Source organism: Heptranchias perlo, chromosome 26, assembly GCF_035084215.1.
Source record: "Heptranchias perlo isolate sHepPer1 chromosome 26, sHepPer1.hap1, whole genome shotgun sequence".
Taxonomy (NCBI): Eukaryota; Metazoa; Chordata; class Chondrichthyes; order Hexanchiformes; family Hexanchidae; genus Heptranchias; species Heptranchias perlo.
Genome location: NC_090350.1, coordinates 11,949,103 through 12,021,191, shown reverse-complemented (window position 1 = coordinate 12,021,191; position 72,089 = coordinate 11,949,103). Strand labels below are relative to the sequence as shown.

Genomic DNA, 72,089 nt, shown 5'->3' with positions numbered 1-72,089 from the left:
CACTCCCCTGCTGTATCCCCATAGCCCTGCGAATTTTTTCCTTTCAAGGATTATCCAGTTCCCTTTTGAAGACCATGATTGAATCTACCTCCACCACCCCCTCAGACAGTGCATTCCAGATCCTAACCACTCGCAGTGTAAAAAAGTTTTTCCTCATGTCACCTTTGGTTCTTTTGCCAATCACCTTAAATCTATGTCCTCTGGTTCTTGACCCTTCCACCAATTGGAACAGTTTCTCTCTATCTACTCTGTCTAGACCCTTCAGGATTTTGAGTACCTCTATCAAATCTCCTCGCAACTGTCTCTGTTCCAAGGAGAACAACCCCAGCTTCTCCAGTCTATCCACGTAACTAAAGTCCCTCAGCCCTGGAGTCATTCTAGTAAATCTCTTCTGCACCTTCTCTAAGGCCTTCATATCTTTCCTAAAGTGTAATGCCCAGAACTGGACACAATACTCCAGTTGTGGCTGAACTAGTGTTTTATAAAGGTTCATCATGACTTCCATACTTTTGTACTCTATACCTCTTTTATAAAGCCCAGGATCCCGTATGCTTTTTTTAACCGCTTTCTCAACCTGCCCTGCCGCCTTCAATGATTTGTGCACATAAACCCCCAGATCTCTCTGTTCCTGTACTCCTTTAGAGTTATGCCCTCTAAGTTTATATTGCCTCTCCTCATTCTTCCCACCAAAATGTATCACTTTGCATTTTTCTGCGTTAACTTTCATCTGCCACATGTCTGCCCATGCCACCAGCCTGTCTATATCCTCTTGAAGTCTATCACTATCCTCCTCACTGTTTAATACCCTTCCAAGTTTTGTGTCATCTGCAAATTTTGAAATTGTGCCCTGCGCACCCAAATCCAAGTCATTAATATATATCAAGAAAATGGAAGGATTCGCAGGCTGATTAACATTCGGACAGACTGCAACATGAATGCTCATTCCCTGGCCGTAACCATTTTTATATTCGCCAGTGCGGTGGTTAGGCCTATATGGCCGGAGAGTTTATGGGCTCCCACTGCTTCTGTAATCTGACAAAGAAAAAAATATTTTTTTTTAAAAAAAGGTCCTTCTTCCAGGGCTTCACATTGGTTTGAGTTATCATACATTTTGTTCACATATATTCTGTATACATCTGCCAAGTGCTGCACATTTTGAGGATCAAGGTGGATTTGTTGACTGTGATGTGGGGTTCGACGAATGTTGGAACTTCTCTACCTGGTTCTGCGGAGCTTCAAGTTTAGCTACTCCTTGTGCTGCCGCAAGGAGGGGGCATCATTCCCACCCTCCTCTCATCCGCACGACATACAATTTGTGAATCATTTGTGAGTATACAAACGGCAATGAGGATAATTCATAATTGTCCCTGTTGGTTACTAGTAGCATAGGAAAACTGACACCTAATGAGGGAAACCCAATTTCTCCTAATACACTCTCCAGCAACTGCAATGATGCAATTTTTTTTTTAAAAAAAAGGAATATTGTGCCCACTAACAAGTGGTTCTAGGTTAAATAATGAATACTAAAGAAGAGCTGAAGATTGTTTTGGAGTGGTCAGGGGAAGACAATGGAGAATCTATTCTACAATAAATATTACAATAAAACTCATCCTACTCATAAGTCAGTATTTATTAGTCAGGCTTTCTTATGCATCATATTGCTCAGTTTCAAAAATGTTAAATTTTCCACATTTTAGCAGATATTCCAAACCAAAAGTACAATATTAATTTTATACAAAAACAAGCAATTCAGCAAACAGCATTTTTTCACATTTATATTCTTCAAAAATACAAATCCATTGTTATTCTTCACTCTTTGGGTTTTGGAGACATTCTCTTCCTTTGGAAGCAACTGTAACATTTTTTTCTTCTTTCACATCCAGGAATGAAGACACTCCCATGTATTTACGCTTTTAAATAGATCCATTAATACAGTACACACTGCAGTGTTTGATCTCCAACATCCCTGCCCCAAACCCTTGGCTTCACTACGTAAGGCCTGTTGAACATTACAAAAAAAGTCAGAACTCGAGAATCTTTTCTCTTCCCACACTACATCGGTGATGTGCTTAGCTCTTACGGGGTTGCATATACAGTCATGACTCAACAATCCAAACATGTGTTATGAGCCAATTGTGCTATATGAATGAGTGACTGGACAAACAAGTCACATCTATATAGTGTGCAGCATGAATGTTGTAAGGTATGTAGCAACGGGCTCACTTTAGAATCATCACATAGACCATTTATACCTTTCAAAAATCAACCAGTTACAAAGGATTAAGATTAAGCACTCTTCCTCTGTCTGTCCTTTTATTCATTCTTTGGGAAATGGGCGAAGCTAGCAAGGCCAGCATTTATTGCCCATCCCTAGTAAACATTTACTGTTAATTTAAAAGATGTTTAGACACACCATCGGGAAAATGGGATTAAAGTAACTCAGTCCAAATGCATGTGGGCACCAAATTATCAGGAGGTATGGTCACTGCCCTGAAGAAGCCTTAAAAAGCAATATATTTCAAATCGGCATTAATTCAGCTCCTATGGTATTGCTGGGCTCAGCCACTGCTCCAAGGCAGCTTCTTCTAGTTATCCAAACTGATTTTTACAAATATAGAATGAAAAATAAATTTAAAAAGCCATAGTACAGCAGCCAGGGAAGCCATTCCTCGTGTCGCCGAGGTAGTTGCACTGCTGTTTCAAGCAGAGACCAAGGAGGGAAAGGTCAGAAAGTGAGTCATCCCTGACTTGGAAAACAGGAACAAAATGGAAGGATATACCACTAAAAATAAAAATCACACGAATAAAGAGATTTTTATTGTATTCCTTTGTAATAGTTCCATTTTCAAAATGGTCACTGATTGAGCTACTCACTCTTAAAATGCAATGCAAGCATTTTGTAAGTCCACTTTAAGTTGCCTTGAATCCAGCTGATGATGCCCTAAAGTATCCCTATGCTACATACTTCACAATCATGTTACTCCACACTAAGCAGGAGCAGTAAAAAAAAAGTGGATGTGGAGTGTTTCCATGGGTTTAAAAAAAAATCCAAATCAGCAAGGGAAACTCATGGACATATCCACACATGTACACACACCCTCCTATCGCACCATGGACATATCCACACATGTACACACAGCCTCCTATCGCACCATGGACATATCCACACATGTACACACACCCTCCTATCGCACCATGGACATATCCACACATGTACACACAGCCTCCTATCGCACCATGGACATATCCCCACATGTACACACACCCCCTTATCGCACCTGGGGTTTGAAAGAGTTGCTCCCCACATTAAAAATTTGTACAGTAATAAGCCCATCTGCCTCAGTCTACTTGAGGACCATTACGTAGAAGTTTCAGCTCAATTCACTGAGTTAGTTTGCCATAGAGATAGTTTCAATTGGCATCACCAGTTGGCATGTGCAATAGATTTAAAATGAACTTAAAAGTAGCTCAATGTGCATAATTTATAGTAATATATATTTCTAAATCAAACTTGGAAAAAAAATCGTTTCTGCATCAGGTATCCAATTAAATGGTTATACAATAGAACAAAGTGGTTTGACTCCCAAGTTTGCAGAGCCTAATAAGAAGCAACACAGTGCCACTAACAAAGCATATGAAACAGCTACAGTTAATATGAGCCAGGAGTGTGAAAAGAACCAGCACTTTCTGGGGGTGTAATCACGTTACATAGTGCTCTCCCGAGTACTTACTGCTAGCATTAATGGGTATCCTTTTAAAACACTAACTGCGATATAACATGGACATAGTCTCTATTCTTCATACAACCTTAATTTTCATAAAGTAACATGTACAATTTAAAGCAAAATATATTTACACAAGGTTTTTGCAACAAAACAAAAAAGTCCTCTCAGTAAAGAGTGCAACAGCACAACACAACTGCAGATTAATTAACCTAAAGTGCTTCAACTTAAGGGGAAAAACAAAAGAAAAAGACTTGTAGTAAGGTACCCTAATAGCTTTTCTAGTTTGTGTGCAGATTCAACCAAAAAAGAAATTGCAGATATTTCAGATTCATTCTCTCTCCCCCAATTAAATAGTGCCATAGAATAAAAACATGTTTCACTGTATCAAAAACAAGAGCCCTAGATAACTTATAATGTATTTAAGAGTTTTCAAAACAAAATGGGTCAAAAATCTTCCTTTGGGATGGAAGGAAGTGTAGAAGGTTGGCTGTGGTTGATAATGTGATCAACAAATAGATACATGGGAAGATTTTCCAGAACTAATGCATCTATTCCATACTAAAAGTCATTTATTCCATGTAACAACCACACAGCCACATAGTTTTAACAGGATTTTGGCACCGAGTTCTCGGGGGGAAGTGGAAGAGGAAGGTGTTCATTCAGTTCTGAACCAGATTTTAGGCAACCCTCACAATTCTCTTGCACCACCCTGCTCAAAAGGAGTGTTTAATGCTGCCAGTTGCTCTTATGCAGCATTAATATGAACCCAATAACCACTCTGCCACTGCTCAAGGTGCCCAGTTGAATACCGCCTTTGTTTGATAAATCAAGATGCGTGCAAAAAGTAACAGCGAACTCATAAAATACTATGTTTGGTCAGTGAACTTACACATTAGCTGCAAATGGCCAGATTCAAACTCTGGTTTTGAGAAGCAAAAAAAAATCAGTGATACAGACCATAATGCTATACAGTGCCCCTAACTCCATTAGGGGGTCAGGAAATTCTCAGCACATAGCAAGTACAGACTCAACAATAACTACAATTTCAGTGCAGGTTGCATCAAGAATGAAGTTTTCCACTAAGGTGCATAAAATATAAAACCAAGCCACAATCCCAAAAAGACTAAGATATGGAGGTGAAGTGTAGTAACACTGGCGGGCAATCCACTGGGCCGTCTGCAAGTGAAAGAATGAATTTTAAATTTGTAAAATTTATCACTTTTCACAAATAGTGCACTAGTCTCTTCAGAGTTTCAATATCAAAAGAATAGGGTAGCTGCAATGGTGCAGAGCTACATTATGTCTGCAATTTACCTTACTGTGGCCATACACAGGCTGCGACTTCTCTAAATTTATCCTGTCATTTTCTCCTCGTCTTTTCATAGACTCCATTTACACTACATTGGTAAGTTTACAACTAGACTGCGGTTATATTGTGAAGTGCAGAGTGCGATTTGCAGCAGGCCATGATGCAGTCGTACTGCCTGGCTGTGAATTGCATTCAGTCTGCCAGGATGTGCTGACATACTTGCTCAGAGTACTGCTCCCAGCCGATACATTTTTACCCATTTCAAGATGTCCAGGTCTTGGTGCCCATTTTCTCAAAACATTTTTAAAAACTCTGGGGTTTGTACAGTGCCCAACAGGTCCAAAAGGCCACTGAACATTTTTTGAAGCCACATTGTCTCTAACCCAAGTGACGCGAGATGGCCTCCCCAAAGGGTCTCAGATTCTGCCCTCCGTACTAAATTAGGACCCATTTCGAGTTATGCTGCAACATGTGCTTTCCACTGTACGTCATCAATAAAATGGCAGTGTAACTGTACTCATTCATCTTAAGGGTGCAATTACCTACTCGTTTCTTACTTTCAAGTTAAAAGAAAATTCTGCTCTCTAGATAGATTACGATGCATCTGGAGATTCATACAGTATGGCTATTTGTTTGAGGGAATCAAAACTCTGCACTTGTATTTTTTTAATATTTAGAAAGAGCACGTGGGTCAATCAGTACAAAGATGAGGACAGTGGACTCAGTTCATTATCCAGACGTGAAATGAGCATTTAGCCATCTTCCTTTAATTAAAATAGTAGGCAATCATCTTCCTCCAGCCAGGGGAGTGACTGAATGGAACACAGATGCCCAATACCAAAGTCACTTTGGGTTACAGGCAGTAAGAAGGCACACTTCCACAGAATCAGAGGGAAAAAAAATCTCCTCTCCCACCCCAACTCCCAAAAGTAACAGCATTTGAAACGCTTAAAAACCCACTTGATTTGAGCTTCGAGTTAGGTGATATTTAGGGAAATTAAATTTGATTAACAGTTTTGAAGTCTATGTAAACTAACTAGAGAGACACCCGTTTAAATCTGGATACTGCTGCTAATAAGATCCCATTGCTGCAAATTAGTTTTAATCAACCGTAAGGAATAGATTGTTTTCCCCATGGCATATGTGGCACAACAATGAATGATAATTAAGTACCAGTTAATCTTTATCCTCTTGCTGTTCTAAGCAAGCAGCGGAAAAATGTAACTGCTGGACATAAAAAATAACTCGTTAAACAGAGATGGTAATGCACTTATTTCTGGACTGGTAAATAACAGGTCAAACTCATTGTTTCTTTTACACTTATGAAACCCTATTAAAAATTCTTAAGCAACCTAGTTATGGTTTTTAAGTCTTTACTAGTATATAAACCATTGCAGCCAGATTGTGACAGCATCTGAATTCAAAGCGTACTCCAACAGTGTAACTACAAATTATTCAGTGAACTCCACAGCGTAGTTCCCTCTTAATCCTGTTTCATATTTTTAAGCTAATGTTGAATAAATTGGCCAAGATGCAAGATTCTAAAAATTAAAAGTATATCAACCTATAACCTTAAGCATGCCTATTCAAATATTCTGACCTACTAATTTAAGAGATAGGGAAAGTGGCAAAATTAGAAAAAAAGGCTTTAGTCAATGTGTAAATTTTTATAAATATAATTTAGTTTATCAATTTTACTATTCTATATACAGAACCTTCACTCCTTTGCCTCCCTTTCTTTTTAAAAATTTGCTGCATATCCCCATGATCTGAATTCAAGGCTCATCATCTGTGCAGTCTACAGTACATTACGTTTGTACAAGCTCTGAATATTCCTATGTACTCTGAATTGCAGATTATTCAAACCTTGCATATTCCAGTCATTTTAAAAGGAATCTACTCCAGGCCAACCTCATCTTACAACTCGAGGCATTTCATTCTAAAGCAATGACGGCACCGACCGCCGCCCCATGCTAACTGACGGCACCGACCGCCGCCCCATGCTAACTGACGGCACCGACCGCCGCCCCATGCTAACTGACGGCACCGACCGCCGCCCCATGCTAACTGACGGCACCGACCGCCGCCCCATGCTAACTGACGGCACCGACCGCCGCCCCATGCTAACTGATGGCACCGACCGCCGCCCCATGCTAACTGACGGCACCGACCACCGCCCCATGCTAACTGATGGCACCGACCGCCGCCCCATGCTAACTGACGGCACCGACCGCCGCCCCATGCTAACTGACTGTATTGACCACTGCCCTATGATAACTGACTGCACCGACCGCCGCCCCATGTTAACTGACTGTATTGACCACTGCCCTATGATAACTGACTGCACCGACCACCGCCCCATGTTAACTGACTGTATTGACCACTGCCCTATGATAACTGACTGCACAGACCACTGCCCCATGTTAACTGATTGCATTGACCACTGCCCCATGTTAATTTGTAAACTGAAACACAAAGAGCTGCCCCATACACACACAAAAACACAAATCAGAAACTTTACTCAGAACCTACATGGATCTGTTTATCAATTGTACATCTACACACCTGATTCACAGGGTAAAGAACTGGCCAAAAAACATTTAAAACATGGGATGTACCTTGTGATTAATTTGAATTCTGCAGGAATGAAACATATAGAATAATGGATAACTTGGTAAATCACAAACTCAGGTTAGATGACTACATACACAACAAAAACTAAAGAAGTTCGAACATCTTCCACTGTCCAGCCTCTTGAAACTTATTTTACACATCATCATAGCTACTGGATTAAAAGGCCTCGGTTCAGCACTGGAACACCACTATCCTATCTGGGGCACTAGTTTGATCTCCAAATCAGAGCGATGCCAATCTTAGCTGCATTGCTTTGCGAAGAGATTCGATGGAAGTTAGGCATTTTGTCACTGGAGTGATGGGCAAGAAGTTGGCAGAAGTTACTCTCGAACAATGCCCAAATACGCCATTCACAGCAGCATTGTCAGAGGACTGCGTAGGGCATTGCTTCACTGCGCAGACTAACACAAATGGTCACTTAGGCAAGATACTGGTGGACCACCGACCTGTGGAATCATAAGTGCTTTAGTGATAAGGAAAAGATTAAAAAGAAAAGATGAAGGAATGCGATCAGCTGTAGCTGGAATTAATCCATGATCAAGTCCTATACTTTTAGGAAAGTCAATATATGTATTAGGGAAATTCAAGTCTATTATGAAAACTCCTGCTAGCCCGCAGCACAGCAGCATTGCACCCATACATCATAGGCAAATTTTATCTGTACAATCTGGAAGCTGCTAAACACACAATAAAAATGGAACGGTCAGCACAAACTCAGAGTCTTCTCTATTAACTTAGTAAGTACAGAGTTCAAATGGAGACACAACATATTGCAGTTGAACCCTATAGTACAACTAGCAGAATCTCATGTGACGGGGGGGGGGGGGGGGTGTATGAGGAGGCTGTGCTTTTAATTTATCTGAAATGAGGATTATAATGACGCTTGTTTTTGGTAGCAATTTAGAAATTGTAACCCTCTGCCCTGTGGCAACAAGGTGGCAATATTTGAAATCACCTATTTCTTTCTATCCTAGAAAATGCATAGATTTAGCAAGTGGATGGATCTAGACCAGAATTCACAAGATGTCCATAAGGATGTAGCAAACACGAAAGAAGCTCAGAGTGATTAGAACCACAAAATGTAATTGCGGCACTGTAACTCCTTCCTCAGCATGTGTTAATGTGTTTACATATAATTGGAATATTTGTATATTTACCATTTTACACTGAATAAATTGGCCATATGCGGCATCACATCATGTGATTAGCACGTTATCTGGACCTTGTCGTCAACAAAGCAGAATCTCATGTGACACGGGGGGGGGGGGTGTATGAGGAGGCTGTGCTTTTCACAGGCTTGTTGAATAACAGTTATAGAAGTATTCACAAAGAAATATCATCTGAACTTGTTGTTAACCCAAACTGAGTTAATGCCAGGAAAGGTTTGTAAAGGCAGAGCTGGTAAGAAAGGAGAGAAGCAGGGCAGCATTATTCATTTTAGTACGTCATTCAGGGAGGGGAAAAAAAGCACATTTTAACCTAAGGTTCAAAAAAGTATTTTAAATGCTTCTGAGAAAACGTTTCCAGCTATGTTTGAAGACTCAGGATAATTGGTTGGTTCAGTTACTGAACTATTGACTTAACCCTATTATCGTTTCTACTCTAGGTAATGACTCATTTAAATTGATAACTGTTCTTTTAGATTTAAAATAATCAGTGTTAGATTTTTGGTTTTAACTATGTGGTTCTATGCCTTAAATTACTTTAGGACATTAGAAAACAGTTTACATGCAAGAGGAATATTAACGCTGAGCAACTAATAGAAGTGTATAATTGTATGATTTTGATCGTGAGACTGGGTAGTCATTAACACACTGATCAGAGGCAAGACATTTTCCTATGTAGGTGGGAAGTGAAATGAAGCAAGTATTACCTTTGTGCAATGGCAGAGATATAGGAAGGAAGGGTGTGTGTGTGTGTGTGGGGGGGGGGGGGGGGTGGTGGTGGTGGTGGTGAGGGGGGGGGGGAAATTGGGTGGAGAGAAAGGTTTCCTCATTTAACATGACTTTCATTCATTCTGTAGAAATTATTTTAACGTTAACAAAATGGAACTTTAAAAGCAAGCTCAAATAATTTTTTTTTAAAAACATAGTCCTGGCAAGAAGCTTAAGATTCCTTACTCTGTTTGGAGATCAGCGAGGACAGATAGTGTTTCATCATGCACCAACCTGTCTGTCTCACCTAACCTATCATCAGCTTAGCTGCAAGCGTCACAAACCTAGCCAGACACACCTCGGCTTCACCATATTTACATCTTCCACAGCTGCACCAAAATAATCTGATTCAATACACACTCCAAATGTGATTTCAAAGGTTGTGTTATGAAGACACTTATGTTAAGTAACATGAATCTTATGAAGCAAATAGTGCATGAGTGACAGTATTGATTAAAAAAAACTTGAGACAGAATTTTCTTATGGTAACGCTAACTACTTGTATACAATATTTTTTGCAAAAGTTTTTAAATTGGAATGGAGAAGGAGTTTCATTCATGGATCCTACAAGTTAAGCAGAAATATAAAGGCCATCAACTAAACGCAAGCACTTCCAGAAATTCACCAAACTGACAAATCCACAGATCCTGCCTCAACCATTCTGGGTTTGGATATAAATTTTAAAAAACACTTTCACATTTTTAATATCTAAGCTGCTGAGAAGTTTTATAATATAGTAGACAGGAGCCACACAAAAAGCATGCTTTATAAAGTTGATCAAAGGAAGAGCCGCAAACAATGCATTTAGTACCAGCTGGTTATTGGGAGGGACTGCAGAAGTCTAATTGAGTTTGGCACTTGGAGGAATTAAGATAACCACACCTGTCAAATTGAACTATAATTGAGAAGGAAGATAAATTTATGTGATATAGCTAAATCTCTTATTTGTGGTCTTCATTGCGACCATTCTATCCAATACTTCCCTCTCACTGGTTATTTTTTCCTTGCAAACATTGAAATTGGTAGCTCAAAGTACGTCATAATCAGCCATTTCCCAACCCTGGAGATTTGAGATCCAGGGTCAAACAACGCCAATGTTGAAACTATGTCATCTACATTATCCATTAGCAGTGTCTAACTTTTTATGCTCAGGTAACAACGGATACCCGATACTGATCAAAAGACAGTACTGCAATTGGTGGGGGGGGGGGGGCTCGCAGGTTACCATCATCTGAATCCCATGATTAATTAAGCCTTTAATCATCCCATGGTATTTAACTTTTGGGTCCAGTTTAGTGCCAGCAGTCAGTGATGCTGATGCGAGTTTATGTTCATACTCCAGGATAAACAGTACATCATAACTATGTTTTGAGAAGCAACTTGTAGGCGATTACAGGTCACAGAATTTACATATAACATAATAAATGTGTAAGGAGCCCTGAGTTGGTTGGATCCAGTTCATTCACAGGTTGCTGTGCTTCTCATGTGTACTGTACAAGCCCTAGATCTACAAGGAATTCCATGTGCCTTAGTAATTCACCCTGACTATTCACTTTGAATACGTCCAAGCTATGTGTGTTTACTTAAAACTGATGGTTAGCTTCTAAAAATAAGTCCTCTTGCATTATGGTACATAGAGTTTACAGTGAAACAGGCCACTGGATAATACAGGAACCAAAAGAATTTGAAACAGCGGTGAAAATAATGAAGACGGCACGCGACAAAGGTTGTAAAATGTATGAAAATATCCATCTTCTGGTGCCGCAACACAGAGCAACATTTTTCGGGATACAGAGAGATCCTGTATATAGCTATACCTCGCCTCAAGTTTGATGCTGATTATAGGTCACATTCTAGTTCCCAATCAGTAGGCAAGCTCCTCATTACCAGAGAATCAAGCTAGTTAGTCAATAAATAAAAGTTTCTATCAGAACATAGTTAGCTCTTCTTTGCTGCTGGGTTGCATTATGAACGGAGTTCTAACTAAACTCAGACTGCAATTCGAAAAAAAAAGATATTTTATCCCAAATGCCTAGATTAATAAATTACAGCAAACTTATGCTGCAAATTTACCTCTACCGCTAGATGAATAGGAAAGTAAATATATTAATAGTATGGCTTTAAGAAATAAAATTTTACATTTTCCAATGTTAATTACACTCTAAACAACAAATATTCCATCAAAATATATTTTGATATTTGAATTATAAAATGACACTAGAATAAACTCTTAATACAAACATTAATTTAATTGCAATTTTAATTGCACCTTCCAGGTCAGTAACACTGAAAAGAAAATTGCTTCTATTGCACATAAACTCACCAAGAAAGGAATAACTTTAGGCAATTGGTTTATAATCCCTTCTCCAAATTACAGTCTACTCCTCTTAATTCTGAATTGCCACTTTACTCTTATTAACATTGCTTAATTCAAATTACTGGATAATTCATTTTTTTGAAGCACAAAAATGGCTTTGGGTTATCTGAAGTAGACTGTAATTTCTTTCGACAACTGAAAAGATTCAGATTCCAAACAGTAGTTCAGTGATGCCACCTGTACCTTGAAACCAAATAAACACTGACAGTGTGATTGGATCAAGCATTCAATCACTGGTCCTCCTGTTTACAGAAACTATAAATCATAATCCAGACAAAGCTTGTTAATGAAGTGAAAGCATTAGTGTTGGTATGAGAATGCCTCGAATACCAATACTTTGATATTACAGAACTGGTCCTCCAATGCCAGTCCAGCCCAACGTTACATACAGATGCAACATGTGATGGTTTTGGGATATGGTGTAATTGTTTAAACTTTTCTATTCTGAACCCATTTGAATTACATTTTCAACTATCCCCTCCCCTGTTTTGTTATTTATTAATAACCAAAAAAATATTTCAGTTGGCCTAACATGATCATTAGTTGTCAACTGCCATAATAGAACAATTCCTATTCAAATCTTAAAAGGGAAGACCTGAAATTTTATAAGGATTGGAAGCTTATGTTTAGATTATTTTTTTTTAAGACATGTGACTTTTCAGATGATAAGAACAATTTTGCAATGAGTTCTCCTCTCCCTTCTGTGAGATAAAAGTTATAATCCAAACTCTTAAGAAACCATCCAAAATAATAGTCTGAGTTGGTAATTAAGCAATGTAAGTTGCAATATAACATTTACAAATAGTTAGTACACTTATCCTAAAATATATAAAGAGATCCTATTGATATCAACATATTTAAATATGACATCCCCAATGTAGAATGTTACTCTGATCAGGCATAACAGATGGCTTAATTTTAAAAGAAGAAAATGCTGGGTTCCGGGACTGATAAAGGGTCAGGTCCAAAGGGCTCTTGGTCTCTAGCAAATACTGACTGACCTAATTTTCTATGTCAGATTTGCAGCATTCATAGTTTTCTTTTTACCTCCAATAGACGGGATCCTGCATTACTTTACCCACCTTCACCAAAGAAAAAGCACCAAAACAAGTTTTTGTTGTTCTTCTCCGATCACAACTGTGCTGAACACCTTTTGCATCAAATGTCAGCACCAACTATTCCCAGGTGTGTATAGCACGGGCAGGTGCAGAGTTAAAACACCTTCTGCCCCAAAGTGACTTAAGGCAGACATCAGAAAAGCACCCCAATGATCTTTCCATTTCCAACATCAACAATTATGGCCTCGCTGAGCGACAATGTAATTGGTATAAAATTAGGGACAGTTGTGGCTCAAACTACTTAAAACTGGGTTGAAACTGCCTAAACATATTTCAGCTAGCACCCTTACAGTGAGAGGATTCTTTCAGTTTCATTGATTTGGGCTGAATCATCCCTGGGACCTGGGTTTGAAAAAATTATCAACAACTTTACACTATTGTGGCAGGTTGGACTTAGTGTGTTGATATATAAACAATTTATTTTGTGCGGACTTCCACTGTCACTTGGAGCGGTTTCATTAATTAATTGTTTGAACAAATACAGGTGAGGGAACTTGGTTTAAAAGGTGTGCCAAACAGGAATAAACTTTTGTAGTATTACTTGTTAAATTTGCGGCCACAGTAGCAGCATCACAATTACTGATTTCACCTTTCATTATCTCAGTTTTATCCAGAAGTTTCGAACCTCTGAATGCAACTTGGTGAAGTCTTGCAGTGGAAAACAGAAGCGGAATGGTCCTAAAACAGATTGTGATAAATATGCCCAGTGTTAATATATAAAAAACACATTTTAACACAACTATTTAAAATCTAAATCTGTGGGCTTTAGTAAGCTTCTGCAAGTGGCCTACAAAGTCAGGACTCTTTCGCATGTAGCACTGAAAAATTTCTCATTACATTCCCATATATTCAGTTCCCACATTCGTAATCTGAAGGGCTCCATTGTACATTCACGTGCAGTTACAAGTGGAATCTGCATGACTAGCAACCTTACACAGTTGTCTAGTGTTAATTGGAAGCAGTTGGTTATTTAATATGCTTGCATTTCCCAGCCACATTGCATTTATGGGAGGACCTGTCACAGCAGTAAATGTGCAAAGAATACTAATCACGCAATATATTAAATCATTCAGTTGACTAATTCTGAATTCTTAAGTGCTGGAAACATTTTGAAAACACATTGGGACATCCTATAGCATTTTGGTACGGAGACTTGGATTTGTTCTAATTTTGGAACACAATGAGTTTTAGATTTTTCTTCTCTCAGCGGAATGGTTTTCCTGTTACAAAGAGCTCATTTTGATATATTTTTTAATTAAGAGACTGCATGCTCATCAAGAAAAACAAGGATTATAGGTGTGTAAAGAGAAAATGTTCCCTTCCCCTGCAGTGTCACCATGTTCAATCACAACTTAAATACAACTTAGAACCCTTGCAAGACTGCCCAAAACATGTACCTCAACTCAAGCTCAGAACAGTTTTTCTTCCTGTACCAGTGTGACATTGCCATTTCTCAAACCAGCCATTTCCCAAAGGCTTCTCTGATTGAGATTTTCCAATCCAGGCCAAATAGTACTCAATTGTGAAAAGTTTCATTCAGTCATCTCATGTCCTTCAGGAATTAGATAGAGACAGCCTGAACATTATTAGCAGCTCATTCCATTGCCCTGGACAGGATCCCAACCCAGCTCCAAGAGACAGCATTGTAGCACATTGCATCACACCAACTTACTGAAATCCAGCAAGTCTTACTTAACTTTGGAAAACAGGCCAGGTAACGTAATCCATTCTAAACAGTATTCTGCGATTCTCACCAATCGTAATCCAGGAGAAGCACAATATAAGGACTAAAGTGACCTGAATTTTTACTTACATTTATAATAATTGGAAACATCCCACTTCAGATAAGAGTTGAAAATAAATTGCAGGCCTGACCATGTAAAAATGTTCAGGATCCAAGACTTAATGTACAGATTTGCTCAGTGCTATAGTGCTGCAGTTCTGTGTTTGGTCACTAGGGGCTCTAAGTGAGCTATGTAATGGCTATCACAAAAGCCTCTGGTGGCAGAAATCAGATGCTCACCATAATTTTCTTTTTTTTTAAAACTGGTCCATCAGAACTTCCACCAGCATTTTCTGTAGGTCAAGAAATAGCAGCTCACAGATTTTGAACCAGTGAAATGATGCAAACCCAACTGGCCTCAGGCCTGCAACCTGCCCACTTACAGTGCAACCAATTTGGGAGAACTCTCAATACAGCTTGCTGTTCAATGCGCACACAATGCATTGAACACCAATAGGCTGCCCTCGCGTCACAGCACTGATGTTTGCCATTCATTTTCTGTGGAACGATTCCAGGCCACCCCCCCCCACCCCCTCTCTCGCTTGCTTGCCGAGACTCCAGATACAATCCAGGTCCAACCAAACCTTCCAAGGCTGTCAGAAGTTTCGACTCCGAACTGAACCTGGAGTAGAAGCTTCTTTCTTCTTTTCGGTTTACACAAAGCATTTCTGGATCCATTTCACAGCAAAATGCTCAGTGCAAACGGCACTTCTGTGTAAAAGGGTCCCTTTTTTTTAAATCCTGCATAAGTAAAAGCTGGGAATTTCTTTGAAAAATCCAGAAAAACAGCCATGACTGAGCACCTTTACTTGGAGAAGCTGCTGTTCAAGTCTATTTCTTCTTCCACCTTTTGCAGCAGCGCCTGAATGTCATTTGCCTCGATACCAGACAGATTTGAAGGGGTTACGGGACTCTCGAGAGAAAGAAACGCAGTCACATCCATATTGTTCAAGCCTGTTTGGGGGTCTGTCTGCAAGAGCGGCTGTGTAGCCTGACTGCTTCCCTCGGAGCCGGAAGGAAAAGTCTGAGACTGCAGCCGTGTCTGCTCCTGAACAGGGGGAATCTGGGAAGAACCGGCTTCCTGTGGTGGGTTTTCCTTGCTGCTGGAGGCTTTTTCTTTGCTCAAATCACGGCAGGCACAATGGCACTGACAAGACTCCTCTTGCTTGATGATTATGACAGGAACACTCAACCCTATTTGCTGCACTGGGCTTCCTGCAAGAATGAGAAATGGAACATTACGCACATTTATAAGATACCATCTGGTCCACAAAGCAGAGGCAGCTCCATCACCGATATTGTGCTTTTATTACTCGCCGGTTTGCCTTGTTGGAGCCTGGAGCTTTGGGAAAAATAGTTCTTTGCAGTGTTGCTTCATTTTTAGATAAAGTTTGAATCAGAATATCAAGATATGTTGGGTTTGCAGCTTGAGATACATGCAAATTAATGGAACATTGATTTCAACTTTATATGCAGCCCACAAAAACAAAATACTTGGACAGCTGGCCTGGTTGGTAGCAAACATGCAGGGTTAGTGAAAGGTAGTTCGACATGCTCCACCACACTTCCTGGGCACCCTTATTCAAATATCCATAGGTCTGAAATGTATGGCAGCCACGTGAAGTAACCTATACACTGTTACCAACTATTGTATGGACTTAGCAACCCCGGAATACACTGAATTTAGTAAGTCTGCTTAGCCGCTGGAACCTCTGTTTCCCTACTCCATGAATACTTGTTTCCCTACTCCTTGAATGCTTGGAAAGGGAAAAATTTCCAGGACTATGGGGAAAAGGACTAATTGGATAGCTCTTTCAAAAAGCCAGCATAGGCATGATGGGCTGAATGGTCTCCTTCTGTGCTGTTTCATTCTTTGATTCCTCTTGCACTTGGTCCGTCTACAGTAGTGAGTGGAGGATGCGACCTCTCACCATCTCCTACTGCACTAGAATCAGCACAAATGAAATACTGCAAACTATTTACTTTTATTAAAAAACCTTTATCTGAGATTACATTGGACACTGTTTATATCCCACTTTTAGTGCTAACTATCCCAGTAGTCTCATGAATTATCAGGTCAGCCTGCTAAATCACATCCTACTGATCTTCATGAAATGCTTTCATGTATTCCCACACCCTAGCCATCGAAGCCCAGGCAATTCAGTCCTGTGTGTGCTAATATTTCTTGTTTGCTGGTTTGTGAGGGCATTAAGTCACCCACAGTGTGGAGCTGGACTCATTTGTGGCCCAGACTGGATAGGGGTGGCACCTCCCTTTCCTGAAGGATATTTTTGAGACAGTTGGGGTTTTACAGTTATTTTCTAAGTGCATAAATTACCAAGTTTATTGAATTCAATTTTACAACTTGCCATGACCTCTGGATTGCAAGTACAATACCATAACCACTGGGCTACCATACCATTGTGAGAGAACCATCACCACAAGGACTGCAGCGGTTCAAGCCAGAGGCCTCTCATCACACCCTCAGGTCAACTAGTGATGTGCAATAAAAACTGCCTTGCTAGTATCATCCACATCGCAAGAACAAATAAAAAAAATAGTTCTTAAGGTTTGGAAAGGATGCTCTGGTCTCTGTTGGATAAGTTCTAAATCAGAACGTTGTCTGATGCCCAAGATACCATAGCATTCACCTGTGTGGTCCATGAAAAAAAAAGCTCAGACACCTTAATGTATTCCACCTGAACGTGAATTAATCCGCTCAAATTTTTTTACTAAAATTTGAAAAACCTGGTAATTTGGAGAAAATAGAAAATCTAAGTTACCTGTGTTGCCAGTAACTGGTATTGCTGTGGTAAAAAACACCTTTTCTACTTTAGGCCCCTGTTTCTGAAATATAAAATGCAGTTATTAGAAGAAAGAATAAATGTTGAACTTAATCAATAATCACAAGTAACACACATTAATATTCAGTTTGATGAAATAATTAATTTCGGCATCTAACTGCACCAATGATGACAGCATTCACAGGGCTAATATCAAATTTATTCTCCACTCTGGTAGTCAAAATAGCTGGTCAGCGTGACAGGAGCAGAGCTCTGTGATACCTCCAACAATAACCATTCTACATTTTGTTTGGGTTGGTGATTATAGAAAGACAGGCAAATGTAAATGTAATTTAAAGAATGACTTCAAGTAGCTGTACATTTTATAAAAATCCATCACCTCATGTGTGGGCTAAATACACTAAGCTGTCTGGAGACATCTAATTTAATCATTGTTGCCTTTATTTGTTAAAGTAAAGAGAGCGAGCAAAAGAGTGTGCACATGGGAGAAAGAGGGAAAAGAAAATGAACAAAGAACTTGCATTTATACAGCCTTTCGCAATCTCAGGATGTCCTAAAGCGCTTCACAGCCAACAAAGTACTTCTGAAATGTAGTCATTGCTGCAATGTATGGAAATGCAGCAGCCAAGTTGCACACAAGATTCCACAAACAACAATAAGATAAATGGCCAGGTGATCTGTTTTAGTGACAATTAGAAACTACCTCATTCCTTCAATATAGAGATTTACCAAGGGGGAGGGTGGTGAGAGAGAAGATAAAAGACTCTCCCCAATGGTGACTGACCTGGTTTGTTTCCAGCATTTTCTATTTATTTGTAAGAAAACTCATCTTTAATTGCTGAAGCATCAAGGAAGTTTCATGCTCCAATATTTATCCTTTAGGCAGAGGCACCTAGACAATATGCAGCAATTGTTTTCTTTGCCTCATTAGTATTTTGCATACTGTGTTTCTTTTAAATCTGCAAAGGAAATGTGCCTTTGGAGGCCCAGAGGAATAAATGCTGGGGGTTTTCCAGGATTGTTTGTTCCCTGCCTGGACTGCTTGTCACAGTAAGGCAATAAGAATAGGATCTGTGGAAGGCTTGGCCAAGTAACAACATGCAGTGACTCAGTGAAAATATTCAGGAAAGATTTTGGACTCATCATTTCTCAGAATCAGTTTAAGCACGCTCAAGTCAAATACTGTACCTCACACATGAATGTACAAGTTTTGATTCATAGGATGCATCTGCTTGAAATACTATAACATAATGCCTTCTGGATGATAATGTTCTCAGTGATGCTAAATCAGCGCTTTTCAAACTTTTGTGAGGGGGACCCCCCACCGGAAATTATTAACCATCCCCCAGGCCACCCCTGCAAATATCGACACAACTTCTGAAACATAGTACATCAGTTACACAAAGGAAAACAATGCCTTCATTGCAGAAAATGCTTTTATCAGCATTCAGCGATGGAAACGTGCTAGTAAGCAAACACAGAAATTTGGAGCAGAGAAGATTAAGGGAGGTTTAAGAGATTTTCAAAAGGACAAGGGAAAGGGCAGGCAAGTGGGATTAGATGTAGTACCAGCACAGGCTCAAATGAGCCAAATGGCCTCCTTCTATGCTGTATTTAGTGTGATTTTATCTGATGACCTTGTGGACCCTCTCCCCGACTCCTCCTAGAGATGCTGTGGGATCCTGGGGACTTCAGTTTAAAAAGCTATTCCCTAAAGCAGTAGACTAAAAAAAATGGCATGCGTAAAATGAGACTAGAAATTAGAAATGTTTCAGAGTGTCTGGAATAAACTTCCATGGAAGATAATTAATACTGTGCTAATTAACTCCTTTACAAGGAAAATGAAAGGATCAGAGATTATAGAGAAGAAGCAGTTCAAACACTTCATTGAACATTATGGTATCAGTCTTAGGTGGAGCCAGAGAAATCTTTTTTTTTGCAATGAAACTGGCCAGGGGTATATTATATTACATTGATATCACGGTGCTTTTGTTCACTGTGAAAAGTTTCCCTGTGGTTCTTCACTCCATGCAAGAGATTAAATAAACTAACAAGCGTCCATGAGTGCAAACTGCACAGTCTGTTGGAAGCAGACTTCATGGGCTATCAGCCTTCCGATTCCATACTTCGTTATGATGAGCACAACTCAAACTGGAGCAAAATTTCAAGTTAAGCATCAACAACACCTGAACCATGCCCACCCAACATCATAATTATGTGATGCTAGTTTCCAGCAACATGTCAAGTTACATCAAAACTACAACACAGACTATTCGGCCCAACTGGTTTCTGCCGGTGTTTATGCTCCACACGAGCCTCCTCCTTCCCTACTTCATCTGACCCTATCAGGATACCCTTCTATTCCTTTCTCCCTCATGTGCTTATCCAGCTTCCCCTTAAATGTATCTCTATTTGCCTCAACTGCACCTTGTGGTAGCGCATTCCACATTCTTACCACTCTTTGGGTAAAGTAGTTTCTCCTGAATTCCCTATTGGATTTATTAGCGACTATTTTATATTTATGACCTCTAGTTTTGGACTCCCCCACAAGTGGAAACATCTTCTCTGGAAGTTTTTCTACTACCAAGTACAAAACTTTTAAACAAAGGTTTTCTGAACAGATACCATCAGGCACCTGTCTGAGATTATATTTAATCAATAGGCAGACCCAGCATCTCATCACAATGTAGCTGCGTTGCTTGTAAATTATTTAGAAGCAGCATCCATGAAATACCATAATCATTTTTGTGTGGGTGGCGGGGGGTGGGGGGGGGGGGGGGGAAGGGAGAAGAGGAGGAAACACAGATATGGGGAAAGGACAGTTCTGGGCGGTTATACATATTATTTTAATTTATCAAGTAAATCAACAGAAATACTTATATTTACATATTGCCTTGTCCCATCAAAACATGGCAAAGCACATAATGAATTACTTTTGAACTCAGTTAACAGCTGCTTTCTAGGAAAACTTGCCATCCATTGCACCCAGCAACATTCTACAGAGAGCAATAGGGTGAATGATCTAGTTAACCTGTACTTCTTTGGTGTTGGTTGAGGGACAAATGTTGGCCAGAACAACGGGAGAAGTTCCTGCAAACCTATGACGAGTGTTATGGGATCTTTAATATCCACTAAAACCACCAGGACAATCAGGCTGAACCTTGATTCAACAGATCATCCAAAGGATGTCACCTATAAACAATGCAGGACTCTCGTTAGCTGGAGTGTCAGCCTAGATTACATGGTCAAATCTAGGTATGGGATTTAGGTCTACAAACTTCTAACCGAGGGGAAGAATTTTACCAATTCAGCCAAGCTGACAAGTTAGATTGTGGCAATACTTGAGTTGTCCCTCCATCTCAACACTACTCAAAAGTTTTGGTTAAACGATACACACTCACCATTTGCTCAGAGTTTTGCTGAACAGTGCTGGCTCCATTGATGATCCATTGTAGGTTCTGGTCTGCCATTACAATGCTGGGCTGTAGAATAGTGGTGCTCTGTGATGGAGTAATTGTTATAGCAGAAGTGTTTGTACCTAAAGGCACAGTTTGTACCATGGCTGGCATTGACTCTGCGTTACCAGATGATGGAAGGCCATTACTGGGCATAGCTGGAAGCCCTTGTGTGGGTGGCTGTTGCGTTTGAGTAGGTTGAACGAATTCTTGCTGACTGGTTGAGAATTGCGTGATCGGTGGGACAGGCACTTGAGGTGTCTGCAAAATGCTGGTGGGATTCACAAACGCTGTTTGGTGTGTGTTGGTAGCCAGAGCATCCAATGAAGTGGAGACAGGGCCTGCTGCTTGCTGGGAATGGTTCTCAACATTTGGCTGTGTCATGGTTTGAAGTGGGATGGAAAAAGACAACAGCGATCCAGGGTCTCCTACAGCAGTATTAACATTGGGTGCAGGCTGAGCATCATTGCCATACAGTCCAGGTATTCCAATCATCCCATCTTTGGATTTAGGAGAGAAAAGAACAATTTATTTTTCCAAAAAGTTTCTACAAAATCATAACTACAGTTTAGCAAGTTACAGGCAACTTTCAGACCAATTTTTCAACTATGATTTTATTCCCTCTTCTTACCCCCTCAAATCATAAATGCCGAGCAGGAAGAAACACCGCTGTAAACCCACGCTACAGCTCGGATGCTCTATAATTCACTGACCAGCCAGAAAAAGCAAACTTCAACTTAATGCAGAAACAAACAAACAAACCATTTCCCAAATAAGTTGAATGAAAGGTTTAAGCAATGATTGAAGTTTTATTGGCCTATGGGGTGTATAGTTCTTATAATCAATTCTCATTTACTAGAAGGGAAAAAATATCCTTAGAGGGATTTGATTTTATCTGTTCATTTTCTTTGAAAGTGGCAGAGCACGGTGTGGCACAAAGTCCGAGAGACAATATTCACATTTCCATACCTCCAAAAGCTATTCTGAAGATTGTAGCAAACTGTCCCGCTACAAGGGGAACTGGGTCAAGTCTAAGGTTGTAGCATTCTGAAGCAATTTTTCCACGTGAAAACTACAATTTGCCTTTCCTTTCACTGTCCTGAGAATTCAGCTAAAGAGGAATTTGGAGTTACACTTACTTTTGCCTCCTACTCTGTGCCAGATAGGCCTTGTGCAGGAGGGTTTAGAACAAGAGTGCAGTTTAGTTGGTGTAAAGTGGGGGTGGGGGGGTGGAGAAGGAAGAGGAGATAAATTTAACTAAAATAGTAATTACACCAACTAAACTGCACTCTTGTTCTAAATCCTTAAATCCGTTCCTCCATGAATCTTTAAAATATATATGATCCAATGGGGACCCAAAGATTAAGAATTACCATATCTTTACCACTCTCTCTCTCCATGGGCAGAAAGGTACTTGTCTACCTCACTTTTTACTGTCTGGTCAAGACAGAGTAGAAAATACAAATAATTCTGAAATAACTAACACATTTTGAGAAAGTCATTATGCTTTCTAGTAATGTATGGTAATCCTCATTCTTCACCTGCTCCATAATGAACCTAGTCTACATGGCACTACCAACCCCTCCCCTCCCCTCCCCCTCCCTATTTTTCTGGTTATCGCTCTTCCTCTCCTAAGGCAATGGCTTGTGCTAGTGCGCTGCTACACAGATAAAGGCAGCCCTTTAGTACCTCAACCAACTGCCTGTATATAGTGTGTATTAGTGGGTAATTGCTACCTTGGAGCTTAACAAATCCAATCCTCAGTCAGCCTCCACATGTGCTCATTTTCCAGCAAAGGTCATTGAGCAGTGATGAGTAGCAGAAAGCCTGGCTGATATCCCCCCATCCCCCTCTAGTCCAGGAACGTAGAAGCCAATTGTGCTGCCTGACCACTGCCTCGGCTGAGACTAGCCAACTCAGTACAGATCAGGGATCAAACCTAAAGTCCTCTTGGGCTTCTATTTTTGTAGCCCTGTAACACTCTACAGGCAATATTTGGGTCCTTTCCAGAAGGCATTCAATAAGGTTGCACATAAGAACCAGTTAGCTCAAATTAAAGCTCATGGAATTGAAGGCAAATTATTGACCTGGTTAGGTGGCAGAAGACAGAGTAGGGATAATGGGTATGTACTCGAATTGGAAAAAAGCGACTAGTGGTGTCCCACAAGGATCTGTGCTGGGGCCTCAACTATTCACCATATTTATTAGCAACTTAGATAGCACAATAGAGAGCCACATATACAAGTTTGCTGATGACACAAAGACAGGCGGCATAGTAAGTAGTGTAGACAGGAGCGTAAAACTACAAAGAGACATTGACAGATTAAGTGAGTGGGCAAAACTGTGGCAGATGGATTTCAACACAGGTAAGTGTGAGGTCATCCATTTTGGACCAAAATAGGATGGATCCAAGTATTTTTTTAAATTGTGAAAAGCTAGGAACAGTGGAGGTTCAAAGAGATTTAGGGGTCCATGTACACAGATCACTAAAATGTAGTAATCAGGTGCAAAAAATAATCAAAAAGGCTGATGTAATATTAGCCTTTATATCTATAGGGCTAGAATATAAAGGAGAGGAAGTTTTGTTACAGCTATACAAAGTCCTGGTTAGACCACATCTGGAGTACTGTGTACAGTTCTGGGCACTGCACCTTAGAAAGGATATATTAACACTGGAAAGAGTGCGCGCAGATTCACCTGAATATTACCAGGGCTCCAGGGGTTAAATTCTGAGGCGATTACATAAACTAGTCTTGTATTCCCAGGAATATAGAAGGTTAAGGGGTGATTTAATTGAGGTTTTTAGGATTTTGAAAGGAATTGATAGGGTAGATGGAGAGAAAGTTTTTCTGCTGGCGGGGAGTCTAGGACAAGGGGACATAACCTTAAAATCAGAGCCAGACCATTCAGGAGAGAAGTTGGGAAACACTTCTTCACGCAAAAGGATGGTAGAAGTGTGGAACTCTCTCCCACAAAAAGCAGTAGATGCTAGCTCAATTAATAATTTTAAATCTGAGATAGTTAGATTTTTGCTAGCCAAGGGTATTAAGGGAGCCAAGGCAGGTAAATGGAGTTAGTACACAAATCAGCCATGATCTCACTGAATGGAACAAGCTTGAAGGGCTGAACGGCCTACTCCTGTTCCTATGATCCTTTCACCGCCGCCACACCCCCATCTCCAAACTTCCATACACTCAGCATTCCCTGCAGAGTACCTAAGCAATTTAATAGGCTTATGTCAATACGGCTCTTTAGCTGGTTTGGAAGTATACAAGAGCAACCCACAAAGGGGACTCTCCCTTATATTTCCCACACCACACTGAAGAGTATCTGCCTTTCAACTGTTGTCTTCCATTCAACCGTGGTGTACAATCTCAAGGAACAGTAGGTGGGGCCAAGATCTTTATGGAAGACTTCAAGAAGAATGCATCTTGAGGCATCTTATCCTCCCCGGACTCAAAGTTCAGCTTCATCAACTCAAAAGATATTTGTAATGTTGTCTCATAGGAGTTCATAAAGTCTGTTTAGTATATATCCTAATTTTGTGAAATATATAATTTTGTGAAAACCTACGCATTATCAAAAACCATTAATCTATATACTTTAACATTAAATTTCTTGACACTCCATTTCTAAGCAGATGATTACAACTCCTTCCAAATCGTCCATGTAATCAACATGTGTTTCAAACTGATGTTGTGGGGACTTCAAACACTGCCTTATTTTGTAATTATTTGGCTGCAAAATAAATGTTTGTTAGAAGAAAACTAAATCATATTAAACACAAAAATCACAGGAGTTACTAGAAATTTCCATTTATTTTTGGCTGAAGAGAGTAAACCCGCAGTGTTAATAAATTTGAAATAAGCTGCAATGCTGCAGACAACAGAGATTCAATCAATCAGTCTGTTTTTACCTGTTTGCTGGGAGCCTTCATGGCTGGTACAGCTATCAGTATTGTGAAACATGGATTCAAAGATACTTTCTGCTGAAATGGTGCTCAGGTCCCGTCCTTGGGTCTAACAGAGGAAACAAAACAGGAATTGTACTGCATTACAATCAATGAAAGATGTGTGTGTGGAGGGGGGGGGTGGTGGGGAGGAGAATGGGGGTGGAGGTGAGGAGTTGTACTAAAGTGGCTTGACATTTCTGGCTTCTGATAAATTCAGAACGTGACACTCAGCCAGTCCAGTTTGCTCCATCATAACCCAATCTGAACTTTTTCATCTTTTCCTCCCATCACAAATTCACATTCCAACTGTCTGCTCAATTAGGAATTACAATTCCTCCCATTCCATATTTCTTCCCCTCCTCCCCCTAAGTCTCCAGTTCCCATTGGATTGAGAGCCCATGGGCTCTTCAACACTTCAGTCAAGCCTCACTCGGTTCTCACTCCAGGGTGAATTCAGTGATCTCGAGAGCACGAGTCAGGGATAAGGCTACAACACTCCACTGTTGATCCTTTGACTTGCATTTCCTTCAACCGAGGGGGTCACTAAATTTGCCCTTATAGTAGTTTCATAGTATGATACAGCACAGAAGGAGGCCATTCAGCCCATCATGCCTGTGCCTTCTAGGTTCACAGATTCATTTTCCAGGGTCACTGACTTGCTATCAGGAGCAGAAAACCTGGCATACATTTCCCCATCTTGGCTCAAATACCCCAATCATTGCCCCAGTTGAGATAAGTGGGGGGAAAAAAATCCTGAAAACAAATGAGGCAAAACAATATAGGGGCAAGGTTTTATCTGCTTGCTATTGGCATCAAAATTGTAAACTTGTCCTTGTATAAACAGTGGACAGATTCTTTTTTCATCTTAATGATTAAAGCATCCTGGAATTCTGTTCATAGGCAAAAGGCGAGAGGGATTAAAACAGTGGGTAGACTAGGTCTGATTACCAATTGAGGAAGGAATAAGTCTGGGACACTTGTATATATTGGTACAGAGCAAAGAATTTGCTTACATCAGAATTGATTAGTTATCCCAACGACATTAATCACCTTGTGGAAAGAAAGGAAAAGGAAAAAAGAACTTGCATTTATTTAGCACCTTTCATATCCTCAGGATGTCCCAAAGCACTTTGCAGCCAATAAAGTACACAAACAGCAATGAGATAAATGACCAGATAATCTGCTTTAGTTGGTTGAGATATAAACGTTGGCCAGGACACTGGGAGAACTCCCCTGCTTTTCTTCAAATTGTGCAACAGGATCTTTTACATTCACCCAAGGGCAGATGGGGCCTCGGTTTAATGTCTCATCTGAAAGAAGACGTTCGACAGTTCAACGTGCCCTCGGTATTGCACTGAAGTGATGTGCACAAGTCTCTGAAGAGGGGCTTGAACCCACAACCTTCTGACTCAGATGACAGTGTTGCCACTGAGCCAAGGCAATACCTAAATACAGCGAGACAGTTCGGAAAAGATTTTCTTCTGGGTAAGTGAACGATTTAGGTATGTCAGTAAATTGGATGACTGATCGTGACTGCATTAAATGATATTAAAATCAACACAGAAACAGATCCACAGTGAGATTAAATAATTATACATTCAGGGCATGCTGTGAGGTTCAGCCGGTTGTATTATGTGGTCAATTTGGACAAGCACTGTTTGGATAAATGGTGCCCACTGAGCGCTTCAAAAATACTTTTGAAAACCTTAGCACTAAAGAGATAATTGCCTTTCAAGTATAAGCTGTAGCATATCGCAGTTTCGTTACAAAAAACATGCAGTGGCTTACCGACTGTGAATTTTCTCGGAGTTCTGAATCTGTAGATATCAAGCTCAGATCACTTAAACAAAGTGACTGGTTTGTCTCCTAGTGACAAATTAAAAAAATGACACCATTAATTTGTAAATCTACCATAATTACCCAAAATATAACCCAAATATATCCTTTTTAGTGGGATGGACAGTATCCTGCAATTAACATGGTCAGTACTTAGTGTCTCATATTGCTTTCGACAGATGCAGGTTTTCTACTACAACAATCTGCAGACTTGACAAAGCGACCCAGAAGAGTCCAAAAGTACATGAAACCCAGATCCCTTGCACTGGTCCAATAGAAGGCATTGTACACTGCATTTGTCGGAACAGACTTAAAAATAATTAGGCACATTTCTCAAACTAAAATGAGACACACACACATCACTCTGTGATCCACATAACCTATGGTGATAAAATCCTTCATCGATTTCAACCCACCTCCACAATGATCTTTAGTACAAGTATAATGCATATTCTATTCTTCATCAATGCTCTGTATATAAATCACATTTTGCAGAAGCAAATTTGTGAAGCTAAATACCACTATTTTTATTTCTTCCCCTACTAAACATACAGTTCTAAAGAGGGTTCTTCACTCAAAACATTAATCTGTCATTTTTCCTTTCTGATGCTGGCTTATATATTTCCAACATTTTCTGGTTTTATTTCAAAACAATGCTTTTCTACTAACCCACTTGCTTAACCTCCCCTCTCTTCACTGCCTCTACACCTCCACAAGTATGCTGACCCACTATTCTATTTTACACAATTTCCATGAGCAAGTTGAATGATTGGTCAAGGAGCCGAGAGCACACTAACTGTTGGCACTGAGAGTGTTTACTGAGTGCTACAAGCCCAAAGGAACAAAGGTCTACAGCTACTAACCTCATTCACGGAATTCTGGTTCGACACAATAAACGGGTTCTCTTTGTCATGGCCCTTCATGTGACTCTTGAGACTATACTGCGTGCTGAAATTCTTCTCACAGCCATCACTAGGGCACAAGAACGGTCGCTCGCCTGTAACACAACACAACAGTAATTTAGTTTTAAGTCCCAGTCATTTCTACAGACTCACACATCAGATTCCATTGCAAGAGACAAAAACACAGTTTATTATACTAAAATATTTGCAATACCATTTACACAAAGGGGTACATTTCATTTGGACTGAAGGCAGCTTTAAGTAAGGGATAGATGGGATTCATCATGTTAATCAAAAAGGCTTTTTTCCAATTCCTTCTGCCCTTTCTGTGGTATGCACCATGTCCAGCTGAATTCTGTCATTCTGCAGCCCCGAATAATTCTCCCTTTCATGTTCCTGCTTTCCTCAATAGAAAACTACTTACTGACTCCCCACAGCCAGAGATCACCAGTGTGGAAAAGAGCAGGCACCGTCCTGCTGTGGTCTACTTGCATTCTGTGAGGATCTATACTATTACATAACTTGGAATAGTCTGAATGGTTACCAATAGCAACTTGACAATCCAAAATGTTGGGGTGCTGCCAATTTCTCTTTGCAAGAGCACCATGTGAATTGTTTTCAATTGCAGAGTCATCGACAAGATAACACGCTTTAAACTCTTCAAAAAAAACTGAAAATACTGCAGTCTTCCAACATATAGATGCTTCCAAGTGAATAGTTCAAAGCAAAGATTCTTGAAAATATCCATCCACTTTTGCAGTAGAGTTTTCAACTCATCTATTTTTGGGCACACACCTAATCTAAAACCAAGTGAAATGGCTCCTCTGCGCAGCTGATCGATACATAAAAATAGCAAAATATGATGCCACTTTTTTCGAACAGTGGTTTAGAATGGGTCTAATCTTTGAAGTAATCCTTCTGAAGGATTCTTTTTGAATATGGGAAGTACCTTAAAAGCTGCTAAATCTTTTTAAAAAATCTTCCCAACATTGACCACTAATTTTGAATGAAGATTTTATAATAGCTCCCAAAAAAAAAAATCAGGAATATTTAAAAATACATTGCGTTACATTTCAATGCAGCTATATGTTGAACCACTACCCGATTTTCCTGTGCTGCCTGAAATATGGCTGTGTAATTTTACAAGGACTATACTGTGTCAAGACCAATGCTACAGGGAACATTTCAGGAGTCAATTAAATTTCACATCAGAGAAATCACTCAGGTAGGCTTCATAATATTTTGTATTTAGAGGTGTGCACTTCTACGGTTAGTGATATTTTTTAAAGTTAATTTATTTTGCAACACCTTGTATACTTTCATCATCCTTGCCCATATCAAAAATCTAATTGTTTCCTGCAACGTACAGAAGCTATAGCTTTACAGCTGAAAGTGCTATAATAAGTTAGCAATTCACAATTTCTTGTTCCAGTTTTATTGCTAATAACAGCTTAAAAACATGAAAATACTGCAGCCCCTTCCACCACCCCCAAACCAAAAAAAGTTGAAATAAAAAACTATTAAAATGTCAAGACTATAGAATGGATAGGTGAACTTCAGGAGCTTTGTTTTAGTAATTTATTTTAAGAAAACATATTCCCATTAAAAAGGATTAACTCTTACACATCAACCCATGTAACTCTTTAAGCATAGCAGAAAAATACACACGCACTTTTGGGTGAGATTGGGCGCGTTTTCTAGCATGAAATTATTAACGTCATCAGCTGTTACGCAAAATAATTTCTGCTGATAGAGACAAGGCTGTGCATACATCACTAAACCTCTGCTCTTTCCCAAAACAGGGAGAAAGGGGGGAAAGAAACCAACACTGGATTGATTACCTGTGTGCGTTCTGATGTGCGTTCTGAGATGGTGACTGGCAGCAAAGGCCTTCCCACAGCCGTCATGATCACACCTACAAATGCAACACAAAGAACCATAGAATCCCCAATCACTCCTGTACCACATACAGCCTGCTATGAAAATAGCTGCAGTGCCAAACTGGTTTAAATTTAGAAATGGCAGTTCATAGTTCTTGTCCCAAGTTTTAAAAGTACTGTGGTTTTGAATATTTCAATGATATGGTGTATAATTCTAAATCTTTAAAGCTGATAAGGGGGTGGAGAGAGTGTGATGTCTCAGTCAGGTATTTTAAAAGTAGCTAAATAGTTCTTAATATTGTTTCTGAAAGGTTCCCCTGTAGCTTCCTGAAGAGCACTTCATATGAGGGGAGTCTCTTCTCTGAAGCAATCAAGAGAGATGATAAGGGAGTGGACCCACCAGGCAGCTACCAAATCCAGTAAAGGTTGCTTTAAAAACAAAATACGTCTGCTTCAATCATTGAGTTTTGCTGTTGGGCAGCTTTTGAGCATCGCAAAGCTTGGCAGGGGTGGCTTTTACAACAAAATAAAAGAGAGCAAGCAATGCTCCCTGTTGGCCTCTATCAACTCAAATTATGCTGGAATCAATCGTGCCTGGTGGACCCTGTAGAATATCTCCCTACAAACTGCTGTTTTTTGCTGGCAGCTGAGGAACAGTACTCATAAGATGGTGAGTGCTGCAACATAGTTACCTGTGCAAAAAAACACTAGCCTTTCATCTCCTGAAGGCAGCAACTCATGCTGTGGTCAGTTTTCCTGGTGGTGGTGCCCTATAGTATCTCAGCTACGTGAGAGCCCATATAGTCAACTGACTATTCACACAGATGCACACATACAGACAACTCGCTGGATAGCCATCAGAAGTGGTAACATTAGTTGATTTTAAAAAAAAGTCCCCTGCCTGAGCGCACCAAAAGGTTTTCACCCCTCACTCCTCAAGTAAACTTGTTAAACTGGCTTATATTGAAACTCATCCACATCGTTACTTGACGCCTACACTATGCATCATTAGCTGCTTTTACATTTGTTTAGTTCTGTAGTAGCGTTGCCAGCTTCATTAAGGCAGGCAGCAGAAAAATCCACATGTTTTTCCCCCAAGTGGGAAGGTTTATTTTGGTGTCGTCACCTGCTGTGTGAGAGCAGCACATCGTGAGTTGGCCATGTTAAATCAATGCAAAAGTCGCTTTTGATACTTAGTTGGTGTTTTTCTTCCGCATTGTTATTAACAGCATCATACAGATTTAGTAAATAAAACACACATTTTTTGAAATACACGAATGTACACATCTGGTTGTCTGCATATATAGAAAGGCAAAATTACAAAACTTGTTCCCCAATATGTAGACAAATTAAATGGCAGCTGTGCCCAATTAAGTAACTAGAAATGTCAAAAGCAAGGATAGTCCCATCTGTGCTGCATCTATTTTGTGTCCTCTTGAGTTGAATCTCATGAAATCGATTAAAAGCAAAGTCTAGTTCAGCTGGCATAATCCAGAAATTTTTGGAGAACTGTGCAATATTAAGGAAATAGGGGTTTAAGGAAAAAACTAAAAATTGAATGATGACAAAATTACAATTTTTTCTGTTTTGAAACAACGCATGCAATACAGTCTCAACTGTGCTCCAATTACAACAGCTTTCAAACTCTGAATGCCAACAGATTAAACATATTTCATTTATTTGCAACGTAACTACCCCCCTGGATTTTGTAAAATTAACTGATCAGATAGACCAACTTTCCTCTGGGCCTGGATGACAGAAAGAGAGGTGAGGGATAAATATTGGCCAGGACACCAGGGAGAACTCCCTGCTTTTCTTTGAATAGTATCATGGGATCTTGTATGTCCACCTGAGAGGGCAAACTCTCAGTTTGATGTCTCATCTGAAAGACAGCACTTCCCGTCAGTGCAGCACTCCCTCAGTACTGTCCTGAAATATCAGCCTAGATTTTGTGCTCAAGTCTCTGGAGGGGGACTTGACCCACAACCTTATGACTCAGAGGCAAGAGTGCTGCCACTGAGCCACAGCTGACACCACAAATTAGGGAAGACAGACACTAGCTAGTGGTCCTGCTTGCATCCCAATGGTCCAGAGTATCACACCACAACCACTGCAGGTAGTGCACGTGGACATTTGATGACAGAATAAGACTCAGCTGTGATGTCCCTTGGTACAGGTAGCAAAGGCCACAAAAAAGGAAAATAGGATTCTGGGTTTTATACATCGAATATAAAGCAAGGAAGTGATACTGAATGCGTAGAAGGCACGATGAAGCATTATATACAGTCTGGACACCCCGTTATAGGAAGGATATTAGAGTTATGGAAAGCGTACAAAGATTCACCAAGATTAGATCAAGAATGAGAGGTTATAGTTATGAAAAATAAAAAAAGTGGTATTTTTTCCACTGGAATAGAGAAGGTTAACGGGGAATCTAATAGAGCTTTTCAAAATTTTGAGAAGGTGAATACTGATTGTTTACACTGGTTGTAGACTGGTGATACGGGGGAATATTGAGTATCACTAGAAGAAGGGGGAAGTTAGAAAAATCTCCTTCATATGAAGGGTTATTAGAACATGAAATACTTTAACACAAGTGTCTATTGAAGCAGAGACTACAACATTATTTAAATATAAATTGGATAAGTATTTGAAAAGAATATAAAAGGACAAGTAAATGGGATTAGGATAAATAGCTTCAATTGAGGAACTAGAACTAACACAGGCTGGATGGACTCATTCTGTACTTTAATTCCTATGACTCATGCCTAACATTTTAAACTTAGTGATTCAGAAACAATTAACATAGTACTTAGTTAATGTTCAACTGAATTACTTCAATATCAGTGGTTAGCATGCTACGATTCTAGAATCCCCAAACTACACAAGCAGTGAAACCCTTTCAAGCCCAGGCAGATCACTAAGTATCACCATAAACTGCAAGTCTGAACCCATCGGAGAACTTTACCAATATACTACGGTGTCTATGACTATAAGGATACTAGTCAAACCAAGAGGCATCTCAGATATAGAAGCAGTCAAAGTATGCCACAAAGGACTTGACCATTTTGGAATGGGAGGAAGAAAAGGCAGAAATCTAGACTAGTATTAAAAGTAATAGAACTTCACAAAACTCTTCAAAAAGTATTTTTTTTAAAAAACTGTTTCATTTCACATGAAAGTTTGACACCAGTCCTGGGAAAAATCAATTAATTACATGCTTGGTCTATATGCAGTAGACCCTTTCTATGATTGTATTTGAAAGCCATTCAGGAGCATTTCTAAAGCACAAGTTCATAACCCTCACTGTAACAAAATATGTATTAACAAGGCACATAATGCCAGAAGTCATGATCTAGTGCAGTGTCATTACAATATATATGATATATATCAGTGTTAGTGAGGAGATAGTAGATTTACCAACTCCCCTTAAAACTTGTGAAAAGTTACAGTGCACAAATTTCTCAAAGCAGGAACAGACACCATGAAGCAGTAAGTTTTAAGTTTACTTTTTAAAATTTCTACTCAAACAAACATCAACATCTCACCCTTCAGATTAGTTTTATTACTGGTTTGAAAATATATTTAATACTTGTAGTTGTGTCAAGTTGGCAGTGGCAAGTCATTATAGAAAGTCTCTGAAATAAGTGGAGATCCTAGACAGATTTATCACAAATACCCTCCATTCTAGCATCATTTTCTAACTGCATTTAAGTACAAATAATCAGCTTTACAGAAGAACTGTGGCACTGTAGAAAGCTTTTACCTAAATGGCTTCTCTCCTGTATGCGTTCGGACGTGCTTTCTCAGGTCACTGAGTGTAGTAAAGTACTTAGTGCAGCCGTCTGATTCACAGTTAAATGTTTTCCCTGTGTGAAGCCTCTGATGGGCTTTCAGCCTGGAAATGAAATGGAAATGAAGGCAGTTATTACTACAGTGTGTAGTTCAGAGTTGACAACCTGGTGAGTGATACATTAGCAATTACTAAATCACTGGTTACACCAAATTCAATTATTTGAAAGCTCTATATGGAAGAGTTGTCATCACAAATAATTTCTCTTCAGGAGAATGCCACTTAAAAGAGTGTCTAATGCCTTACTTAAAGTTCAGAGTTTACCACACAATGTCGTAAATCAAAACAAAAGGTCTGATACGTTTGAGTGTAGCCATCAAGCTTTATTGCATTGGTATCACTTTAATACTGTACCGATACATTTTGCACACTTAATTCATCTCAAATTGCATCTATTACTGCTGCCCCATCAGTCACAAACCTGAGGCTACTAGAAGTTTATCACAGTGTTACATAAAACCCTCTCTCCAGAACAATTTAAGTTTCAAAATCTGCTGGGTATATTTCCAGTCACTATGGGCATACAGTATAAAAATCCATCCACTACTCCGTTTTACTGAAATTACACTGGATGGCGATTTCCCATTGCTATAAGTTGCAGTGCTAGTCGTTGTCCCTACCATAATTAATGGTCCCTACCATAATGTCATCAATGAGGACAAACACCTCGCTATGGCCATCCCCACACCTCCACTACTCGCCTTTAAACAGCCACCCAACCTCAAACAGACCATCGTTCGCAGCAAACTACCTAGCTTTCAAGAGAACAGCGTCCACGACGCCACACAACCCTGCCACGGTAACCTCTGCAAGACATGCCAGATCATCGACACAGATACCACCATCACACGAGAGGACACCACCCACCAGGTGCATGGTTCATACTCCTGTGACTCGGCCAACGTTGTCTACCTCATACGTTGCAGGAAAGGATGCCCCAGAGCATGGTACATTGGCGAGACCATGCAGACGCTGCGACAACGGATGAACGGACACCGCGCAACAATCGCCAAACAGGAGGGTTCCCTCCCAGTCGGGGAACACTTCAGCAGTCATGGACATTCATCCACCGACCTTCGGGTAAGCGTACTCCAAGGCGGCCTTCGAGACACACGACAACGCAAAATCGTCGAGCAGAAATTGATAGCCAAGTTCCGCACCCATGAGGACGGCCTCAACCGGGATCTTGGGTTCATGTCACGCTACACGTTACCCCACCAGCGAACAAATGTTATCTGTTTTTAATATAATGGGTCATTTGCTGGCTCTCTCTGCCTTCCGGATGTTTCTGCCTCTCTCTGTTTTTTTTCTCTGTTTTTTTTCCCTGTTTGTTTTTTTGTTGAATGTGTATTCGGGGGTTCTGTCTGAACACGGTGATTGCCTTGGCAACGGGCAGTTGCAGGGGCAGTCTGTAAACACCATGTATTGTTCTATATGTATAAATGCGTAGGCTTCAAGGAGCTCTTGAAACATTTGCCTGAGGAAGGAGGAAATCTCCGAAAGCTTGTGAATTTAAAATAAAATTGCTGGACTATAACTTGGTGTTGTAAAATTGTTTACAATAATTAAATTCATTCTTTGCGGGGGGGGGGGGGGGGGGCGGGCGTCAACGACAGTGCCACTTTTGTATTAGCATGAGGTTGACTCCTAAAAAAGATTGTGTATACAAGCATACTAAACAAAATTGAGGGAGAAACCAATCAAAAATAATTAGACCACAGCAGGTCAGAGTAATAATCAGTTGGGATACCAAAAGCCATGTAATTTTTTCTGCACTGGATATTGTTTTCTCTCATCTAAATGGAACCACCCAGCGGCATAAAGAGAGCTGTTTCAGCAAGAGGCAATAACTGCAGGTCCTTAAGAGCTGGTTTTCAAAATGGCATTGTATCATGAACACAGAGCAAGGCCAACGTGAAGCAGCATAACTATTTTTGGCACCAACTCTTCAGACTGAACATACGCACCCTTTCAAGCTCAGTGCCACAGTGGATTACAACACTTCTGGGACCCAAACTTGAATACAGCCCAAACACTTAGAGGAAACTATTTCTGATTCAGTCAGTTTTAGGAGATGTTGAGAAATTGAGCAAAATGGAGACGATTTATGACTAGTTGGAAGTTCCACCATTAATGGATGGCAAAGACAGAAAAGATAAACATTTTGCTGCTGATAAGCAGTAGGTTAGCATCAGTAATTGTAATGATAGGCAACTCCAGACCATTGCAAAGTTGTTTTTCTCCCTTCAATTTCACCCCTCCCCATCTTAACCAGCTGAGCTACAAGGCCACAAAACTTTATATAATTTGAATAATCTTAGTAAGCCTGCTCAAAACTATACTGACTGAAAGCTGATCTGCTAGCTTTTCTAATACTGAACAGACTGCTCCAAGTATCAAGGTATGAGGTTTTACACACAACAGGGGCTTCTCTCATTTGTAATTCCTGCCAACAGATATTATGAAACAAAAGCAATCATGAACCTGTGGATGCTGAAACCATGTCCACTAGTTGCTTAAGAATACACACAACTGATGTGGTGATGTGTTCCTCGGAGTCATTCTGAAGTATATTCCATTGATTATTTCTCCACCAATGGCCACTGTGCCTTCAACTGCCTAGGCCCTAAGCTCTAGAATTCCCTCCCTACACCTCTCTGCCTCGCTCTCCTTCGAGGCGCTCCTTAAAACCTACCTCTCTGACCAAGCTTTTGGTCACCTGTCCTAATATCTCATGTGGCTCAGTGTCAAATTTTGTTTGATAACGCTCTTGTGAAGTGCCTTGGGACATTTTACAATGTTAAAGGCACTATATAAATGTAAGCTTTTGATTTCAAAACTTGGCTTTCACATTGATAAAATAGGCTGTGACCCTACAGTAAACAGTTATGTCTACAGGGGCTGAGAACTGTCATTTGTTCTAGGTACAGCTTCTTAGTAAGATTTTTAAAAATTCAATTTTCAAAAACTCAAGTCTCCCTGGACCCAAGCCAACACCCAAGGTATAACCCTTAGCAAATACATTCCTCCAACTTAGAAAGGTTTTATCTATTGGGAGAATTAGATTCCTGTTGAATTGCTTAAAACACCATAGCCAATAAATCAGATAATGTACACTAAGTAACTGGTGGATTTTTTTTAATTTACAGTACTTTAGGTTATGTAAATAAATACTCCAGCAACTACTGCAATTGTTTTATTAAAATATTTAATATATCTTAAATACTAAAAGGAGACTTTTCCACGTCCCTGCGCTTGTTTATTTTTTATAATTTTTTTTTCTAAAAGAGAGTGAGGGAAAAAAGTTTTTTAAAATCTTCAAAAAAAACCTGCCAAAAATCCTTTGATGCAAAGGACTGAAATGGTTACACTAAGTGGTAGCGTCACAGCTGGGGCCAGCTCTGTTTCCTTTGATGAGCTCAATGCACTTTACAAGAAACAAAAATCAATGCATAGTTACCACACAGGATTAGCTTGGTTGCTAAGGTAATTGCAAATACAAAGTGAGCAGTTGTGTGGCTGACAGGCCTGCTTAGATATAAAAGCTACCTGCCACTTTTCCTGTAACTCTGCACCCCAATTTAAAAAAAGAATGTGAAGGCTTAAAACAGCACTTTCAAAACACAAGTATAACATTTTATAGGAAGAAAACGGTGAAGGCCAACACACTCACTATGCTGCTGTGTGGACTTGATTGGGTCTGAGTTCAGCAAGTGGTTGTAGTCCCTTGCATGGCCGTATACACAAAATCAGCGTTGTCCAGCAGAAATTGCTGACGAGCCATAGGTGTTTTAGCCACATGCATTAATTTTAGTAGCAAAAGCCTTATACACAATACAGGTAAATGCATGTCACATGTATAACAAACATCGACCACTGTTCAGCCATGTCAGTTCAGGGGTCAGCGGTGGCTCAGTGGTAGCACTCTCCCCTCTTAGTCAAAAGGTTGTGGGTTCAAATCCCACTCCAGAGACTTGAGCACTAAATCTCAGCTGATACTCCAGTGCAGTACTGAGGGAGTGCAGCACTGTCAGAGGTGCCGTCTTTCAGATGAGATGTTAAACCGAGGCCCCACCTGCCCTCTCAGGTGGATCCCACTGCGTAATTTCGAAAGAGAGTAGGGTAGTTCTCCCCTTTGTACTGGCTAATATTTATCCCTCAACCAACATCACTAAAACAGATTATCTGATCATTATCACATTGCTGTTTGTGGGATCTTGCTGTGCGCAAATAGGCTGACGCATTTCCTACATTACAACAGTGGCTACACTTCAAGAGTACTTCATTGGTTGTAAAGCGTTTTATGACGTCCTGAGGTTGTGAAAAGCGCTATATAAATGTAAGTCATTCTTTTAAATCTTTTTCAGTAACCAAGGAAGTAAAGCACTCAATGATCAAAACACTCTGCACTCTGTTTTTCATCTTACCATTTTATCAAACACACACAAAGGTTAAAGTTCACATGAACAGGCCATGCGAGTATTGAGGTCAAATGCCCAATGACAGTGTCCATTATTCATTTTTTTATTCACTAGTCAGAAATGCAATTAGCCACATCTGGACTCCCAATGAGCCATACGTGGCTAGTGGCTAATGTATGGGACAAAGCTGCACTAATCTTATTGCTGGTTATTTTAACAACTCTCCTCTGTTTATAAGCTCTGGTCATGCGACTCACAGGTTGGAAAAACATGGTCAGATTGTCACAAAGATAAACATGAAACGAACAACAAGCTGATTAACATGGCCACAGCTTTTGAAAACACACAAATAAAAAGCAAAATACTGCAAGTGCTGGAAATCAAACAAAATCAAGCAATGCTGGAAACTCTTAGCATGTCAGTCAGCTCTAGAGGAAACAGACAGGTTAATGTTTCCGATGTCATCAGAACTGGTGGGGAGGGGTGGGGGGTGGCGAGGAATGAGAGAGGATCATTTAAAAAAGGGAACAGGACAAAGAGGCAAAAAAAAACACACACGTACGAGAGAGGAAGTACTGCACATCAAAAACAACAGAAACAGATAGCAAATAAAGGTGGGCAGTTTAAAAGAGACAAACGGAAAAAACTACGAAGAGTGGAACAGAACTTCAAGGCATTCTTGGAGAAGGGTTACACCTGAAATGTTAACTTGTCTGTGCTCTCCAGATGCTGACAGACCTGCAGTATTTCCAGCATTGCCTGGTTTTGTTTCAGATTTCCAGCTTTTTATTTCTAATGTTTAATTCAAAAAGAAAGAACTTGCATTTATATAGTGCCTTTCACGGCCTGAGGACGTCCCAAAGCACCTTCACAGCCAGTACTTTTGAAGTGTAGTCACTGTTGTAATATGGAAAATGTGGCAGCCAATTTGCGTACAGCAAAGTCTCACAAACAGCAGTGCGATAATGACCAGATCATCTGTTTATAGGTGTTGGTTGAGGGATAAATATTGGCCAGGACACCAAGGAAAACTCCCCTGCTCTTCTTTGAAATAGTGCCATGGGATCTTTTACACCCACCTGAGCAGGCAGATGGGGCCTTCGTTTAAAGTCTCATCTGAAAAACAGTGCTCAGTCAGTAGTGCACTGGAGTGTCAGCCTAGATTTTGTTTTCAAATTTCTGGTGGGACTTGAACCCACAACCTCTGACTTAGAGGGGAGTGCTGCCAACCGCCATTGCTCTTCCAGGAATGTCTGCCTTGAAGAAATTCTGTTCCTCTCTTTCTCTGGCCTTTTACTCTGTTCACCTTCAGTGCTATCGTTTCCCTTCTTGTTTTTGATACACGTACTTCCTCTCTTGCTCGAGTGTACATATTTTCTCGTCTCCACCTGTAAGATTATAGCGTCACCTGTTGAATATCTATCGAACATGTAGTTTGGGTAATTTTGTATTAATCAAACATATATCCAATGATTGTTAACCAATGTATTGCTGTAATTACATGTACCTTGACTCATTGTAGCATATGTATTAGTGACATGTACCTTTTACTATCCATATATGAACACATTTCTCTCTTCGGTACTAATTAAGCAAGTATATAGTAATTAACCACATAACTTAGAATCTGTAAAGCTTTACAAAAACTCTTAAAAAGCCCTTAATAAAACTAATAAAAATATGAAATTGCCAGCACAGCACACAAGCCGTAACCATAGCTACTTTAACATGTCACTCAGTCATGCCCACGAGATAAGAACTTAACTGTCTGTACGAGACAATGAAGTCTTAAAGTTACCAGCCTGGGCCCAGACAGGGGTATAAGATAATAGACCTACAAGTTGCTAAAAATGTCCTTGAGAGAAATGCACCAGATAAGATGAGGGGCCAGTCCCATGGGAACGGTAGCAACTGGTGATTTGACCAGAGGGGCATGGCACTGGGGAGAGCGGGGGGGATACCCCATCATCCCCTGTCCATCAAAGAAAAAGATAAGGAGTAGGCCGACTCTTCTTCCTTTGTCTGGAAGATACTCGACACCCACTTGGCAAGATCTCCATAGAGTCAAACACCTGTGTCAATAATAGCCCCTGTAACCATCCTCAACAGTGGCATAAACGAGAGAATCCTTGCGAGAGTCAGGTTGTAGAGGACACCGACGGGGATAAGGGTTGACTCGAGTGAAACCAGGCATCCCCGAGGAGAGGATCTGGATCCGATAAGGTCAGAGGCCAACAATGGGAGCCTTGTCCCTAGCAAGGGGGCAGGAAGAGGAAACCCCAGGCGGGGTAAGGCCATGAGCCTACAGTGGTATCAACGGAACAGACTCCAGGCAGGGTGACTGTGGGCGAAGTGGGCACGCCCTCTACCCAGGACGGGTGATATAGCTCTTGTTCTGTACTACTAACTATTGCTTAAGCGTGCATAGTCCTGAACCTTGTGTGAAACTTAATAAAATTCCACTTTACCACATTGGTGTCACGCCGGTCACTGGCAAGAGGGGTAAAGTCACCCCCCCCACCCCCTTCCTTTTGTTCTGTTTCTTTTTAAATGCGGTTTATCTCTAATGTTTTTCCAGTTTGTGATGAAGGGCCACACCTGATATGTTAGTTTGTATGTTCTCTCCACAGACCTTGACTGACCTATTGAGTGGTTGCAGCATTTTCTGTTTTTTCTTCCTTGTATAGGTGCAAAAAGCTATGTCACACTATCTTCGTGGCTGGTGGAACATCACTGCTCTTTACCAGCAACTTGATGCTATGTAACACTGTATAAACAGCAATATGAAATGAAGTATTTATGCCACCCCAGCTCATTAGTGCACCAGTCTGAATTTAGAAATTAATAGTGCTAAATACAGACCTCACCCAAAATTTGATGCCAGTTCTTGCAACCAATTCTCTCTGGTTTGACTTTGCTTTGAAGTGTAACTAAGACTCTTACTCGTGACATTTATGCACGGTACATATCGGTATACTTTTGGGATTACCTGCCAGGACTAATGACACAAGTTATCACGGTTTTAAAGAGGCAAGATGCAGGATTTAATTGCCTAACATGGCCAAAAGAAAGATCAGCGAAATTTGATGTGAAAGATTTTTTTTGAAGGTGGGGGCGGGGGGGAAGAAGAGGAAGGCAATTACAGGAACGAAGAGATGAGCTAAAAGCTACTTCAGCTGAAACATCTTGAATTTCAGTTTCACTGTCTGTTCCAAGATCTGGACTTCTAGATTAACAAAGCCTCACTGCTAGGGGAGGGGGGAGGAAGCAACGAAGAACAGACAGAAATATACAAAAAGCATACTACATTTTAGGAGTTGCAAAAAAGTCCTATTCCATGTTGGAATCTTTGGCTTCCATCACCCAAGGGTTGCCAGTGTTCACCATTATAGCAGCTGCCTGCTGTACCTGTCTGAATTTGACCATTGCAATGCATGATCATAAGCCTCCCTCAGTAACCAAATTTATTGGTGAGCTGGATGCACCTTTCAAATCTCCCCACAAGTTTGCTAAATCCTCCTTCACCATACAAACCAAGCTTATGTTCAATATCAAGCACACATCCATACATCACAAGATTTTACAGCACAAGAACATTTCTACTCCAACTCAGTTCGTAGAGTGTCACTGATGCAGAACATTTTAATGAATTTAAAACTACAAATTGCTTCCAACCATCTTTTTTCCACATAATCACAGTAACAGCAAATAGATCTCACCAGCCTCATATACTGGATTACTGTCCTCGTGAGAAAGACAATAAAGTTCACCTATACCCGTCTATCCCTAATCTGGGACAGGGACTTGGTATATAAAACCAGTGATTCATGTATCCCTTGCTCATTTAATAAAACTAGCTTGTTTCTGTCAGGTTTCCAATCGATTAGCAATTCATTGTGGCGTCAAAAAAATGAAATGTAGTTGCTTTCAGCAGGAAAGCTTTCTGGTTGGAACCGGTGGTTGAGAATACACAGTGGTGGGCAAAACTAAGCATTCCACTGAAGTCAGAAAGGGCTGTGGATCCAGTTTTAGCAAATGAAGCCTTTAGACATGAGTTTTCTTACATTCCTAACAATATGACGTTTCCTACATCCAGGTGAAAAAGTAATGCGAACTTCTTGCTAAAACCAAAATCAGTTCAAAATGCCCATATTCAAAATTCTAAATTTTAAAAAAACTGAATAGGTCTAAAAATCCATAAGAAGGGCAGACCAGCAACTAAAACTGAACATGTACAGTGCTGGATTAGCAAAACGCAAGCCTTCTATTACAACTCTGCAGACAGTAACTTTCTAAATCTAGTTTGGCTGGGGCTGGGGCTGAAATAATTAACAGGGTGCAGACAATGCAGTACTGCTATACTTTAAACAGGATAAATGGGAATAGTAGAATAAAAGTTTTCAGGTTTGAACAAATCATTCTTTCTTTTGCCCAAGGCAATTTTAGTTATTTGAAATCCTCACACTGGGTACACCTTCGTATAAAATTCTTTGATAATGCTCTGTAGATCTCAAATGCAAATCGGATAAGGATGCAGTTTTTCAAATGGAGATCAATGCAACGGCTATTATCAAAACACCATTTTCCAACATTAAACAGCTGTATGAAGAAAAAGACAGAATCCAAACTAAAAATAAAATGGAATTAAGACAGGCGGTACCAAAAGAAATGTTGGAGATTAAAGAGGATTAACCATTTAAGGACTGAACAAGTGCATCATTACAGGGTAGACAGAAGCAGACTGTTTCTAGAAGTTGAGAGCCACAGATACAAGATTAAATGGAAGAGATTTAGAACCAAGAGCATGCAAAATTTCTTGAGTTGGGAGGCTGTGGAATTCATTTCCAGATTGAATAGGTGGATAAAGGAAAAGGGGACGAAACGACATAGGAGCAGGATGGATGTGGTTAGGACTATTTTCTTGCTTGAAAGGTAAACTCTGTCATGGATGAGTTGGACTGAATGGCCTGTTTCTGTGTTGTTACATCTATGTGCTTCTATTAGCTTTTCACAAGCAAACAAATGACATGTCTAACTCCATGACTCAAGTGACGTGCAATTTTCCAATCTAAAGGAACGGTTCCTGAATCGAGAGAACATTGGAAGATTATAGTTAGGGCCCCTGCAATGTTCTCACTTACTTCTTTTAAAACCCTGGGATAGAAGCTACCTGGTCCTGGGGATTTGTCACTCTTTAGTGCCATTATTTTCTTCATTACTGTTAATTTGCTTACGTTAATTATGGTGAGTCCCCATCCCTGATTCAAAATTAGTTTCTTTGGGGTGTCCGGCATGCTATCCTCTTCCTCTACTGTAAATACTGACACAAAGTCATTATTTAACATGTCTGCCATTTCCTTATTTTCATTTACAATATCACCATTATCAATTTTTAAGGGGCCCGCATTACTCTTGACCACCCTCTTTTTCCTAATATAATTGTAAAAATTTTTTGTATTGATTTTGATATCCCTTGCAAGTTTCTTTTCATACTCCCTTTCTGTAGCTCTTACTATCTGTTTTGTCACCCTTTGCTGTTCTTTGTAACTCTCTCAGTTGCCAGAATCTGTGCCATTTTTTGCATTTTGTATGCTTTTTCTTTTAGTTTTATGTTGTCCCTTACCTCTTTTGTCATCCATAGCTGTTTTTTTTGGTAAATGTAAGGAATCTTACAACACCAGGTTATAGTCCAACAAATTTATTTTAAAATCACAAGCTTTCGGAGATTATCTCCTTCGTCAGATGAATGAATGAAAAGGTTCTCAAATCGCATATCTTATACTATGTTGGGACAGCATCACACCAATCAAAAGGTGTCGTTGTTATTCAAACAGGCCAGTCACGGAGAACAGCACGTCCCAGTACACTCGATATACATTGTGTCTATTACACAGGCAGGCAGAAAGAAACTCAAAATGGCAGAGAGAGAGAGAGAGAGAGAATTTTAAAAAACATAAATTTTTTCCCCCTTTTTTTTTGGTAAGTAGAGCTCTTGCCTTTTAGGGCAATAAAATATTTCTGGATCACGTTAAATTCTTTTTTGAACACCTTCCACTGATCTTCTGTCGTTTTACCCATTAACAGATTTGCCCAGGTTACTACGGACAGTCTCTGTCTCATCCCGCTGAAGTCGATAAATTTAGAATCTTAGTAACTGTTACGGGTTTCTCCCTTTCAAACACAATGTTGAGCTCGATAATATTATGATCACTATTAGATAAATGTTCATGCACAGTTAGGCTGTTAATAATGAGTAATGAGCCAGATTTAATTAAATCTAAATCAGGTAATTTCCTGAACCCTTTAACCAACCCTACGCACAAAGTTGTGAACCTATACAACAACAGGGAAATTACACAATTAAAAATCAAGACTAAGAAATGAAACAACAAATAGCAACAAATCCACATTGGAAATGCTCCACAGATTAACAAGCGACCAAAACTAGAATCCAATTCAAAACTAATAACCATATACAATCGTACAGAAAGCTGTACAAAGAACTCTATAACCCAATCCAGGGACAGGTAAACCTCGACAAGACTATTATCAGATCTGATCAAAAGTAAACATCTCATCACTCAGAAATGCTAGTGTAAACTGAAAAGCTAATAAATGACTGAACTGAATGCATGAGATAACGTGGTTGACTGAACTAGAAGGCAATAATTCAGCAGCGTAGATAAGGTAAAGTCATAATTTTGCGTGAACAGAATCTCAAGGTTTATTACTGCCTTAAATCAAACATTTATCTTTGGGATAATGCTCATTTCTTCTGATCTATGACTGGTTATTGTAGAGGTGGCATGACAAAAATGAAATGGAACCAGAGACCAGAGGTGTGCAGCACATGACTGGCACTCTAGCAATATACCCTCAAAAACAGATTAGGAAAATACTACACTTCAGTTGTTTTATAGCGATCAATGTTCACAGACAAACTCTTAATCTGAAAATAAAGTTCAAGTGCTCTGATGGCTCAATGGGTAAATGTAAAATGGGGCATGTTATGGAGCAGCACAGAACATGAAGGGGGATCCTAATGAGCTTGAAAACTACCGAGGAAGCTAGCCAATATTAGTGGCTCTTAAGGTGGTTCTTCAGGTTGTCACAACAAGCATATCAAAATACTCCCGAGGATCACAGCACAATCAGAATGGAGCAGGCTGGATTTCACTTGTGTGGGACAAATTGCAACTTTACACAAGATAAAGTCACAAGGCTCAGGGAAACACTGTTTTCATTTGGGGGTGGGGGGGGGGGTTGACCTAGTGCTTCATGAAGAAGCTGAGAACTATGGGATTACAAGCTCTTCAAGGTATGTGTGTAAGGATGGGGAAAAGACACAGTGAACCTGTTTCTCTCAAGAGAAGACAGACAAGGTTTACACTGTCCCCTATCCTATTCATTGTTTTCATCAGTGAACTGCTGGATGGCATTGTACGGGACATCCTTGGAGTGTCTGTTCCAGGCATTTCTGTAAATATTCTGGCACTCCTTTTGTAGATTTAATTGCGTTGTCGGCAGACTCACCTAAGGATCGAGTGTGCTCTACACACCTTGAACAATGGAAGTGGCTGCAAGGAGGGTGAGCTCCAGCCTATACCAGTCACCAAGTACACCGGAGGGGAGGTGGGTGGGTGAAGTCAGTCTCATGCGGGCATGCTTCTTTGCTAAAACCCCTCACATAGAGGACTAGATTATGTAGCGCATGAGTAAGCCTATTAACAGCACTGTACTTGGAAGTCTAGAACATCAAGGTTGCTTGCATGATACAAGTTGCCCTGTGTTGGTCCCTCCACCAAGTTGAAAGCCCACGGCATAGCTAATGAGGAAATTAAGTTTTGGGATGACAGCTGCTGCAAGGCTTCACCTGGAGTCTGCTCATCTATTCAGGGCTCAGTGTTACCACAAGTAGTTTGCCGAGAAGCAAGCTGCTGCTGCTCTGCACCCCCAACAGCAAAATCATCCTTCAATGGGATATACTATTTGCCCATTCTGTGATCAGCAGCAATGCACCAACACACATGAGAAGTCCCCAGTATCTGCTGTCCATTTAACATGGCCTCAAATCTTAATTTGTCAACTAGTGACTATTCTCTTCTTGGGGGGCCGGGTGGAGAAAGGGATCCTAAGCCTGGTCCCTTTCTGCTTTTGTGGATTAGCCTCCTGCATGTCCTTCCCCTAACTAATAGAACTGTTCACAGACCTGCTCCCAACAACGCCAAGATGCATAATGGCAGCCTGCGGTGACCACCCCATTCAATTTCCAATCAAATGCCGGGTGAAGCTGTGTCGCTTGTTTCCGAAATAGGAAACAGCAACAGAACTGATTTATTTAAAAAACGAACATAGTTCTTGTTTTTGCTCTCATAAGATCACCATGTCAGTTTTTTTTCTTAATGGCTAAAGATGCAATGAGTCAACTCCAAAATTGAGCTCACTTCTTAAACTAAATACCCACTTCCTAAAATGTTGGCGCCAGGGGTCAGGTTTACACACGAGGACGTGATGAGAAACAGAAACCAGATCAGTCTTACATGTTACAGAAATTCCGCAATGTGCACAATGTAGCAAAACTAAGCCACATCTCGGATACAAGTCACCTTACATGAGTCCCTTCGTTCATTGACCATACAATGGTTTCTGCAAATTTCCCAAAAGTCATGCAGGTTAACATGACCTTTCTTCAATTTTCCAGGAAGTTTTCAGTGTTTAAATTTTTTTTTTTAAATCCAGGAAAAGATAAACAATTTCACTTAATAGGTGAAAATTGAAGCTTTACTTTGAGGTTATAGAAATAATCTTAATATACAGATACAATTAACTACCTGTTCAGCTGCTTCTGTTTTAAGCATGCATGGAAAGGACAATGTCGAGCACTGCTAATGCCCATGATTCCCCACATGGCAAGTGTCTTTGGTTTGCTGCAGAGAAGAGGTTTGACACTTTCCAACAGGGAAGGATTCATTGTCAAAGCAAAAATGAGGGGAGGCCCCGCATGTACTTCCTAACACCATGTTTCAAAGTGAATTGGAAAACAAGTTAGCTGCCTGCTTCCTTGCCTCAGAAATTGTATTCATCTGTGTGGAGAAAATTAATGAGCTACTCAGAAAATCATCATCACCCTTCGTTTGTAGAGGAAAAACAAGAATCAAATCACCAAAAAAGAAAAACCAGGCCAGATTCTTTCCAATGGCAATACCTCTGAGCTATGGCTAAAGACACTGGTGCTAGACTAGTTGGTCAGTGGTAATTTCATCACAAATTTAAGAGGGTTTCAAACTAGTGACCTCCATTCATCAATTAATGTGGCCTTTACAGCACCTACCTCCTGTTTCTACTAGTTTCTCTAGGAGCTACCTTGGATCAAAAAGGAGTATTTGTAGCTGTCTTCATCCCAGACCCAGAAAACAGACAGGCCAGTTTTTCCCCCATTTCCCACAGCAACCACCTGAGGCCTGTTGCCAATTAGTGCCAAATTACAGCCAGTTTTGTGCCCAATGGAAACTGAACCGAGACTGCTCCAACTCAATTCACATAGGACCATTACAGCCATCAGACAATGAACACTTCTCATCTCACTAGATGGATTTGAATGGTCTTTCCAGTCCTACACATTCCTACATAACAAATTCCCAGAGGTGATTTGAACCTAAGGCCTGTCTGACTCCCTGCCCCACCCAGCACCCGCTTGAATCCATCGTGCGGTTATACTCTAGCTATCAATCTCAGATTGGTAGCTACAGTATTGATTTACAACTGACGGTGCCGTGTTATGTTGTTTGCCTAGAAATATGATTCTCTTGGTTAGGATGCTGAGAGTTCAGCTCCAGACTAGTAAATTTGTCCATATTCTCATGACATTTAAAAAGACTCTGCTGAAGTTTATAAAGTGAACAGCAACTTAAAATGACAGTATAACTGCACCCTCAGACTCCCCGTTTAAACTGATAACCAAAAAATATTTAGTACATTATAGTCCTCACAGCCACTAGGCCAAGGCAACCCCTTGTACTTTGAGACACATTAGATCCAGAAATTAAAAGAACAAAAATCAATGACAAGTCTTTTTCATAATTAGCTTCTGTAATTCTGGTGACGTCCAATATTATGCCATATTTCTGTGTGCCAGTCCAACAGGCAATCAAGATTTGGAAGAAGTTTGTTTTCTGTGAAAAGTATAAAAACTACATTGGGCACAATAAAAAAAAAAACTGGTGAATAAAGTCCCTGGTTATAGGAGTACAATGGTTGGTCTTGGGTCTAAAAGTTACAACAGAATACATTAATGACCAACCTAACCTTTTGTAACCTACCATGAAACGAAATCTGTGGGGTTGCAAGTGATCCAACAATATACCTTCAGATCATAAGCCATAAAATTGCCAACAGCCTTTTGTACAATATATTTTGCACCACTTTCGAAGAGTCAAGATGGATCCAGCTGTTGGAAGGGTACATATTCCAGCAGCTCAGTTTAAAAAACCCTTCGTACTTATGGCATCACAATTTTTTCTTTTAAATGTTAAGTTTATTTATTCTTATTTTGTCCGCTGGTCTCCTTCAGGTGATCGAGTTAATCGCTGCCAAGTGCAGGTATTTGACCGGGTCTCAAATCTTGGATAATGTTGCTCTGAACGACCAGTCAGGAGATTCACCCATGTAACTCAAGACGATCCCCAAGCCCCTTACCCTGCCTCTCTTCCACAGTGACGGAACTGAAATTAGACGATGTGCAGAGTCTAACTTGTGTCCACTGCTCTATGCTGTAGCACTTCGCAGTTCTGCCCCACCGACATAATCTTGACATCATGTTAAAAGGCACAGGTCCAAGTTTAAACAAAGTTGTTTCAAGTACTCTCAGTTTGGCACTGCCTTACAGTATAGAAATCGCTGTATAATTACCAGAACCATCACTGTTCAAAACAATTAATTTGTTCACAGTAGGTTGGCATATAAACCAAAGAGACTGCAGTAATAGAGATTGCAGCAATTATTTTGACACCATTTCTAAGGGAACATATGGTTGGATGTTGGAAAAAAGAGTAATGTTTGCTGAGAACTCCTTTGTGAGGTGGCCACACTAGACCTCAGTTTGCAGACTGTGACCTCTACTCAATATAATTTTAATCACTCAGGTCACAATGGGGCTTTCCTAGGGGAAACCTCATTAACCACTAACAAATCTCTGAAAAGTTACTGTACGCAAACAAAATCCACATCCTTAGGCATTAATTAACTGAAACAGATGCGTGCTTCCTTTGCCATTACTTATACTACAATACCTCACAAACTCACACTGCTATTGGAGGAAAAAAGCAAAAACTACAGACAGAATGAAGCAAATGGTCATCAAGTCATAATTTCTTTCAAATGTCACCTTGGCTCAGGAGGTGGCAAGTTTAAGCCACAACCCAGGACTGGAGCACACATTACAAGCTGGAAATCCAGTGCAGCACTGAGGGAGTGTTGCATTGTTAAGAGTGCTTTCTTTTGGATGAGATGTTCACCAACAGGCTAAAGGGACTTCAGGTTAATTTGAAAGGTTCCAAAGCACTATGTGAGCAGGGAGTTCTGTGTCCTGGCCAACCATCAAAAAAACAAATTAATTGGCCATTCATCTCATTTGTTGTTTGTGGAACCTTGCTGTTTGCAGTTTGCTACTACTTCACATAACAACTGACAATTACTTTTGGACAGCATTGGTTGTGAAGCACAGACATCTTGAGGCTGCAATAAGGTATATATGCAAATATTTTCATTCTTCAACTGATACAGATAATACATTAAACCCAGTTAGTGACTCAGTGCATTAGGTAACATATTGTGAAAAACAAATCTGTGCTTAACTCATTCCCTTATGCACGTCCCTCAAGATGGGGAGGAAAACAAAGCTGCCCGTTGGCCAAGTGCCTCCCAACATAATTTGTGTGTCAAGGGAACGCAGGCACTCATTAATGCTAAACTTTCCACAGATTTTTGAAAATAAAGACGCAATAATATAGACATTGATAACTAAGTTTGGCTTCCCATAGTGACTGGTAGCTAAGTCAGGAGTTGGGAGCAGGTGTTGCATTATATTTTGCACAAGCAGGTTAAATTCAGCTTTGCAAAACAGGAGTTGCTGAAGCTGTCTTAATTTTCGGTCCTGATGTTAATGAATACATTTAGAACAAATGCAGATATACTGAAGAAAAAGAAGATTTGAAATAAAAGAATCAGAATGCTGGAAATACACAGTAGGTCTTCTAGTCTAGAAAGTCTGGAAAATTCTAGTTTTCAGTCTGTTGTGGAATCTACTTGCTTATTCGACAGTCAAAGGATTAAGAGATGGTTGAGCTCTGCAGCACTTTGAGCAATGATCAGTCTTAACTCTAAAGGACCAGATATCACAATGCTACAATTTTGGGTTGAGTGAACTTGAACAAATTCAGAAACAGGCAAAATATGTGACCTAGAACCTTTGTTTAATTTTCAGAAAGTGCTCAGTTTAAAAAAAAATCCACTCCCCTCCCTCTACACCACCCAAATTAAAGACCCATCTCATGCTAATCAATTCACCTGTCAGGGACATCTCGTTCAAAGGTCAGCTGTAAAGAAGTCATGCTGTGCAAACATACACACTGGTGCCTCAAACTCCTTTTATACATAATGAAAAATTATTAACTATAAAGCTTGAGGGCTGGAACATGTGAATTTTAAGTGAATCCATTATAATCGCAGACTGAAGAAAGCCAACAGCCCTTTATATTGCAGTGCTGCTTCCAATGGAAATGGCTCTGCAATGGAGTCAATGCCTGAACTCCCTTGATGGTGAATCCACCCTATTGATATATCGAGGTGAATTTAACAACCTAACAACTTTGCATAGGAACATTTGTACCTAGCACTTCTGCTACCTGAATAAATTCTTACGTTATTAAATTTTCTCAATTGTTTGGTTTAACCTTTTTTTAAAAAACAACTATCATCATGCCTCCTGCAGAGCAAAAACAAAAGAGGAATTCTGACCATGGACAAAACCAAAGCTCATGGAAGGAAGGAAAAGAACTTGCATTTTCATAGTGCCTTTCAAAACCTCAGGACGTCCCAAAGTGCTTTACAGCCAATTAAGTACTTTTGAAGTGTAGTCACTATCGTAATGTAGGTAACCAAATTGCACACAGCAAGGTGCCACAAACAGCGATGAGATAAATGCCCAGATAATCTGTTTAACTGACGCTGGTTGAGAGATAAATGTCAACCAGGATACAAGAACTTCCCTGTTCTTCTTCGAGCAGTGCCTTAGGATTTTTTTTATACCCATCTGAGTGGGCAGGATGGGGCCTCAGTTTAACGTCTCATCCAAATGACGACACCTCGCTCAGCACAGCACTGAAGTATCAGTCTGGAATATGCGCTCAAGTATTTGGAGTGGGGCTTGGACCCACAGGCCTTCTGACTCAGCTATTACTGAGTGTGTTATTACTGAGCTATGGTTGACACAATAACTTAACTTACCTATACAGTGTGTTAAATGCTTTTTCACAACCCTGCACGTCACACTCAAATGGCTTTTCCTTGGTGTGGACTCGGACGTGGATTTTTAGGCTGTAGGAGGTGAGAAAGGCCTTGCCACAGCCTTGCTGGTTGCAAACAAATGTGTATTCACCGCGGTGCGTCTTCTGATGTGTCCGCAGGTTCCCTGCTGTGCTGTATGTACGTGGACAGCCTTCAAATGTGCACTGATATCGTTTTACCTTGGGGGCAAAAAAAATTAAGAAAAAAGTTAAAATACTGCACTTTCCAGTTGGAGTTTATTCATTCAACCTCTATGGTGGTTTAACTGGCAATGGCCCACCAATCAGCTTTTAGACAGAAGTGTGAAGAGACAGCAACTTTAATCCAGAGTTGACCAGTTTAAGTGATTGTTGAGGAAGTAGGCTAATATTCAATATTGGGTGTTAAATGGATTTTGATTACAATACACAAACTCATGCAATTGGAAGTGGACAAAGAACATAAGAAATAGGAGCAGGTGTAGACCATACAGCCCCTCAAGCCTGCTCCGTCATTCATTAAGATCATGGTTGATCTTCGACCTCAACTCCACTTTCCCATTCGATCCCCATATCCCTTGATTCCCCTAGAATTTTAGAGTCCAAAAATCTAGCTATATCAGTCTTGAATATACTCAACGACTGAGTATACACAGCCCTCTGGCGTAGAGAATTCAAAAGATTCTCAACCCTCACCTCAGTCCTAAATGGCCGACCCCTTATACTGAGACTATACCCCCTAGTTCTACACTCTCCAACCAGGGGAAACAGCCTCTCAGCATCTACGCTGTCAAGCCCTCTCTGAATCTTATATGTTTCAATGAGATCATCACTCATTCTTCTAAACTCCAGAGAGTATAGGCCCATTCTACTCAATCTCGCCTCATGGGACAACCCCCTCATCCCAGGAATCAATCTACAGAATATGCAGCTGCCCCAGGCAGAGCCACAGTCAGTCAACAGAAGTCATCTCCAAGGCTTAACCATTTAAGACATTTAAACAGCTCCAATTATCAAATGCAGCAAAATACTAATCAAAACAAGATAAACATAGAAATATAAATCCATGACTAGCAAGGTGTACCCATCAACTCATGTGAAACTCTGCTGTCCTTATCCTATCCCATACCAAGTGCTGCTCATCCATCACTCCTGTTCTTGCTCACCTACATTGGCTCCCGTTCCCCTACCGTCTCCAATTTAAAATTCTCACCCTCGTGTTGAAATCTGTTCATAGTCTCGCCCCCCCCCCCACTCCCTCCCTCCCTCCCCACCGACCTCCCAAATCTCTAACCTCAAAGCACAACAACCACCCCAGAACTCTCCCTTCCTCTGACTCTGGCCTCTTGCTTATCCACCCCCCAACTTCACTGGCAGCCGTGCATTCAGTTGTCTAGGTTCCATGCTCTGGAATTCCCTCCCTAAACCCTTCTATGTCGCCATCTCCCTCGCCTCCTTTAAGGTCCTCCTTAAATTCCACCATTTTGAATAAGCTTTTGGCCACCCTTCCCAATATCTCATTTTTTTGGTCAGTGTCCATTTTTGTTTGATTACAAATTTACAATGTAGGATACCACAGACATGTAGTAATGTAAAAAATGTAAAAACAAGGCAGTGAATTACTATGCTATAATTCAATGAGCGGTTCGCAACAAAAATAGGAAGTTATACTTCGCCAGTTTGCGAACATCAGAATACACAGTGAAGTACAGACTCAAAGCAAACTTAGTAAATATTGTACATTTGCTAGAAACTAAGTTTCAAAATTTTTACTTCTAAAGGACCAGGTATTACAATACCACAGCTCAGGTTGAGAACTTGAACCAATTCAGAAATCGGCAAAAGTGACATAGATCCAGTTCAATTTAATGAAAATCTTTCTCCCCCACCTGCCTCCCAAATTAAAAGACCATTTCATGCTGATCTATTCAAATGGAAGGAATGTTTTGTTCAAAAGACCCGGCATGACCATCCACAAATCATATTGGTGCCTCAACAAATTTTCACTACATGAAGAGTTTAACTATAAAATGTGTAGGCTGACATTTTTGTGCTCAAAGCAAGGGAGTTGACATTGGTGAACACCTTCTATATTTTTTCTGATCAACCATTGTTAACATAAAGCACTCTCCGACCAGGTATTGGTAGATGCAGTCAAGCTCCTACTATTTGGGCATACCAACCCTAACAGTTGGTTCGACCCCTAGTGTGAGCATTCTCTTCCCACACCAAGACATCATTCCATCTTTATTCAGGCTGCCTTTAGTGCCAAGTCATAGGCAGTTAATTAAGACCAATCTCATTGCAGTTCATAGCTTTATCATTGGCACAGTCTGGGCTAAATTTATGCCTGATGTGGAACAAAGATCCACATAATTAACGTTTTCATTTTCAACTCATTTCTACCTTCCTTCAAATTCTACTCCAGGATTTCAGAACATAATCTGAGATGACATTTCAGTGCAATACTGAGGAAGGGTTGCATTGTCAGAAGGGGTACCTTTTGGATGAGTCATTAAAGCGAGGACCCATCTGCCTGCACAGGTGGATGCAAGAGATCCCATGGCAGTATTCAAAGAATAGCAAGGAGTTCTCCTCTTGTCCAAACCAGCATGTCTCCCTTGACAAACACCTCCAAAACCACTGAATTAGTCATTTATCTGATTTGCTGTTTGCGGGACTTTGCTGTGTGAAAATTGGCTGCAATATCTGCCAACAGAAGTGAGGCAATTTGAGCAGTCCTGAGGTCATGGCAAGATGCCATATAAATTCAAGTTTTTCCTTTTTTTCTACTATCTAAAAACTAGGAGAACGAGGCACACTGGTCAATTCAGTAAGCTATTGTGACAACAAAGGGTTTCTGTTTGATCCCTGAGCAAGACTACAAGATGATATTGTGCTTATCAAGTCACACCTCAGTACCTAGGAATAGGGCTTGCCTATGGGAGCGATGGTCAGTGCTGGTAAGAAAATATCTGGAGTAAAACCTAAGAATATCATACTTCCTATATGGGAGGGAATGAAACTTGGAATTTTAAGACAGGTTTTTTTAAAATCAGCATTGTAATGCAACAAGTGCAAGGGCTACTTGAGAAGCAGTTACTATAGTAATACACTAAACAGAACATTCCTGTAATCTACTGTTAATTATTCCTGGTAATGTTGCACTCATGACATTCACAAGAGTAGTACTGCTTTGTGATCGCACTAATTACTGGATCTTGCCTAAGAGAAAGGAAACAGGTTTCTAACAGTACAAAATTAACCTGACACTAAGGCAGAGCTCAGGGCCGCTTATGCTCCGAGACACCATCTGAACCTCTTGTTAGATTACAGTTTTGCAACTCACTTCCAGTAATCCATTCTTTAGTTGAAAATAAGCTTCAGTCAGATGATGTGAAGATGTCATTACCCATTCTTAAATGAAATTAGTTTTGATTTTCAAGCTTATTGTTTCAGTACTGATAACAGTAATTATTCTGAATTTTCCTTCCTATATAATACAACCACATAAACCGTACGAAAGCACTCAACTTTAACATCGCAAGTTTCCTGGACTCAGAGTTATCCTACTGGAAATATTCAATTTCCTGGATTTTTTACATTTTAGAAAAAAACAAGTGGTGCAAACAGAAGACAGCAGATGAATGAAAAAGCTGCAGCACCAGTTGGCAATATTCCCATTGGAGCACGTGGTCCAAGGAGACACGACACTGTCTTACTGCAGCTCTGCTGAATAGTTGCAGGCAATGCCGAAGTGACATTATGAGGGCAGAACATTACATTTTTATAATTCTTCATGAATGCTCCTATGCACCCCAATTTAAAACTTGTCAATTACAACAGCACTTTCTTGCTTCAGTGATACATTGTGTGGAATTTGCACAAATTCTGAGCTAACACTGGTAATATGTTGCTCTAATTAAAGATATGTGAGCAATTGGTTTCTATTCCGTCTTCAGTAGTGTGCAAAATTCTCTCAAGACATTGCGACTCACTAACACAAGCATCTCCAGTATAGCAAATTTAACACAAAAAAAAACTAAAATCCATTTGATCACATATAGCCCTCATGGCAACAATGAACTATTCCAACAAAAATTTTGTAGATTTGGTAAGTCGTAACTGCAGGGTGACCAAGTGTAATTTAAGTTAAGGGCCCAAAACTGCCAAGAGTCCCGCTCAGCCAGCACAACTATCGGGGAGCAAAACTCCAGGTCGCTCCTACAGAAGAACGCAGACCACATCTCAAATTTAAGAACGGGGTCATTAGTAATGATCAAGGCAGGTGGCCTGGGCTATTAAAGGTGCACCAGAAGAGCCCGTCCCATCAGTGGATTAGAGGCGTCCATAGTTGCCCCCATGGCGGATCAGAGGCCTGGGAAGCGCTGGAGAGAAGCAGGGCAAAATAAGGGCGTTCAGTGCCACTGTTGAAAAAGTAATCACCCTCCACGTCTTCAATGGAACTCACACCAGCTCTCAGCTTGCAAGAGTTTCATTGAGGCCTTACAAGAACATAATGAGCAGAATTCCAAGGTAGCCCAATAACTCTTCTGGATACGCCCCCTTTAGTTGGGGGAGGGGGAAGTTAGGCAGACAGGTGGAAGACTCGCCCACCCTGGGTGGAATTTAGGGCTGAAGTTAAATAGGGCTGAAGCCCAAATGTATCTTCATTTATGCCTGATTACTGCAAGTGTAACAGTAAACTAAGTCAGGAACTAAACGCGGTTTCCAAAAGCTCTTAGTTTTTATTTGAAGACTAGGCAAAAAGACTACTTAAACAGGAATGTCCAAGATTTTTGTCGTTGGGTCACCTAGGTGAATGGCATTGAACTGCAGGGAGTCATATACAGTTTAAATCCATGTTCCTATTAAATTGCATATCTCTCAAGTTACAAACACTAGTAGTGTTCTGATTTAGGATTTATCAACCAATGAGACAACAGTGTTAAGAACATAACCTCCTGGCCTACAAAATTCAAACTGAACAAGCCAATGGATGATAAATCAAAGTAAATATATAACACAGAGTTAATTGGGCATAGTGAGCTGCAATTTGGTCATTCTAATCTTAAGAAACCATTTTACAACACACTTGCCAAATGTCACTTTCCCTTCTCCCTCCCCCTTGTGTTACACAGGTCGCTGTGTCAGCACAAATAAGTTCCACCGGTGAATAATAAATGAAACCCAAAGGACAGCAGCTCAAAATGTCATTCAAGGCTGTAAAATACATGATATTTATACAAATGCTGGGACAGGTGAGGGTTTGAGTTTTAAAAGTGGTCATGGATTTACCAGCGCTGCTTGCAATTGTTAAGCCAACACAGGCATGGATATAAATTTGCTCTAAAACATGCACACAGCAAGTCACCACTGAATAATTGTTTACAGCAATGAATATAGAAAATCAAGGTCAAAGGGTTTACATGGTGAAGGGTGACTAAACTGAGGAATAATGCCAGATACCAGTGCACATTAACTGCCAAGCTCATTTTTCCACAACATTCACCTGAGGAAGGAGGAAGCCTCCGAAAGCTTGTGAATTTCAAATAAAATTGTTGGACTATAACTTGGTGTTGTAAAATTGTTTACAAAGCTCACTGAAGTGGAATTAGTTCAGAGACTGGTGGAAAAACCCACTAATTGCCATGTCATGATTACTAATCTTATTTTTACTTAGAAAGTAGGTTGCACTGCGCATTGCCTGTCTTTTAGCTAGTTTCAGGGCACAGAAAGATCACTGACCCAAAGATGACAGTTTTAATATATATATCTATCTATCTATATCAAACACATACATACATTACATACAATATAAAATTCAATCAAAAACATGTAAATCCAATATGTAAAGGGAAGTGGGTCATTATGTGAACTCAGTTATGTTTTACTTCTAAAAGCGTAAAATTATTCCTCTTCATTTTATTGTAAGTTCATGGCTATTTTACTAGAAGCACTTTTACACTGGAAAATTCAGGCCTACAATTCTGCCATGAGAATAAGGGAGTTGGTTTTAGCAATGTAAACACTGAGCACAGCCAGTGCATGAGTCTCACTCACCCCAATCTTAATTAACTAAACAAGTGCCTACGTAAACGCCTCACTGCAGCTATGTGTCCTGTACCCAACTGAACAGATCCGCTGGTGACAGAAGAACGAACTTGCATTTATACAGTGCCTCTCACAACCTCAATGTCCCAAAGCACTTTACAGCCAAACTACTCTTGTAATGTAGGATACGTGGCAGCCAATTTGCACACAGCAAGGTCCCACAAACAGCAATGTGATAATGACCAGATAATCTGTTTTAATGATATTGGTTGAGGGATAAATATTGGCCAGGACACCAGGAACAATAGATACTTGACACCAGGGGAAGCAAAGCTATGGACACGCTTGTTCAGGGCCATGCCAAAACATTTACAGCATAAATGTCTGTTAAGTGAACAAAGGTTCATCTAGCCTTGTAATGATGCTGGATCAGGTTTCTGCTGCTAGAATTTTTCAGTGAACTATGAAAATGCCAGAACTCCCTCCAGTAGCACAGAAGAACTAGTGCAACATTTGAATTCAATGAACAGTACCCAATGACCAACGTTTTTCTGCTGGGGCTATAGCGCAGGTCTGTAGGACTTCAAACTATATTTCAAAAATGGGGGCACTACCATTTTGCCTTCTACTCCAAAGCTTTGGCAATCAAACTTCTGTTGCAACAAATCAATCCATGTAAAACTGGTGTCAGCTGTGGCTCGGTGGTAGCACTCTTGCCTCCGAGTCAGAAAGTTGTGGGTTCAAATCCCACTCCAGGAACTTGAGCACAAATTCTAGGCTGTCACCACAGTGGCATACTGAGGGAGTGCTGCTTTTGGATGAGACTTTAAACCGAGGCTCCTTCTGCTGTCTCAGGTGGGCGTAAAAGATCCCATGGCACTGTTCCAAAAAAGAGAGAGGGGGAGTTCTCCCCGGTGTCCTGGCCAATATTTATCCCTCAACCAATATATAAAAACAGATTATCTAGTCATTTATCACATTGCTGTTTGTGGGGCCTTGCTGTGTGCAAATTGACTGCTGTGTTTCGTACGTTACAACAGTGACTACATTTCAAAAAAGTAGTTAACTGGCTACAAAGCACTTAGGGACATTTTGAATTGCCAAAAGTATATTCAAAAAGAGAAGGGTCAATGTTGCATGTTGTTTTTTTCACTGACCTGGAGCTATAATTTACAAAACACCTTCTAGTTTGCAAACAGCAATTAAACTGATTGGGGAGTGTGCATACTTATAGCAATTACACTTTATGACCTTAAAGGGGCAGGGTCTATTTAAACACAGCTTCACCAAAGCAATTGTGCGTTACATGGTATAATGCCTCGATCATTATAAAGCAGTGCATCTTTGACTTACTGTGAGCAACACACAGAAGATTGCTAGTTTTTTTTCATAATTATGCAACATAAATGTGTAAATTCATGCAATAAAATTGAAAGATTGAGAGTAGTTCCTTGCTTTTTGATTTGCTGCTCATAAAGTAGAAAGGAATGCAAGAGAAGGCTCTGGATATAGCATGCTCACAAAACACTCTGGGTATAGCACTCAAGGTGTACTGGCTAGTCTGCAAAATTATGGATACCAATTGCTTGTCGGGACTCATTACACCAAAGTAGTAATCCCTAGGACATGTTTAAATTGACACCATTAGATTTTACAACATATGCTGAACACAGAATTCCCTAGTAACCAATCCAGATGATTTCTCCAAAAACCTGCAGGAACAACGACACACATCAAGGATAAGTACACTAACAGTTGCCTTTCACAATTACAATTGCTATTGGCATAAAAACTGAACAAAATCCCAATATAAAATGGAATTTGTACATACTATAAATACCAGACAGTGGCTGTAATCAAATCTTGTGGGATCAAGTGATGGTTGGTTGTGAGCTTTATTCTTTTGGTCCAAAATTGCACCTGAACCCCTTATTCAGATGTAATCAATCTAGGAACTGCTTATTTTGTAAGCACATTCCTTGGGCCTAGAGCATTTTAATATTTTACAAAATCACTCAGATCAGATCATCTTTTGTAAAATTACAATTCTTTTAACGTTTACCACCTGTGAGCAAATTATACTGCATTTTCAAGAACTTGCATTTACGTAGTACCTTTAATGTAGAAAAACATCCCAAAGCACTTCAGACGCACAATGAAAATGGACACCGAGCAAAATATCAGGAAATGATGAAAAGCTAGGTCAAAGAGGCGGGTTTTAAGAAGGATATTAAAAGGAGGAGGCGAAGATGGAGGGGCTTAGGGAGTGAATTCCAGAGATTGGGACCTAGACAGCTGTAGGAACAGGCACTATAGCTGGGGTGAAGGGATACAGGAGGTTACAGGAATAGGGATGGATGAGGTCATGGAGGGATTTAAACACACACGAGAATTTTAAGTTTGAGGCAATGGGGAACCAAAAGCTAATATGGGTCAGTGAGGCTGGGTGTGTCTTGGCGATGTTGGCCAGGGGCTGCAGAAGTAACCTGAGATTCCAAACTGCTGACACACAGGCAAAAGCAACTTTTGAACTGAAGTAACCTGAGTTCAGTCGCTGGCCTGAGCTGGCCGGAACCGGTTTGAATTAGCTAAGTTTTGTGAAAGACAAAGGAGATGTGATAAGACACAAGTCCTTATTTAGAAAAGGAGTAATGAGGTAATGCTACCTAAGTCCTTGGGACAGAGCCAATGAGGAGAAGACACAGATTAGGCGAGCAAGCCTAAACCAACGGGAGAGAGAGAGAGACAGCACAGCTTGAAGAGATAAGATTCGGAATAAGAATGAAGAATCTGGGGCGTGGAGCCAGAGCGAAGACTCCGGAGACCAACCATCGCGGAAGTGGAAGAACCTACGTCAGGGAAGTAGAGACGACGTCGAGAGAGAGAGAACGGAACGCCTGGCCAGCGTCAGCTCTCCTTTTCGGGTATCATCCTTTATATTCTGTGACCACTCAGGGAGTGTCAGAGAAACCAAGTGGGTGCGCGTTTAGATCCTAGTTTGGGTATAAAACTGTATAACCTGGTGCAAACTGCATGTCTCTATCTAACCAGACGTATAAGCTATATGTATATGATCTAACGGCGTGAATAAAGCGAATTGAGAGTTAAGAGAGAATTGACTCTTCTCCTCTTTGTACTAAGCCAAGAACCGTAACCGGTAACCTCCGGTCAACAGCGAGACATAGGATATGGAAAGCAAAGTTTGGATGCGCTGAAGTTTATGGAGGGTGGAAAAAAGGAGGCCAACCAGGAGAGCATTGGAGTAATCAAGTCTGGAGATGACAACGGCATAAATAAGGGTTTCAGTGTCAGATGGATACGGAGCTGGACAATGTTAGAGGTGAAAGTGGATGGTCTTAGTGATGGAGAGTACATCAGGTCAGAAGCTCAGCTCGTGGTTGAACTGGTTGCCAAAATTGTGAACAGTCTGGTTCATCCCGAGACAGTGACCGGGGTGACCAGGGAGGAGGCTGAAATCAGTGGCAAGGGTACAGAATTTTTGGTGGGGACTGAAGACAATGACTACTCATTCCAATTATTAGCAAGTTACTGCTCATCCAAGACTGCACATTAGACAAGCAATCCAACAGCACAGAGGCACAGCAGGGGTCAAGAGAGGTGGCGGAAAGATAGAACTAGGTGGCATCGGTGTACTTGTGAATGCTTGCTGGAGATTTTGTTGGGCACAAGCCCCAAAGTCCTTGCATATTACACTAGCACTTAAAATTTATACACTATTACACACTGAATAGAAGTCTGAACTCATTTTTTATGAATTAGTTCTACAACACCTAATTATGCCCTCTGCTTCTAACCCCACTTGTACTTCACTAAGCTAAATACAGTAGCTTGAAGTTACTACACAAGACCTCCTCAGTATAGCTGAGTCACACAGAGGTACCAGATGAGATTCCTGGTCTGTGCTGAATTAGCTAATCTCAGGGTGGCAATAGGAAAGACTAGAATTAACCTTCGTGCTCCTGGACTAGGTGGAGATTAACAAAACGAGTTCCCATTCTCATCACTGATTGGCTGGAAAGTGCGTATGGTCATCCCTGGGCAAGGCCATGATGTGACAACCCCTGCAGTCAAATAGCCTGTCAATTTTGAATGCCTGGGCCCACATGAAAAATGGCCACTTGGGCAAGGTATTGGAGGTGACTGGCACCTGTGGATCCTGCAGTAGTCAGTGAGCTCAGGACAGGTGGGCAGAAAAGTTGAAGGGGGAAAAAAGTTGCTAATTAAGGTTCAAAACAAATTTAGCTTGGATTTTTTCTTGAAGCAATCTTTTCTCCCTAAATCAAAACCAGTGATGTAGTGCCAATTTTAAAAGTTAATACACTGTACATGTAGACACACTAGACATAGAGAAGATGCTTCCTCTTGTGGGGGAGTCCAAAACTAGGGTTCACAAATATAAGATAGTCACTGATAAATCCAATAAGGAATTCAGGAGAAACTTCTTTACCCAGAGAGTGGTGAGAATGTGGAACTTGGTACTACATGGAGTAGTTGAGGCGAATAGCATTGATACATTTAAGGGGAAAAGCAATAGAAGGGTATGTTGATCGGGTGAGATGAAGTAGGGTGGAAGGAGACTCGTGTGGAGCATAAACACCGACATAGACCAGTTGGGATGAATGGCCTGTTTCTGTGCTGTAAATTCTATGGGTCATAATTTGTTGTCGCAGGGCATCTAACGGTGTCTGCCATTAGTTAGACATGCCCTTGCACGTTTCAGTTTTAACATTTTTTACATGGCAAGTGTAAATTAGAGTGTGTGAATTCAATGTCAAATCAGGTACAGAAAGATTGGATTAAGAGTCAGAAAGGAAAAGTTAAAAACAAAATTAAAATTTTATATTTTTTAAATCTCCAACAATTAAAACCTGAAGGAATGAGACTCCGCAATTGTAATAGATAATTTTCAGTGTCAGAGAGGTTGAATGGCGGTAATTAATAATTATCACATCATTAAAACGGTGCTTAGACTGGAATGGACAAGACTTAACTTTCTGTGGTGAGTTAAGTTCGTAACTACCATGCAACTACAGCAACTTCACGCCACTGAATGCATTCTAATGGTGAGGCAGACAGCATGGTGCCGTTTTTGCGAAGCTAATGGTGGAGCAGCGCCTCTTGGACAGCAACTTTTGGATATTTGAGTTTAACCGCACATCTGCCCCTCACCTGAAGTTGCTGCACCATTTGGACATAAACAACAGTGAACACCAATAGCCTCACCGTTATTTTGACTGCAAACTTTGGGCCATTGTAATTCTATGTACATCAGGGATGGAATTTATTTCCAAAAGAAAAGGATGGTGTCTGGGATCCTTTCTTTTAAAAAAATACTAATTTATTTACATTTTATGTGGTGCATTTTACACCATTACTTCAAAATTTGTACACTATTTCTTGATATGTAAAAGTACACAGTTAAAGAACACTCCCCTATTGACTCAGAGATTGTACCACTAGTAGCTGATCAGTACAGACCAAGAAACCCATCGACCCACCACCCCTCATGTATTTTCTCTGCCCCCACCCCCCATGCATTTTCTCTACCCCCAACCCCCACGCTAAGTGTCCCTTCCCAGCTTCGGCTCCCAGGTTTTCCCCTCTCTTCCCGTTGTCTATCCGAGCCTTGCTGGCTCCGAGTCCTGTTGTTGACAGAGCTGAAGTGATTGAACTTGCTACCATTTCAGCTTTTACTACGGCAGTAACAGGACCCATTATGAGGTGGCAGAACTTGGGTAGGGGCTGAGGAAGGATTGACGCATGCCCTGGCATGGTGGGCAGTCAGTTAACGGATTTATACTACTGTTGAGTTCCCTGGAACTGAGCATACACTCACCAACAAAAATTTAAAGTGGGTATTGTATACCCTTCACTACATCCAACTGAAACCTCCTACTTCACCAGTCCCTATTGTGTTACAGCATTCTACAAAGATCAAATCTTTTCATTAAAAATGTTAAATAATAAAACAATATTACAATACTGAACTGCCATTCCACCCACTCTAGCAAGAGAGGAGCTCAGGGAATCACTCATCTACCTTGCAAATACATTGTAGCAGTGGTAATTACTCTAGTCCAATCCACAACTATAGTTAGCATTGGTACCAAGAGGATGCAACTACCCCAAAGGAATTTATTGCTGTCAAATGGCCTGTTGACTTTATATCCACTAAGTAATTATTGACTTGGCAGTGCTACAGTCATAACTGCTTATCCTTCTACAGGGGCATTACATTTAAAATTACACAGGAGCCTCTGGCCACTGGCATATGCTGCAACACTTGCAGTTTGCAACAAAAAAAAAGCCCAAAATGAAACAGATGCCAGCTCCAGGGTAATAAATGTCTATTCTTGCACTGATTTCCATGATAATTTCATTTCTAAGCTCAGGAGCTACTTTTTTTTAAAATGGGTAATATCACCCAAACGCAATGAGATCACTGCCTCACATAGGGAATGAACCTAGTGTTTAAGAGGTCCCCACTGTCCAAGATTTTATGATTTGAGGATTTTCAGTTTGTAACATTACCCCTTGAAAACTTCTCTCCTCTCTTCCCTTCACATCAAGTTGAACTGTAATATAATATTGGCATTTTTGATTAATATATGAATTAGATAGAGAAGCTCTGTGCATTAAATAGTTTCAAAAGCTGCACTGATGGTTTAAAATACATGATTCTTGATGGAAAACACTGCCAGAGGAGCATAAACAGAAACAGCATTGGGCCTTTTTTTTTAACAGGGTGTGGGATGCTGAGGTAAAGGAGAAATTTAGGGATCTGCCAAAAACACACACACCAGAGCAGAGCAAACTGAAATGCTGAAGGTTCTTGTAAAGTGCATAATGACCCAACGGTGATGGAGGTGGGTTCTGCAGCAGCATGCTTACAAAACAAGCATCTACCACTGTAGAAATTAAAGAGATACGTATAGTCTAGTATAATATTATTGAGAATTGTATCGATGAAGGCGTCATCGCCATCGGTTGTAAGGGCTCCGACAATAGTGAAACAGACCAGGTATGGACTCTTTAAATGTTTCCGTTCAATATTTGACATGAATGGTTAATCATCACAATATTAAAAGAATGTTTCTATTCTATTATAATTTATGTTTTTGTCTTCTGATTTATTCCCTCTCCTCCAGAGGACGCCGACTCTTATTGGGGCACAGTTCCATTGTTGCCAACAACTCTATAGAGCTTCCCCCCACCCCCACCCCCCATGCTTCATGTGTGAGTAAGAGACAGAGTTTCAACAGACAATTTGACTGTGAGCAGGCTTGTTTGAGCCTGTGCGTCCGATGACCACACTCCCCATCCTTCCCAGCAGGAGGTAACCAGACAGCTTTCAAGAGCGGGAGCCTTGGGTAAACGTTTCCTCCTGCTTGGCCTAAGACACCCCTACAATTTAGCATTTCAATCCGTTGTGTTTTTTTGGGAAGAAAACAGCTAGTTACAATATTTTATCAGAAATGATTAGCTGTTTAAAATAAGTGTAATAATTCTGCAGCACCACAACTGCCTCCGGAGGACTCGCCACACTCGAGACGTCACCTTTCTAAGCTCCTCTACAGGTAGTTGCATCAGAGAAACGATGCAAAAGGCCACCTCTGATGGTGGCAAACTGCCATTTATTTATTTGCCACAGGCACTCACAATGGAGAGGATCTTGCAGATAGAAACTGAAAGCACAGCCATGCAGCAACTGTGCCCAATGTTTCTAAACATTAAGGAGAGATTCGCAGGTCTGCCCTTTCAAATAGAATATCTAACTAATATCACTGCACCTACCGGATATAGATAAATAATTTGCAATATTTTAGTCCTTAAGGAATGGCATTTTTAATACAATCCACAGTACCAGAGCTCCAGGATGGAACCTCTGATGTTAATGTGAGTTGTAGTAATATTATGCTCCATACAGCTTCAGGAATTTGAAAAAATTCCCACTGATCTGTAACGGCTACTATACTTCGGACAAACCCTTGCAGCAATATTTTGCAAAACAGTTCAGTAACACTCCAGTTACTTTTTTTTCCTACAAAGCTTTTTTAAAAAAAATAAAGAGTCTAATCCTGGATGTAAAGAGTTAAAACAAAAAACCGCTGAACAATGCAGTTAGAAAAAGATAATATAGAGCTTATAAGGTTGGTGGTGGGATTCCATAGGAAGGGCCCACTACTTTAGAGCTGTGCCTCCCCTGTCAAAAAGGTCTGCAGCCAGCACTGCAGGATACCCAAGCACCTACACAGACTTTTGATAATCCACTTTTTGCCAATTTCCCTGCAGGCATTTTGTAACCAAATGATTGCTGGCTTTTCTAGCCTCGATGTAACAAGGGTTGGCACAAGTTCTCTTTTCCACAAAACTATTATTATCATACATTTTTGTAGCATTTCTTAAATGCGGCAATCAAAGTACTTTACATTATGGAGGGGAAAGGGTGGATATTAAGCAGAAGGAAAGAAGGGAAAATGGAGACGGTTAAGCTGGGATCTTAGAGTCAAGGCCAAAGAGAAGGAGAGGGAAAGACAGAGGAAATTAGGCCAGGAGTTCCAGAGGACAGGAGTATGGTGATTGAATCAGCTGCCACCAATGGTGGAGTCTAGGAAGTGGAAAATGAGGAGCAGCCCAGTTAGGAGAGATGGAACGGTGCAGGGAAGGGGATGCAAGCCTTAGAGGATATCACTACGTTAGAGTGGGGTGAAACTATAAAGTAATTTGAAACCAATGATAATTATTTTGAAGTCAACTTTCGTGGGGCACGAGGAACCATTGGACTGAGAGAGGATTGGGGAAGGGGGTGACAGGAGTGCAGTACCTCACACATGCACCATTTTGATTAAAAGGTAACAAGAGCAACTGTTAGCCTGCCTAACTGTTTTGATTGTTTACCTCTTTAACCTTGGTTTCGGGACACACCGACTGCAGGGTGAGCGTGGCTCCCTCTATGTTCCTGGGCATTGGGGTGGATCCAGGGTTGATGGTGAACTGAATCTGATCAGGAGAAATGGTGTGATGCACGTACCCCTGCGACATTCCATCAGGATCTGATATCAAATAAAAGGTGTCCTCTCCACTTTCAGATAAAAAAGACACCAAGTTATTATTGTTCCCTCCTTCGTCGTCATCTTCCTCCTCCTCCTCTTCTTCTAGGTCAATTGGGTCCTGTTCTATTAGGACAGTTGTCCTATCATAAACAGTTCCAGAGGAAGAGGACACCAGGCCATTTTTACCAGAAAATCCCATCTTCTCCTCCCTCGTCATCTCCTCTTCATCATCTTCTGTTTCATAGTATGTGACGTTGTTATTCTCAGATACAAGTTCGTCTTTTTCTGGGTCATTGTCACCCATGTTGTATTCTGGATTATGGCAGGATAGCAGAATTTTCTGGATGGTCATGAAACAGACACAGATAGTGAGTTATTAATGCAGGAAAACAAAGCACAATATTAGCTCTCCATAAAAGAAAGACTTGTATGTCTATAAGCATCTTTCACGCCTCAGAACATCCCAAAACGTTTTGCAGCCAATGAAGTACTTTTGACGTGCAGTCACTGTTGTAATATAGGAAACATGGCAGCCACTTTGTGCACTGCAAGGTTCCACAATCAGCAACGTGATAAAACTAGAAACAGGCGCCAATGGCTTTATGGGTAAATCCACTGTCATGTGGTATAAGTCACACAGATCAGTAGGTCCCACGTTTGATTTACAGTCTGTACTGAGATAGCTGACCTCAGCAGGGGTACTACAACTAACCTCAGCATCCCTGAGCTAAGAGAGTAAAAAGGCTAGGGTTCCCATTCTGATCACAGTCAAGTGACCCTTCCGGAAAGTGCAGGTTTGATGGAAACCACTTGCCATAACTTACTGCATAGGAATATTTATGAAGAGTGCAAAGCAAGAGGGCAGTGGTGCCCAATGAACTGTAACCCAACGTACGTCAGGGGAGGAGAGGAAGAGGAGAAAACTGGGACAACAAATAAATCATTAGAGACTTGATTTTCAGTGCCATCACAGGCTGGATTTTAAAGCTTACCACTAATGCAAGGTCATTTCAAATACTGTACTCTAGATTAATGTATACCTGATTAGGGCATAATTCTGATCCAAGAGTGCCAACATACCAAATTGCATTCTATTACATAGTTTCTAATCCAAGAATAAAATGCTTTTTTAATTTAATCATCTTTTAATACTTGGCACACAAGCAATATAGTCAATAAACTGCCCAATGTCACTGACGACGGTTGCACTTTTTTATTTTACAAATTTGACCAAGTGGGCTAAATTCCTGAATTATCAAATGGACTGCGGTACAAAGGTTTGCCGCAGATAAAATTCTGATCCAAGCTTAATATTTCTTAGGTTTGTTATGAATTAATCAGCATTTAAATGCACTGTATAGACCTGGCTTGGCAAGATCTAAACCAGGAAAATGTGATTTCAAAACATTTTATAAAAAGCACACATATTTCAAAATTACATTGTGAATATGGAATTTTTAGTTAGACACAATTAGTTTACAATGAAAAACACACAGATTTAAATACAAATTGTGGGAGTCGTGAGATTCAGTTTATTAATAAAAATGGCACAATGGGTAAATTGTGATGCCTTACTGAGCCATATAGATTAAGAAGGTCCAAGATTCTTTTTTTAAAAATTCATTCTCAGGGTGTTGGCATTGCTGGCAAGGCCGGCATTCATTGCCATCCTGTTGCCCCAAGGTGGTAGTTAGCCACATTCTTGAACCACTGCAGTCCTGTATTCTTTGTAGCTGTTTGATAACCATAAGAGATAGGAGCAGGAGTAGGCCATTCGGCCCCTCGAGCCTGCTCCGCCATTCAATGAGATCATGGCTGATCTGATTTTTACCTCAACTCCACTTTCCCCGCCTTTTCCCCATATCCTTTGACTCCTTTGCTGATCTCCTCTCATTCTTCTAAACTCCAATGAGTATAGATCCAACCTGTTCAATCTTTCCTCATAAGACAACCCTTCCATACCCGGAATCAACCTAGTGAACCTTCTCTGAACTGCCGCCAATGCATGTATGTCCTTCCTTAAATAAGGGCACCAGAACTGTACGCAGTACTCCAGGTGTGGTTTCACAAGCACCCTGTACAGTTGTAGCATGACTTCCCTGCTTTTATACTCCATCCCCCTAGAAATAAAGGCCAATATTCTGTTTGCCTTCCGGATTACCTGCTGCACCTGTATGTTGACTTTTTGTGTTTCATGTATGAGGACACCCAGATCCCTCTGTACTGCAGCATTTTGTAGTATTTCTCTATTCAAATAATATTTTGCTTTTTTATTTTTCCTCCCAAAGTGGATGACTTCACATTTTCCCACATTATCTTCCATCTGCCAAATTTTTGCCCATTCGCTTAACCTGTCAATATCCCTTTGCAGACATTGTGTCCTCATCGCAACTTGCTTTTCCACCTCTTTGTATCATCAGCAAATTTGACCACAAAACACTCTGTTCCTTCATCCAAGTCATTGATATATATTGTAAATAGTTGAGGCCCCAGCGCTGAGCCCTGCGGCACCCCACTAGTTACAGATTGCCATTTTGAAAATGAACCTTTTATCCCGACTCTTTGTTTTCTGTTAATTAGCCAATCCTCTATCCATGCCATTGATACAACTGAGTGTCTTGCTAGGCAACTTCAGAGGGCAGTTAAGAGTCAACTACATTGGTGTGGGACTAGAGTCACAGAGGCCAGACCAGGAAAGATGACAGATTTCCTTGCCTAAGGAACCAGTTGGGTTTTAACGACAATCAGACAGCTTCCTGGTTACTTTTACTGATACCAGCTTTATATTTCCATATTTGTTTTTAAAAAATGGTGGAATTTGAACTCCCATTCTCTGGATTACTAGTCCAGTGCACGTTAATCTAACCAGTGGAGGGAGAGGATAGTGCAACAACAGGTCTCAAGTGTCCTTGCGGCAGCAGGGAGGAAGCAACCAGGGCTCCCATACCCATCCAATGGGTGTTTTGTTGGTGTGCGCATTTCTGTTTAGGCTCACAGACAAAACATGCCCTTGTGGTGGAGTGGTGAAGAGCTGCAATAATTAACATCTCAATTTTAAAATTCTTATCCTTGTGTGCAAATTTCTCCATGGCTATTCCCCTCCGTATAAGAACATAAGAAATAGGAGCAGGAGTAGGCCATCCAGCCCCTCAAGCCTGCTCCACCATTCAACAAGATCATGGCTGATCTTCTACCTCAATGCCATTTTCCTGCACCATCCCCATATCCCTTGATGCTTTTAATATCTAGAAATCTATCAATTTCTGTTTTGAATGTACTCAATGACTGAGCCTCCACAGCCCTCTGGGGTAGAAAATTCCAGAGATTCACCGCCCTCAGTGAAGAAATTTCTCCTCATCTCAGTCCTAAATGGCCAACCCCTTACCCTGAAACTGTGACCCCTGGTTCTAGACTCCCCAGCCAGGGGAAACATCCTCCTTGCATCTACCCTGTTGAGCCCTGTAAGAATTTTGTATGTTTCAATATCTCTACACCCCTCCGCGAACTCTGTGTTCCTCAATTCCGGCTTCTTGTGAAATGTCCACTCCCTTCACCCCACCAGTAGCGGCCGTGCCTTCAGCCGTCTAGGTCCTAAGCTCTGGAATTCCCTCCCTAAACTTCTCCATCTCTCTCTCTCCTCCTTTAAGACACTCCTTAAAAGCTACCTTTTTTACCAAGCTTTTGGTCACCTGTCCTAATATCATCTTAGGTGGCTTAAATTTCAAATTTTGTCCGATAACCCTCCTGTGAAGCACCTGGGGGCATTTTACTTCGTTAAAAACGCTATATAAATGCAAACTGTTGTTGCTGCTGCACGATTCAGTGCCTGGAGGAGAAAAATAGACTGTGGCTCTTAATTTCCCCAAAGCAGATCTTTTGTCACCAGGACATGGGTGAACGCAAACCTCTCGGTCACAGCCTGGAATTTGAACAAGGAAGTTTTAAGTGACGGCTCTGCGCCCCAGCGACTGTGGCGCGGGTGGAAAAGAGACTCCTAATAAAGTGCGGTGACCCAGGGGGTAAATCTGTGGCTCAAAGGGGGGGGGGGGAGGAAGAAAGTCCACTGCCCCTTACACGGGGGGGCGGGGAGATCGGCTCCCCTCTCTCCCTTACCTCAACTGAAGCGCTTTCACTTTCCAAGCGCGGCCGAGGCCCTTCGCCCGGTGGAGACGCAGTGACAGCCCGGGCCCCGGGCTGCAAATAGAGCCCGGCGGCGACCCTCCGCCTGACGGGGAGGGAGACGGGGAGGGGGAAGCTGGTGACCTGTCACGGGAGGCCTCACTTTCTTCCGCGGCTGTCGCGAATCTAACGCTGCCCACTGGGGCCCGGTAACTGTCCCCGGGTTCCTATCCCCCCCCCCGATCCCCGGGCCCGGGTTCCTATCCCCCCCCCGATCCCCGGTTCCTATCCCCCCGATCCCCGGGTTCCTATCCCCCCCCCCGATCCCCGGGCCCGGGTTCCTATCCCCCCCCCGATCCCCGGGCCCGGGTTCCTATCCCCCCGATCCCCGGGTTCCTATCCCCCCCCCCGATCCCCGGGCCCGGGTTCCTATCCCCCCCGATCCCCGGGCCCGGGTTCCTATCCCCCCCGATCCCCGGGCCCGGGTTCCTATCCCCCCCCCCCCCCCCCGATCCCCGGGCCCGGGTTCCGATCCCCGGGCCCGGGTTCCGATCCCCCCCCCCCCCCGATCCCCGGGCCCGGGTTCCTATCCCCCCGATCCCCGGGCCCGGGTTCCTATCCCCCCCCCCCCGATCCCCGGGCCCGGGTTCCTATCCCCCCCCCGATCCCCGGGCCCGGGTTCCTATCCCCCCGATCCCCGGGCCCGGGTTCCTATCCCCCCCCCCGATCCCCGGGCCCGGGTTCCTATCCCCCCCCCCGATCCCCGGGCCCGGGTTCCTATCCCCCCCCCGATCCCCGGGCCCGGGTTCCTATCCCCCCGATCCCCGGGCCCGGGTTCCTATCCCCCCCCCCGATCCCCGGGCCCGGGTTCCTATCCCCCCCCCCGATCCCCGGGCCCGGGTTCCTATCCCCCCGATCCCCGGGTTCCTATCCCCCCCCCGATCCCCGGGCCCGGGTTCCTATCCCCCCCGATCCCCGGGCCCGGGTTCCTATCCCCCCCGATCCCCGGTCTTTACCTGCTCTCTCAGCCCGACTCCAAGCTGCGGCTCCGCCAGCCGCCACCATGGTTCCCAACGACGTCAACCCCGCGGCATGCCGGGAGAGCACGGCCACCCCCCCTCCCCTCTCAATAAATAAATAAATAATTAATAACGTCTTTTTTTTCTCCCCTCCCCCCGCCGCCACTTCAATCTCCCGCCGCTGCGGTTTTATCAATGAGTTAATCCGAAACGGGTCGAGTTTTAGAGGGGGAACTAAAAAGGATTTAACCCGGTTTCCGTAGCAACGACCCCCACAGGCTGAGGTCGGAGTAGACGTC

The 72,089-nt window shown here is 41.1% G+C and overlaps 1 protein-coding gene across 1 annotated transcript; it reads right to left on the bottom strand.

The window, feature by feature from the left end:
* Nucleotides 1-11,807: 11,807 nt before the first annotated feature.
* mtf1 (metal-regulatory transcription factor 1) lies at nucleotides 11,808-71,881 on the bottom strand. The gene is made up of 11 exons (XM_068006433.1): nucleotides 71,788-71,881; nucleotides 66,498-66,992; nucleotides 51,487-51,725; nucleotides 33,476-33,607; nucleotides 29,671-29,744; nucleotides 27,791-27,924; nucleotides 26,880-26,957; nucleotides 25,056-25,158; nucleotides 21,086-21,639; nucleotides 17,664-17,727; nucleotides 11,808-16,095 (listed from the first exon to the last, which is right to left on the bottom strand). The coding sequence occupies exons 2-11, from the start codon at nucleotides 66,954-66,956 to the stop codon at nucleotides 15,686-15,688; spliced, it is 2,247 nt and encodes a 748-aa protein (XP_067862534.1). The 5' UTR covers nucleotides 66,957-66,992; nucleotides 71,788-71,881; the 3' UTR covers nucleotides 11,808-15,685.
* Between the last annotated feature and the right edge of the window lie 208 nt (nucleotides 71,882-72,089).

Excerpts from the sequence above, each read along its gene's own strand:
- mtf1 (XM_068006433.1), bottom strand. The coding sequence starts at position 66,956 with ATGGGTGACAATGACCCAGAAAAAGACGAACTTGTATCTGAGAATAAC. Across the intron at positions 33,608-51,486 it reads GCATTTAACACACTGTATAG|GCTGAAAGCCCATCAGAGGC; the intron begins GTAAGTTAAGTT and ends TTTCATTTCCAG. Across the intron at positions 21,640-25,055 it reads TGAAGGCTCCCAGCAAACAG|ATGGGATGATTGGAATACCT; the intron begins GTAAAAACAGAC and ends CTAAATCCAAAG.